Source organism: Amblyomma americanum, chromosome 2 (assembly GCF_052857255.1).
Source record: "Amblyomma americanum isolate KBUSLIRL-KWMA chromosome 2, ASM5285725v1, whole genome shotgun sequence".
Lineage (NCBI taxonomy): Eukaryota > Metazoa > Arthropoda > Arachnida > Ixodida > Ixodidae > Amblyomma > Amblyomma americanum.
In genome coordinates this window covers 160,654,543-160,726,631 of record NC_135498.1, presented here as the reverse complement: position 1 = coordinate 160,726,631, position 72,089 = coordinate 160,654,543, and the positions used below count along the sequence as shown (strand labels likewise).

The 72,089-nt window shown below is 46.5% G+C and overlaps 1 protein-coding gene across 1 annotated transcript; it reads right to left on the bottom strand.

The window, feature by feature from the left end:
- Positions 1-11,835: 11,835 nt before the first annotated feature.
- On the bottom strand, positions 11,836-57,266 carry LOC144119214 (uncharacterized). The gene is made up of 11 exons (XM_077651891.1): positions 57,154-57,266; positions 53,496-53,633; positions 52,967-53,293; positions 50,948-51,033; positions 48,594-48,614; positions 43,659-43,842; positions 31,065-31,358; positions 27,775-27,875; positions 19,301-19,514; positions 16,201-16,386; positions 11,836-11,950 (listed from the first exon to the last, which is right to left on the bottom strand). Exons 1-11 carry the CDS (start codon positions 57,197-57,199, stop codon positions 11,847-11,849), a joined length of 1,701 nt encoding a protein of 566 aa, XP_077508017.1. The 5' UTR covers positions 57,200-57,266; the 3' UTR covers positions 11,836-11,846.
- Between the last annotated feature and the right edge of the window lie 14,823 nt (positions 57,267-72,089).

Below are 72,089 nucleotides of genomic sequence, written 5' to 3'. Positions count from 1 at the left end.
GTTTGCTCCTGTGGTCTTGGTCTAGAAATTTTGTTCGGTTAACTTTTGTGTGTATTGAAGATATAATTCTACTGGTTCTGTAGGATGCTCTACAAAAAATTAATAACACATTTCTGCCTGCACTCCTCCCCCCCCCCCCCCCCCCCCCCGCCCCTACCCCAGCTCCTTCCTGTGTGGCGCCCGGTCCTGACCAGTTAGGTACCGGCTAATGAAGATATATGGCTCCATACAATTTTGTAATGACTATGACTCTGTGTTGGTTGTGCGCCGGTTGAAAAATTCATTTTTTTTCCTCGACACAGATTACCAACGCCGGTCTGTATCAGCTGTACTTAACCGAAAAATATTAGGTGAGTTTTCACCTTGATATCATGCCTTAGTCGTGCACGCATTTCTCTTGAGCTTTCGAGATTAGCTCCCTGAGCTGAGCGCCTTCACCCTATGACGCAGACCAGCCAGCGGGATATCCGGCCAGATTCCAGCTGGACTCTGCCGCAGATATGCATTGGCCTGTGTGGTGCCGTGGCTTTCGTGCTGGCGATACTGTTCGCTGGCACACTGGCCGTCAGGACTCTGCAGACCTACGAACTGCTGCGACCGGTGACCTCTGGCAAACTGAAGGAGCCCATGGGTCAATCGACAGGCCCCGCTACGATTACGACAGTCATGGATTCGGGGGCCGCCTTGAACACCACCGAAACGGCGTTCCCTAATGTCACTCCATGACCGCCACCTCCGGCGCTATAAAAAGAGACCCGTGTACGCTGTTTGTCCGCTCATTTATATTTTGCATAAGAATAAAGTCTGACTCTGATTCTTATTCTTCTGGGTCAACGTCCTACATTGACGTGCAGCTTACGAGAGACTGTTTATTTTTTATATAAAGTTGGGAAGAGAGATTAAGGAGTGACAGAAGCGTGTGCACGGAAGAAGAAATGTTGAAGTGAACGCACATTCAAAATGAGGCACACAAGCACTGAAACGGCAATTATGTTTTTTTTACGGATAAATAAAGCGTGTGCACGTAAGAAGTAAAGAAATAAAAGGAAGAAAGGAACGATTTTTACCCTGAATCAATTCATCAGTTGAAGAAAATTATTTGCCAGGGCCTATGCTGAGTGCTGAGAAAGAAGCTGAAGGCTATTTTTAATATGGCCTGAGGAGTCCGCTGCCCACTTCGGTTCCTACAGCATTAATTTAAAATGCAGTAGAGTGTAACGCACTTTGGAGAGTAATCGAAGTAATGACTTGGTACAGAACGGAAACAGCGTACTCACCGTAGATGGTGGTTTGGTTTGTGAGGGTTTAACGTCCCAAAGCGACTGATGCTACGAGGGACGCCGTAGTGAAGGGCTCCTGAACTTTCGGCCACCTGAGGTTCTTTAACGTGCACTGACATCGCACGGTACACGGGCCTCTAGAATTTCGCCTCCATCGAAATTCGACCGCCGCGGCCGGGATCCAACCCGCGTATTTCGGGTCAGCAGCCGAGTGCCTTAACCACTGAGCCACCGCGGTGACTTTCACAGTAGATGAATAAACGTTTCAGAAGTAATACAGGAGTCCACGCACTAAGGACAAATGAATGACAGAGCAGTTCAGTAGTTTGTAAAACATCCCGACTGTGTTACAGAAATCGAAAAATGAGAGAGACAGTGCAGTAGTACTTAGTTCAAAGAAACAAGCAATCAAGCAGAAAGGTGACCCAAGCATCTTTATTAGTCTTAAGAAAAAGAAAACAATCTTAGAACAGCGTACATATCACGCTGTTTCTGCGAAAAAGTTCTGTACACGTTTTAAGTTACACTAAAGGGCAATACTAACTCAGGCTAGACTGCTGGGTAAGGTCACCTGTTAGAAAATACGTTTTTACAGAAAACAAGGCTTTTATAAGCCAGAAAATTGAGGAAAAGCGAGGTTCACGTGTCGCCGCCACTTGAAGATTTGTGTAGCGGCGACGAGTGACGTATTCAGGAGTGAACGCTATTTCGCCAGCTCGAAGTCCAAGCACCGTCAAAAAGCGAGGAAACCAGCGCGGCGATTTTAGCCGCCAGTGTGAAGAGTCTCGTAATTAAAAACTGCATGATTGCACTTGTATGCTTAGCAGCCGAAATGCGAAAGCCTTTCCCTTTCCTGTATTTCTCCCTCCATTTTTATTTTTATTTTGGTTTTGCTTTTATTTATTTACTTTTTATTTTATTTGCTATTTTATTATTATTACATTACATATTTGCGGCTTATCAACTGTTGCCTAATCAACTTTTACATTTTGTTTTAATTACCATACAGCTTTTGACTGACACTTCGTGCGGAAAACTGCCGTCTACAACTTCCGTCCACGCCAGTCATGAGCCAAGGCAGCCTTAAAACACCGCAAAAAGACGACGGTGAGAAACGTTTATCGCAATTACGAGCGGAGGAAAAACGGTAAGGCGTCCGTGTGCTGTGCGATGTCAGTGCACGTTAAAGATCCCCAGGTGGTCGAAATTATTCCGGAGCCCTCCAAAACGGCACCTCTCTCTTTCACTCCCTCCTTTATCCCTTCCCTAACGGCGCGGTTCAGGTGTCCAACGATATATGAGACAGATACTGCGCCTTTTCCTTTCCCCAAAAACCAATTATTATTATTAAATACGAGCGCCGGAACCTTCGCCTCGCAGTCTGTGCGCACGCAGGCTGCGCGTACGTGATGTGCGCAGCAAGCTGAGAGTCGCTAGCTCTCAACGGCATTCACGCTTTGTGCGTGCAAACTCATCAAATCGAAAATATTAAGAGAAAAAGAAGACAACTTTATTACTCGGGGGACTCAGGCCGGCACTGAACAAAGGAACAAAAAAGGGCACAATTAAAGCGAGAAAACTGATTGCGTCCAACAGGGACGAAGAAGGAAGTGTCAACACAGACGGAAACACGCTTCAGGATTTGACATTAGTTTGTGTATTAAATATGTAAACCTTAGCACCTTCTTTCCACTGCACGCGCAAATGCTGATATTTAACAATTACAGACCGTACTCGAAGGTGCTCAATTTCTCGGCGGGAAAACAGGGGATATTTGTTATTGTGCTTTTTGTTCTTGTCCGCCCATGTTGGGGGTTTAGCTGTCTTGTTCACACCACAGTTAAAACAGTGCGAATGACGGGACAAAAGAAGGGAACAACACAAGCGCTGACTGACAAATGGCAGATTTTATTCCAAGAAGCAGAGGAAAATATATAGGTTCAAAAAGATGAGCAAAAAAAACAACAACACAACTTTAAGCAGGAATTCGTACACAACGCAGCATGACAAAGAAAGGCCTGCTAAGAGGGTCTCAATTTTACAACCGGAAACTGCAAACGCTTAAAAAAACAGCAACAAAAACAACATAACAAGAGTAAACAGTTCGCAACAAGACAAGTGTATGGCTAAAATCTAGCAAAAGGGTGCGCGTCTAAAATTTGAAGATCTAGAAACGCGATATTCCTGTGCTTCCTGGAATAAAATCCACTAGCTGTCAGTCAGGGCTTGTGTTGTCTCCTTCTGTTTCGTCTTTCGCGCTGTTTTAACTATGAAACTTCACCAACAAGCCCAGTTCGCCACACTTGTGTTCACTTCGCAGACTGAAGACGAAAAAACGTGTCGATAATTCTGAAAAAAGCCTTAGCTCCCATGCTTCGTTGTTTTGAGCGCGCCGTCACATTCATGTTAGCAGTTTTTTCAAGATACTAGAAGGTAACAGAGCTAATTATATTCAACTTTCTTCCCTAAAACTACTGACATTGCCATGAGCAAAATCAGTATCGTTTGCAAAATGTTACCCTTGAGGATATTGACATCTTGCCACGAGTACCAAAACGAATGTAGTTGTGGGAGGTATTTCTTTAAACTTAATTCATTCATGCATTGCCAGCTACCTAGAGCTGCGCAAGCGCTCCCGGCTTCGAGCCACGGGTTTTGGTTGAGTTTTGTTCCAATATTCCTTTCTCTTTGCCATCTCAGTGCTGACATTGGTCATGAACTAGGTATACTTGCTATTACCTCGCAACCTTCCCTGACGGCTACACTGACGACCTCCACTACCACTGTCGTTCTTTGAACTGTCAATAGCCCAACCCGATACCCCGCGCTTTGACGTTGGTGTGGTGCTTGACCCTCGTTTTTGTATATATCCGGGGCCTGTGCGAGGCGGCCCTGACCAGCGGCGAGCCGGACATACCGCACATGCTAGTCCGGCTATAGTCGGATGCAGCTCAAGTGCGAATCGACTTTTCTTCCTCAAAGAACCACCTTCACGCCAATGGCGTCGGCCGGTTCTCATGACCCTGCTAGCGTCACAATACAGGGAGCGGCAGATAAAATGAGGAAGTCCCTTGCCTCCGCAGTCGGGGATACTATTTTCCTTATATTGCCTGTACTCCCTCTGCATTGTCACGCTATCAGGGTCACGCGAACCGGCCGACGCCATTGGCTGCAACGGGGTCCTTTGATGGGGAAAAGCCGGTTCGCTCTTGAGCTGTACCCGACTATAATGCGCCAGTCGGTGCGAGCCAGCGTCGTCCTGGACTAGGGATGCCATCCTGGCCTACTTAACAACGCTTTGTCTTCCCTTTCCTTTCTTTTGGTAGAGTAAGAAAAACATTTAACCCATAGAAAAGTTAGGTGGCCCGTCATTCCAGAAGCCCACTGGCTTTTGCCGCCGCTCTTGGGCAGTTCACTAGCGAGACCCCGTCTTCCGAATGTTAGCTGGACAGCGCGGCCTCCCAGTCCTCAGTTGTTGGGTTATTGATTCTTGGTATTGCTCAGTTTTTATTGGTAAATAAAAATTTTATGACCATCATCATCAGTGACGCATCACTGCACTACGGCTAATAAGGAAAAAGAAGACACAGCGATAGCCTGGCAGAGCGCCGTTGTCCAAGAGCCTACCATCACTCCACTCGTCATGCCAGGAATGCAGCCGTCATGCGCCTGCGTGGACCGCACAGCCAACTTCACTGACGACGCCTTGACCGAGACGGGCGACTACTTCACAGCGAGGGAAGACATGCGGACATCGCAGCCCTCGGGCGCTGCGCCTTTAAAGCAGGATGCCGTTGAGGACCCCGAGGAAGACAGCCCTGGCGATGGTAAAGACCGACTGCCACTGGTGCTCATGTGCGTGGTCGTGGTGCTGCTGGTCGCCTTTCTGTTAATTTTCCTCACCACGGCGAGAAGAGACCGGGACGCGCCGTTCCCCATCCGCCGAGCTGCAGTCACCCGGGCAGAGGGCCAGGACACTGGCACCGATGGCGATTTGAACCCTCTCTCCGCCTTTGTGACCACGAAACAAGATCAGGACACCACCCTGGAGACACTGTCAACGACTCGGCATCACCTTAGGCCATCTTTTACTGTAACGTACGAAATTGCTACATCCACGCCCGATGTTGATGTGCTGTCAAACGGAACAGACCTGAATACGACTGTAGCTTAATAGGCTGTGCTTTGTGCAGCTCAAACTATACAATAAGAATGGCACAGTCTGTCGATTGGTCTTTTTAATTTATTAAGGCATCAAACTGAGCTTGCATTCAGCCAACAGCCGGGCCGTTTGCATCACCCAAAACAGGAAAGCAAAAAATGCTATCAAACTATATTTTCCCCTTAGAAAGCACCAGCTAAAATTGCAATAGCTAAAAACATGAATGTGATGCAACCTTTCAGATTTTTTTTTCACTTAACTAAGTCATTCTTTTGATGTGGTCACAGTTTTGATTCCGTTTTTAGTTTTCTCGTAAATGAGACAGATGTCACCGTGCGATATACCCGACTATTCCATGGGATAGCCACAGCGATATCATTTTTCGTGTATAGGCGAGTATCTCGCTGCGTCAAGTACGTCGAGATGCTGGACAGTGCCTTGTGAAGCCGCCACCGCCTGGTGTAGTGCCTAGGCGTCGAGTTAAATATGCCTTTTTAAAAGCGTGTAGACGTCGGCCAATTCATTATGCATCATGTCCAGTCTCAGCAGGGCATCACCGGTGAGAGTGGGCGGAAACTGTACTAATCAAAATCGTTTACTTCTTTTCGAAGAAAATAATCGCATCATAGCACGTTGTTTTACTAGACAGCAGAGTCTCCACCTCCGCTGAAAATTTATTGGTCGCAGGCCGCCTCGACATCTTTCGCAGCGAGCAGTTGATTCTATTTGTCGGTAAGGAAAGTTACTGCGTATTCGACCGTCTGCAGTGATTTCAGCAGTACCTCCACAGTAATCATCAAAAACAGCAGCTGGGGCCGTATTCCTTAGCTCCTTCACTTCACTGCTCCTTCACTGTGCCGCTTTCGCCGATGCTCGCCGCGATATGCTTGAGGCCTATAGGGCGCAGGGCACACTACCAGACTCCATCAAGACGCTATTGTGGCCGCAAGGCAGTGCGCGCACTCGAGAGCGAACTTTGGTGAGCCTCTGTGCATTCCTCGAACACACGGGCTTGACGTCCCGTCTGTTCGCCCTCAGGTAGTTACACGCAGTGACCGAATGCTCCTCGAGTTCTGCCTTGAACGATTAATAACTGGACGCCCCACTCCAGTTGTAGCCAACACAGTGCTGTGCGCGTGTGTTTTAATTCCTCTAAAATGAACTAATCACGCGCACAACCTGTACACATTTCTTATTGCGTAAATAGTTTGTGTATATTACTTCTCCCCTATCCTCTCTTCCTGTCCCCTCACCTCTTTCATTTCATTTCTCCATTCTGCCTGCTATCCTTTATTTCCGCTGCCCCAGCTCAGGTGCTCCAGTATCGAATGCAGATGCCGGGGCTAGCAGAAATCTTTTCCTTCCTTTTTACTATTATTTTATTAAACAACCACTAACGGGCCGTATTCTATAAGCTGTCTATTTTAAAATGGCCATTTCACGGCCGTCTCGCGCTCTGTCTTTGGTCACTTAGATATACCCGTGGCTTTGATGCGTCGGTGGAAAGCAAGCCGGCCATAGGTGGTCAGTGATCGGACCTGACCACTGGCTGCCATTGGATGCGAAATGCAGCCAGTGGTCAGGTCCGGTCGCCTGCTGTTGACAAAGCGCTGCGATGACAGCGGCTGCATATCACAGTCGATGGCAGCCAAAAGTGAGGTCCGGTCACTAACCACCTATGGCCGGCATGCTTTCCACTGACACATCAAAGCCACAGGTATATCTAAGTGACCAAAGACAGAGGGCGAGACGGCCGTGAAATGGCCATTTTAAAATAGACAGCTTATGGAATATGGCTTCTGGTCAAGCTTTGCAGCGAAAGAGCTGAAAGCCTCCTTGAGTGGCAGTAGGGTCTGTGCCTTTGCTGAGAGTTCCGACAATGGCATCGCTCATGCTAGGGTTCATCCCTCGCTTTATTACATTCATTACGACCACATTCTGAGCACCGCCTTATTTCCTGCCTATGAGCTCCCTGACCAGACATAGCGATCTCCGTAAATCCATTTGCAGTTTCTTTAAAAAACAAACCTTATTTTCATTCACTGCCTCGCATAAATGGTTCTGTGGGCAACACTTTTCGACATTTTGTGCAGATGTTATGATCAGCTCGCCTAATAAAACAGCAGCCGTGGGCCAGGATAGTTACATTAGTGGATTAATAGCTTAAACATATGCACCCTCACCTGCAGCAGAAGGTTGCACGTAGTGCATCTTGATGTTCGCGGAAATGAACCCAGGAAACGAAGTGGATTCGCAGTTTGGGTTGCTTAGTTTATTCATTAACAAGAGAGAAAGCAGCGAGACGAACAAGGACGACAACACGAAAGACAGCAAACGCGCTGTACTGTCTCTCCTCCGGTCGTCCTTCTCCGCCTCGCTGTTTTGCCTCTTCTTAAGGAAACGAAGGTGCAGAAACTTATCCCAACCTAAAGTAGAGCTAGGGATCTTGCAAAATGTTTGTCTGTATGGGACCGATTACCTGTTTTAAGAACATGCAGGACTGTCAAGGTGACGCACTTCCAGCCGTGGATTCAGCAGTAAGTTTTATCTGTAGCGTCCAGTAGGACTCTCCATGGACACGCGGGTTCGATCTCGGCAGCGGCGGTCGCATTTCGATGGAGGCGAAATGCTAGAGGCCGGTGCACTGTGCGATGTCAGGGCACGTTAAAGATACCCAGGTGGTCGAAATTATTCCGGAGTCCTCCACAACGGCGTCGTTACAGCCTGAGCCGCTTTGGGACGTTAAATCCCATAAAACCTAAACCTAATCTGTATGGACAAAAATATGCGTGCTAACACCAGTGCCACATTCACACACCAAACACGCTATTCTTCTCTGCTCGGTTCCACGCGTTATTAATCATTAACTCCCCATACGTGCTAACGTTCACCATTTCTTGCAAAGCACTCCCGCTGCACTTCAGGGGCACGCGCAAGATCGTGCGACCGCTTTGAGATCCCACCCACTCGCTAAATTTCATTCTATAGATCGCAAGGTGAAATGTCGCTATATATCTCTACTTTACGTTAACTTATCAACGCAACCGATGCGGCCGCGGAAACTTTGACGTGTAAGTTTTCATAATGCACACACTATCCTGCCTTGTTATAAGTCGCATTTTCGCACCTATGCTATAATGTTCAAGAGGGACAATCCGATCCCAGACAGTTTTACAACTTCTTTTTCATTTTCCTCTACTCATTACCTTGTCTTCTACATCAACAGCATATGCCTAGAACCGCCTTTATCTCATCATCATCGTCATCATCAGCCTGACTACGCCCACTGCAGGGAAAAGGCCTCTCTCATGTCTCTCCAATTCGCCGTGTCCTTTGCCAGCTGCGCCCACCCTTTGCCTGCAAACTTCCTAATCTTATCCACACACCTAATTTTCTGCTGACCCCTGCTTCGCTTCCCTTCTCTTGGAATCCACTCCGTTACCCTTAAGGACCACCGGTTATCTTGCCTTCCCATCACATGCCCTGCCCAAGCCCATTTCTTTCTCTTAATTTCGACTAGGGGGTCATTAGCCCGCGTTAGTCCCCTCACCCACTTTGCACGCTTCGGGTCCCTTAAAGGGACACTGAGGAGAACGCTATCAATTTTTTTGTGAGCAAAGTCTGATTGTTCGGCAATTCATGGCTTTGTTGCCTCTTGTCCGGGAGCGAAATATGCATTTATTTCAAAGAAATTTGGATTCGAAGTTGAAAAAGTTTTTCCCGCCGCTCCGATTCAAACTCGGGAACTTTTATGACGTAACGGAGAACTCTTATGACGTCATAGGACGGAGTGACGTGCAACGTGACGTAAACACAGACTCCGTGATTTCTGGGCGTTAGCGGTGCGGTCTAGCAACTGCCGAAATGAAAGCTACCGCCTCCGCACGTTGAAGGCATCTATCAGGGGTCGCTTCGTTTGCGTTTGCACCGGCGTCTTGCCAGCGTTAGGATGGATCCCGTTCCCAAACCCGACGACGTAGTTCTCGCAAAAACTCTGGTCTGCATTTCAGCGACCTAGCCCCAGAGAGCGTGCGATGCTTTTGAGGGAGGACGGTTAGGTTAGGCGCCGGCGGGTCTTTTCCCCCTTTCGCCATGAGCAGCCGCTCTCAGTGCGGGGAGTCGCAAGGGGACCAGACAAGGTCGGCGCGTTGTGCCCATCGGAGGCTGGCCGGGGCTTTGGGGCCAACGGATTGTGACTCCTTGAACGGCGTGGCTGCACGCTGCAGCAGGCGGCGTCGAGGTCTCTCACGGTTGCAAGGGCCAAGTTATTAATTTATTTTTTTGCCACAACAAACGGATGGGTGCTCAAGGGCGGTCGCGTTTAATGTTGGCGGCTTGAAACTAAAGCCGACGCACGACGCTTCAACGGCTTCCGCTAGATCCAACGGGTCCACCGAATCGGGCTCTCTCGCCCACTTGCATGTACCTTCAGATGTGTACTGTGAATGGATTAAATTAGCCGAGAGCTCGAAAAGAACAGCTCCGCCCAACTGCCGAAGCTATTGAATTACGACACAACGCGCACCACGCCGCGGAGCCGAATCAGTCCGGGCCGGCGGCGGCTGGCGCACTCAGCGCGAAATAGACATGCTCTAGGTCTCCGCCAGTGCGGTCAGAGTGCGCCGAAGCCGCCGAACGCGTCGGCGGTCAAGCGCAGTTGAGTATAGAGGGTCTCGCTTTGGCCGACGTGACGTCGCCGTGCAGCGCGCGCGCGCGCGTAACGCCGGAGCATAAGCGCGCCTTAACAGAGCCTGCGCTTAACCGCTAACCAACGTATTAGGTGACGGCATCTATGGGAGCCACTGAAGCCCTCGCCCACTCACTGAATAAAAAGAAAATCCTGTGACGAGGCTCGGACTAAAACCAGGGTCTTTGACGTTTCAGGCGGAGACGCTACCACTCTGCCACGACGGCTCAATGTATAACTGCCAATAAAGGCGCATCTAGTAAATGCACTCTTCCGATGCAGAAATCTCCGCCATTTCGCTACATATCTGCTGGCCCAACAGAGCTAGGCCATCAGCAATTTTTATGAAATGCCTTTTACCTTGTCTCCCGTCCCTAATAAACGATTTCCATTAAGTAGTTTGAAGTTGACTGGCGCAGCCGGGAATGTTTCGCCGGGCGAGCATGCGAATACACAAGTGCTGCCTAGCTTGTACGATCATCGACCATCGTGCCATCATAGTTTTTCATCGACTGTGGCGATCATCTGAGCAGCCTCAACAGGCTGCTTCAAAGTTTAACTAGCACTTGAAGCGGCATTTCGAGTTCCTCTGCTGTTCGGCGCTTGTATATCGAGGCGCGTCAAAAAAAAAAAAAAAGCACGGGGCACGCAAAGCTCATAGACGGGAAGCGCCATAAAAAATCGACTCTCTCCTGGACGCTTGTGGCGCCGCCAAGCATCGGTTTTCTTTGCTTCCAACATTCAGGTTGTCTTTTGTCTGCCTTCCTTGTGTGATAAAAGTGCACTATGGGTTTTAAAACAAAACTTACTTCAATATTGAACCGCGCAACCTTCATTTGGCAGCCTCAGAGATTTGCGACCCCATGTAGGAAGGAAATTTCCTCCAAGGTGGCGTCTCTTGTCCTATTACGTCACCACGCTTGTACTTCGAGATTTGCCTGTTGCGGCGATACCTACATTTTGGTTCTTGCTATTTGCTACCTTACAAGAGCTTTGCTTTCAGTGAGAGCGGCGTTTTTGTGACCAGGAGCTGGTATTCTATCGATACAAGCCAACTTCAATTTCTCCTCAGTGTGCCTTTAACGTTACACCTATCATTTTTGTTTTCATAGCTGCGTTGTCCTTAACTTAAGCTGAAACCTTTTCGTTAGCCTCCACGTTTGTGCCGAGTAGGAGAGTGCCGGTAAAATAAAGCTGTTGCATACTTTTCTCTTGAGAGATGCTCGCGAACTGCCTTCCATGATTTGAGAGAACCTGCTCCGTGCGCTCCATCCCATTTTAGTTAATACCCTCTCATGATCCGGATCAGCGGTCGCTACCTGCCCTAAGTAGACGCGTTCCCTTACCAATTCCAGCACCTCGCTGCCAATTGTGAACTGCCGTTCTCTTGCGAATAAAGATTTAAATGCTCACACACACTTCACACTGCATACGCAGGAACTTCTTCCTGCAGTTTTGAATAATTTATGAACACTTCAGGACACTATTTGTATTATCATTGTCTCGGCATATCAGACTGTATCCCAGTGAGCATGGTGCTGGATTGTGCATTTCGGCTCGAGTAAAAAAACTGACCTCAACAAAATAAACTTATACGCCTGGGTGGTGCGGCAACAAAGTCCTTTTTATTAAAAATGAAGTCGTTTAAGAACACGCAGAGCTTGGCGCAAGGCAAAAGCCAGGAAAGCCACTACTACTTGGCCGTCACACTTGCTCATCACTCCTCGTAGGCCCGACTGGGAAAACTGTAGTAATTTAAGCCTTTGGTTTCTCTGTACGTTTGCACAAAGAACTCGCAGTCCCCGGCCTCTGTTGGCAAATCTGTAAATCAAAAACACAATTTCATAAACCAACCGCCGTGCATAGTGCATGAGAGGTGCTGGTGCATTAATTAGGGTCCCGCTTTCCACCCGAACCAATGGGAACAACAAGTACTACGTTTCCAAAACCCATCACGGCTTTTCAGTTTCCCGACAGGAATGTTTTCAGCAGTAACATTCGATCATGCTTACACTGCGGACGCCGAGCTGTTGACCGAGTTTGGAAAGCGTTCGGAGACACTGCGAAAAACAAGTGACTGCACGATAGGAGACAAAACTCATTGTGGGACTATAAAAAGGTTGAAAAATAAAGTGTCCCTGCCCGTGCTACTAAGTATAGCGGGTTTAACGGGGGACAGCTGGAGTGTCGACCTTGCTTGCGTGTGCTAAGCTAATACCGAGGAATGCAGTGCGCCCTGCTCACTGTGTTTCCTTTGGTAATTATCCGAAGGACTGGCTAAGCTGCCGTTACTACGAAGATAGTAAAGCGCACCGAACTTGCAGCACCGACGCTTCGTAATCGGGCGAAACGTTCAGTTTCCCCGAAATTACCTGAGCCCGCTCAGACAGCCTTCAAAACATTGTGGCATTCTTTCTATAGCTTAGCATTCTTTTCTTTTGAATAGAGCGCTTCGACCTGCCACGGATTCCATGTTGCGATATTGCGCATTTTGGTGTCTTTTAAGTACTTCGTCGTGTATGTCCGGTCGAATTCAGAATCCGGCATTCCATTGCTCTCAAAAAAACCTTTTTTATACGGACTGAAAGTGATATCACCATGCAGTGCGGTGAGTTGCGGCATGGCACATTAGGCAATATTAGGAACCACATTTTACAGTGTACAGAAAAATGCGGCATTAAAGCCTTCACTCAGGTAGCACTTCGCCAGACTGCCTCTTGTGGGTACTTCCTACGCAAGTCGTGGAAAAGACGGTGTTACGAAGAGGTCACATTGATACAGGGACGCTCATAACAGTAAATTAGGTTACTAGTTATCCGTACCTAACCTAACGCAGTGAAGGTTGTAACTAACCAGCTGCTAAGGTATTATTGCAATTCACACGACTTCTTTTGAAAAAGTGACATGGTTTCGCGTATGGGTAGAAAATAAACGGTTTCACGAAAAATGAACAAAACAAATATTCCTGGGGAAAAGGCTACTCTCAATTGAACTTCATTTGGTAACCTCGCCTGCTACCAAAGTGTTCAAAGCTGCTTACTTCGGACATTTTCATCAGCACGAAAAACACTTCAGAACATTTAAACTTTGATTTTTGTTTTGCAGTAACAGTGGGATTTCGGGCTTCTTTTGGGAACATCACTTATTCTTAGAGAACAATTTTCTTGTAGTTTTATTCGGGTACAACTCAAGAACAAAACCGCTTTCCCCCTTAAAGGGCCCCCTTCCGACCAACGGCGTCGGCCGATTCTCATGAAGCTGCTAGCGTAACAGTTCAGGGAGGGGACTATCCCTTTTTATCTGCCATTCTCAGCAATGTAAATCCAGCAGGCTCATGAGAATAGGCCGACGCCGTTGGCTGGAAGGGGGTCCTTTGACGGGGAAAAGCCGCTGCTTTAAGTTGTATCGAAGAAAACGTGTTCTTTAGAGACACTGCTTATGCGCCTCTGAAGCGGTTCTTTACACGCTTAGTTTAAGCGTTGTAATAATATTTGTAAAATTTTCCTTGTTCTAGTTCTCAACATTATGTCATCGATCTGTAATTTCATGAAATGGAATAATGTGTACTTCGAATCATTTCTCCTTGTCAGAGTTGTATGTCATTCTGCTTTTTCGTTTCCCCACTCTGTTACGATGGCTGATGAGATTGACAGTATAAAGTACGTAAATAAATAAATAAATAAATAAATAAATAAATAAATAAATAAATAAATAAATAAATAAAAGAAATCGCAACTGCATCCATCAAGTAAGCATAGGTTTTCTTTTAGAGATTATGTAAAGTAAAATTTAGTCGAATAGTGTGATAAATGGTTGTAGTTGCCATACACTGGGTGTTTCAGGGAAGACCTACTAATTTTCAGAAATAGTTTGTTTTTCAGGTAAAAGGAAGGTTTTTGCGACATAGTAATACCAGCGCTGGTGAACGCCAGAAAACAGGAGAATCATCTTGACTAGTAAAGTGGTTGAGTGAATTCTAAAGGTTCACTTTTTAACTATTACCGAAAGGCGCCTGGTTGCAATCACAGATTTGTGGCCGGCCGTTAGTAATAGGTATGCCAGTTTTTCGAACTTTCAAAACACGATTAACCTCGCCGTGGTTGCTCAACAAATTTCGGCCATTTCTCGCGGCGTTCGCAAAAAGCGCGCCTGCAGAGAGCGCAAAGCGACCTCCATCGAAACGCGCCACTCCGTGCCGCGCGTACCACGTGGCAATCTGGGCCCTGCCCGCGCGCCGCTCCTCTCTGCTCTTCGCCACTTTACTGCTGCAGGTCGGGTGGGGGGTAGAGAGAATGTGACATGCGCTACGAAGTGACGCCTTTTGATGGACGCCGGCTGTGCGCTCACCGCTTGCGCGCGGTTTTGGAATGGCGCGAGAAATGGCCTACATTTTGCTGAGGCACAACGGTGAGTGTAATCGCGTTTTCGAAATTCTAAAAAGTGATGCGGCTACAGCTAACGGCTGGCTACAAATCTGTATTTGCAATCTGACGCATATCAGTAATAGTTGAAAAGTTCACTGTTAGAATCCAGTTAATCGCTTTATTAATAAAACGGGTTATGACATACATAGTCTACCAACAAATAGTGGTTTTACGTAGTAGGCACTAGCCACGACGTTGCTGTGCGTACTTAAAAAAGTAGTACGTGTCTACGCGCGCATTTGAGCTAGAAATTGCAAGTAGAAGTTTCGGCTCTAGCCCCTCCCCCTGGCAATGACGTCGATATCGAAGCAACGTGAGTGACGTCATAAACCGACAGCGCCGTTGTCTGGTGCAAAACTGCCGCGCGCACTGTCGGTGCGGAGCAGAGCGCGCGACTACTCGAGTCCGGTCGTGACACATTGTGGTGACACATCGGGCAGTAGCTGGACAGAATAGGGAAGGACACAGGCCTTCGTTGCCTTTGTACCCCTCTGCATTCCTAGCTGGAACAACCCACTCCCCTACGCTCACTCAGCGTAGTGCGCAGTTCAGTCGCGAGCAGGCACGTGACCGTCGGTATATGTCGTCATGGGCTGCGAGCACGTAACGCCCCTAAAGCTTTACTAGCGCGCCAATGTAGCCTGAAGGTTCAGGGAACATTTAAAAATTCAATTACGAATTACTCGCTGCACCAAATGCGATCATATTTTGCCCTCTGGTTTCGAGATGCACAGCCAACAAGATGCAGTTAACAGATCGCGTCTGAAAAATGGTGTCATGACACCTTTAACCTTATTCGCCTGCTTTCTAACGTCCGCGAATACCAGTATCATACGATGTAACAAAAAGCTTCTCTTTGACTCAAAGAACCCCAATTTTAAAAATTAGTGGCGGGCTTCCTTGAAAAACGTGGTATATCATAAGAAGGATTCAGTTTTACAACGCTTGGATTTACTGAATGCTTTGATTATAATGTTTACTGTACTGAATGTTTTGACTGTATTAAATAAAGATAGCACCTATAAAGCGCCGTTCCCCGCCATCAGCAAAATGTAAGAATTTGTTTTTTTTTTTATAAATAACTCAGTCATAAGTGACAAACATTGTAATAATTTTCGCACTGTGATTGAAGCTAGAAATGTCTGGTCATTAACGTTCGGCGCCAACGCTAAAGTTGCCAACGCAGGTAGTTGAATGTACGGTAGCAACGACTTTATAGACATACTTCAAGGGCGAGAGCACCCAAAATACTTTCAACGGTGCCGTCGCATAATCAAACGCTATCGTTTCCTTTCTTATCTCTCTCAAGGCATCAGTAACAGCACAGATGAACACGTAAATTCTCCTCCAAAAAGGTACCGTTTAAAAGCCTAAAAATGTGCAACGCCACTGCTATACCAGCTCTTTAAAATGCTCGAAGCAAGGAATGGCTTCCAGCCTACGTTAGGGTGTTTCGATTTCGTCATTTATTGTTCCTGATATAAGCGCTCGATTTCAATGAGGAATTGCCAGCGAGTATCCAAGGACTTTTCTGTCGATATGAAAAGCATCTCAAGAAGAACAAAATATTTGTTATTTGTAAGTTAATACTTTATACCAGAAGGCACGTCTTCGCAGTAAAAAACGGCAGAAAAATGGGGAACTCACCTTGTACGGTTACACTCTCATGGTCGTGCACTCGCGTGTACGGAAACGTCTTGGTCTCGTAGTGAACTTTCCAGTCGCCACCGCACAGGCCGGTAATTTCAGCGCCTTCGTTTGCATATTGATCCCAGCGAAGCAAGGCGTCACCATCGATGTAAAAAACTCGGAAGTGGTAAGCGACGGTGTATTCTGAAAATTGAAAAACTTCAACTCACTTCACATTTCCTTGCAGTGGCGTTCTCTCATCTGCTGCAACGGAGGAGCGTAGCATGACCCTGTAAGCAGGACCGAAATGACGGAAAGCAGTGTCTTGATAGCATGTAATGCATGCAAAAACAATTCGCTCATAACGGAAATGATAGCGGAACTCGCCGCAGTGACGCAGATGCTACAGCGTTCAGCTGCTGAGCGCGGATTCTTGGGTTTGGTCACGGCCTCAGAAAGATTTATGTATTCGAAATCCTCCCCTGCGATAACCTCCCGCGAACTGAATCGTGTTCCTCAACGCTGACCCCACCAGCGGTTTCTGCGTCATTAGCAGTTATCTTTGAATCAGAAACGTTGCTTCGATTATATTTCCAGTGAATGTTCTTTTATTCTTCGGAGCTATATAATTGTCTATTATTGTGAGAGAGTTTCCTTGGAGAACTTTCCATTCTACACTATTACTTTCACTGCCTTTCAGCTGTTTAATTGCGCTGCTTCTGGGGTGTGTTAATTACTTAAATTAACAACAATTCCTTTCTGTCTGTGGCCGTTCCGTCCCAGAAACATTTCCTCCTTCTACACAGTAAAAAAAAAAGGAATCATGGTGACAACTGTTGCCAAAACGGAAGCAACGAACCCTACTGCCGAAGCACTTCACAAAAGGGATCCGCCGGATAATACGGACACTTGGACCAAATGTGGGGACAGAGAGTACAGTGACAAAATGTATTCAGTCTCAGTTTGCTCTTCCTGACAGCGGGAAACCCATGCGCATTCGACGCAAACGAAATGCTGCGAAAGCATCGCTTTTCCACCGCGACAAGGCGCAAGTCCTTTCACGGTAGTTACTAAGCAGACTTTCGTTAATGGAAAGCCAGTCTTCACTCCAGTCTCGACACCAACTATTATTTCTAAGGTTATTCTTCAAGGACACCACCCTACGAGTACAAGATGTCCACAACGAACCGAGTGCTCACTATTGAGAATTCGCGAGATATCAATTTCTCAGTGTATATACAGCGGTTTCAACACGCCGTAGGTTGAGATCTGCAGTGGACCTCGCCCGCGTCATAAATGTATCCTGGATAGTAATTTTAGCCCTTTAAGGAATTGCGTTTTGAATGTGCGAGAGATATTCGCATAATATGGCAGTTTTGATACCTTCATAATTGCGCCATTACACGCCGCGGTGACTTAGTGGGTTTGACGCTTTCACGTTGAGCACCAGGTGGGGCATCGAAGCCCCCCTGCGGCACTGACATTTCGATGAAGACGAAATGCACAAAGAGTAGGTGTTCTGTGCGATGTCACTGCACAACAAATATTCCCATGTGGTCTAAATTGCTCGGATCCCTCTCTTGCGTCGACTCTCAAAGGTCATGTAGTTACTCAGACGTGTTAAGAAATGAAATGACGAAAGAAAATCCGTCCATCCGCTTAAGAAGCCTCCAGGCGGAGTAATCTCTAGTCATAAGAGGCACCTAAGCCTCAGCTGCAGACGACCGTGCAATGTCATCCTAACTGCTTCCAAACGTAGTAAATTAATCTTAATATAAAGCGATGTTTTATAAAAATATAAATAATAATCAGACCGGTTACCTAGAGCCTCCAGCGCACGGCGTCAATAGGCTTCCTAACAAATAGTCTCCTTCTATAAATAAATGCACTAGTGTTGCGTCTACTAGGCAAGTCTGTCAAAAGTAGAATCGGCAGTGTTCACCGAAACTCCTTTTTAATCTAAATAATCAGCACTGATTAAGTCTTCCAGAGCACTAGACCTACTGCCGTTTCTGTCTTCTAGGATATCCAGTGAAGTTATTTGTTATCTGCCTTTGGAGCACAACTCTAACTGTATTTTAGACAAAGTTTATCAAAGCTGCATGGAAAGCAAATTTAAAAGAAGAAAATGAACAGGTTAAACGTAGGCTGCAAGAAAATTTCCTGAAAAGTTGCACAAACGGCCTCCGCACGAAAAAAAAAAAAACTGGCTGAAAGCGAGGACAGGCGTCGACCCTAAAGGCAACCTACACAGATCATTCACGCAAGAATTAAGCAGGGTAACCCCCTTTTCAGCGGTTTCTATGCAATCGTTGCTTGCATAGAAGTCAGGGAGCCGTGACAGAAAGTATTATGACTAATATGTTTCTTTATGCTTCGTCGTGTTTATGTTCAGAAGTTCATTCGTAGGGTTCTGCCGGGACTCTGGAAAAAGAAATGGCAAATAAATGGCGGCGATCTTAAGGTATTCCGAAATTAGTGGGGCTTTCATATTTTTTACCACAAGTTTAATTTGGATCACATTAAACTAGTAACTAGCACTTCACATATTTCTTTACAATGATTCAGTTGACGCAAAAGGAGAGACGTGAATACCTCATACCCAGAAATTCTGAACCAGCGCATTTTTCGACGGAAAGATGTTTATGAGCGTAACTTTTTATGTATTGTAAGATCACACTATTATATTCAATATATCGACAGATCTGCCCTCGGCAGGATTGCATCTTTTTGCTACTAACGTTCTTGCTATTGTCAAAAACGTTCCCCAATGGTTCTATATGGCACTTTTATCTACACGATGGGAGCGATGGAAGAAACTTTGGAAGAAAGATCGCACCGCAAGAATCGCCCATCAGCTTCAATATTTCTTTTACAGTGACTGACAGTATTCTGAAGTTGCCTCAAAGTTAGAACTGATCTCCAAGAATCCCCGACTTGTGGCCCAGACCTAAAACCGACGGACGATGAGCGATTCCATACTTCGGGAGTGACTCCACCCATTCTCTGCATGCCACTAAATTCCAAATAATCGTATATTTTCCAGGTCAATATAAATGTCAACATAGTGGCGTATCGTATGCCAGTGAAGGATGCAAAGTAAAATGTGGTACTGTACCTAGACCATGCCAGACGAAATTAACGGGATACTCCTTTCCACATCCATGATGGTTACAGCCGCGCACTCCAACGGTGACGTTCCCGTCCCTTCTGCCGTGTGTGATTGACATGTAACCTGCCGCGTGTCGCTCTGTGCTGTTGCGGCCTGCAGTGACGTTGCATTCCGTAGACTGGTTGCAGCTGATCCAAGGACCCTCTCCGTCAAGTCGATACTGCAGTTGAGGGGATAAAGTAGCACAGATGACATTGATCGAGATGCTGGTTTCAGAAATGCATCAAGCAACAGTGGTGAAGCGAAGTGAATGATAGCTGATTAGGGGACAAACTTGCCAGAGCTTGGCTGATAAAGCTGTACCCGTCCAGCCTTTAAAAGCGCTACGGCATTGTTTCCTTGCTGCTTTCATAACTTGCCCGTCAGCTGGCTGAAGAGGGACGACCTACTGACCTACTGATGCAGAAGTGGAAATCACATACACAGACACACAAAAACGCCGTTTCGTGCTGCGTATTTGTTTCCGCGCGTGTGTGTTGCGCCGTTTCTGCATGGTATTATTAATGCTTTAAAGGGACGCGGGGATCGAATCGCTGAAATCGAGTGAAAATAGGATTTGAGAAAACATCCAGTGTGGTTTCTGTAAGGTTTGTATAATTACACTTAAAGAAATTTTGCCCCGAAAATAGATCAGAAGTGACTTTTAAAAAAGTTCTTGTAGCCATAGGTAGCAAAAACCTGGCTGAAATCTCCGTGAAAACACCCAATTTCCAAGCGCGAACCGCGATAGCTCCGCTTCTGCACTGCCGCTCGCTGAACAATTGGTGCCACCGGAAAGCTGCTATCACCGCAGTTCTCCTCCCTTCGGAACGGCGTGTCTACGATGAAAAACAAAAGCATTACGAGTTAAAATGGGACCGCCTCCAGAAAGCCGCTGTGATTGGTCTGGCCTGATACGTGGCGCTCAGCGCGCCTTGCATGGTGCCTTCTGTGTGGCTGCCATTGGTGGCTGCTGATCGGCGCCGTTTCTCGGGCCGTCTGTTTCTGCGCCACAGGCGCACGCTTTCGCTGACTTCTGGGCAGTTTGCGAGTGCGCGGCTGCTATTTTGAGAAATAACACTTCTTCGTCGCACTGGGTTCTGATCGTCAGTGGTGGATCGTCGCATGGTTCAGACGAAGCACGCTTGCGGAAAGCGGTAGCGAAAGCCTGTCATCCCGAAGAGGGGAAGCGATCCTTAGGAAATGAATTGGGCGTACACCTTAACAGAAGGGAGTAAAAAGGGGGGTAAGCTGTCGTCTAGCTCACTCTCGTTTATAATAGGTAGTGCGCTTGTGGGCAGCTTTTTCGCTCTATACTCTCATACAGGCGTATTCGAATTTAAGAGTGCTTTAGCGCGTACATGGCCGCTATAAACGACGAAAAAGGTAGGAATGCTGTATTATCCGTCGTAAACACGAAGAAATGACAGCTGCAGTGAAAGCGACGAGGGTCCCTTGCGTTACTTCGGCGCTACGATATGAGGTTGTAGCAGAGCGCAGTTTCTGCCGACTTATGATGCCGATAAAACCGATCGATTCATTCAGTGACGATCCCGCCGATGTGCCGCCAGAGGTCGACCAACGCCCAGGTGTCGACGGCCGGTAGCAAACGCAAACACCTTGGTGACTCGTAAAGAACTAACCAAGGTCCGGCATGCGGCGCGGTTGCGACGCGGGTAAGTTTCATTTTCGAGACAGCGCGGGATGCGCCGCCAAGTTATCATGATTACGACGAACGTTTTCCTAGCTGGCAGTGCACCACTCGTGGACACTTTTGACTATGCTTTGTCGCCTGGAAACGCCTTAGAGAGAAGCGTCCAGCGTACGCGGCTAACTTCACGCGGTGTCGGCGACGGAGCGCGAACACTCATTTAGTCTCAGCAGAAGGGGACCGGCAGGAAAAAAAGAACCGAGGCATGCAGGCATGAACAAACGAAGGACGGAGATCCCACAGCCAAATGCATTAAGCATTACAGACCTGGGGCATTTTGATAGACATGGAGTGCTTGTGCGAATTCAGTGCCAGTTTTCTTCAAAGTGTTTTTGACCTGACTGCCCTGCTCGCATAAATGGTGACAATGGCTTTCACTGTCAAGGCGTTTATTTGAAGCACAGGTCGGTTGGTCTTGGTTGACCGGCGACACGACGGGCACACTCACAGGCGTCGTTCGAAAAACCCAGCTGCACTTCGTCTGCTTCTTCGTTGTCCCGCTTGAACTCGTCCGCTTCTTCGCTGCGCTGCGCCTGTCGGTCCCATTACAATTACTCTCCCTCTGAAAAAGGAGCCATCCTGGCGACTTACGGAGAGGAGAGGATGGGCGGGTCATAGTAAGGCTTGAGGCGCTCAACGTGCACAGTTTCGCGCCCCCGGCGACGGTGGTCCGAAGAGGGAACGAGCGGCTCAACGATATAAGTCACCGGAGAAGTTTGGTGGACAACCCGGTAAGGTCCGTGAAAGCGAGACAGTAGTTTCGTGGCGAGGCCGGGAGTGGAGGAAGGCACCCAGAGCCAAACGAGGGCGCCAGATGGGTATGACGCTGGAGGGTCAGGGGAATCCCGACGGTGCTTCTGATCCCATTGTTGCCGTGTGGTGAAAGAGCGGGCAAGTTGCCGGCATTCTTCGGCATACAGGTGAGCTTCGGAAAGTAAGGTGGTCTCGGAAGGGTCAGGGTGATAAGGAAGGATGGTGTCCATGGTGGATGTAGGCTCCCGGCCATATAAGAGGAAGAAAGGAGAAAACCCCGTTGTTGTCTGAGTAGCTGTGTTATACGCGTACGTGACGAACGGGAGCACTTGATCCCAGTTGGAGTGGGCGGTGTCAACGTACATGGCGAGCATGTCACTCAGAGTGCGGTTGAACCGCTCAGTCATGCCGTTGGTCTGGGGGTGATAGGCGCTGGTGTAGCGATGAACGATTTGGCATTGCTTGAGCAGGGCCTCGACGGCGTCCGAGAGAAAAACACGGCCGCGGTCACTTAGTTCTTTCGGGGCGCCGTGACGAAGAACAAGACTGTGTAGAATGAAGTGAGCGACATCGTTTGCGGTAGCAGATTTGAGAGCCGACGTTTCGACGTAACGGGTGAGATGGTCAACGGCAACGATGATCCACCGATTATTAGCCGAAGTAGTTGGAAGCGGGCCATAAAGATCAATGCCGACGCGGTCAAAGGGACGGCCAGGGCAAGGTAACGGCTGCAAAGGAGCGGCGGCGGAGTGGGGAGGTTTCTTGCGACGTTGGCAGGCGGTGCATGACCGAATGTGCTGACGTATGTAGCGGTACATACCTCGCCAGTAGAATCGCTGACGAAGGCGAGCATATGTTTTCAGTACACCAAAGTGGCCGCATTGTGGAGCGGCCTGAAAAGAGGCACAGATTGTTGCACGGAGGTGTCGAGGGATGACCAACAGCCACTTCCGGTCGTCGGGGAGGTAATTACGGCGGTATAAGAGGCCATCACGAACGGCGAAGTGGTGGGCTTGGCGGCGAAGGGTCCGGGTCGAATGATGCGGCGAGGGAGTGTTCAGGAAGTTTAGCATCTTGGTGATCCAAGGATCCTTCAGTTGTTCGGAGAGCATATCAGGGATGTTGAACGAAGAGAATTCGTAGGCACAGACGAGGGCAGAGGTTGACTCGCATGGGAGTGGTGAACGAGAAAGGGCGTCGGCGTCCGAGTGCTTGCGGCCGGAGCGATAAATGACGTGTATATTAAACTCCTGGAGACGTAAAGCCCAGCGGGCGAGTCGGCCAGAAGGATCTTTGAGGGAGGATAGCCAGCATAGGGCGTGGTGGTCTGTGACGACATAGAAGGGCCGGCCGTAGATGTAAGGGCGGAACTTGGCAATTGCCCAAATGATGGCGAGACATTTTTTCTGTGACAGAATAGTTTGATTCCGCCTTGGTGAGGGCGCGGCTGGCGTAAGCGACGACGTATTCCGGATACCCAGACTTTCGCTGGGCAAGAACTGCGCCCAAGCCCACACCGCTCGCGTCAGTGTGAACTTCTGTCGGACAGGCGGGATCAAAATGGCGAAGGATGGGGGGAGAGACCAGCAGGCGGCGTAAAGTGCTGAACGCGGTATCGCAGGCGGGGGACCAAGACGAAAGGTTCGGGCTGCCGGCAAGAAGCTGCGTTAAAGGGGCGATGATACTGGCGAAATTTCGGATGAAGCGGCGAAAATATGAGCATAAGCCTACAAAATTGCGAAGTTCTTTAAAGGTGGTTGGTTTGGGGAAGTCAGCGACGGCGCGAAGTTTGGCAGGGTCAGGAAGAACGCCGTCATTGGAGATGACATGGCCTAATATTGTGAGCTGCGTTGCACGGAAGTAACATTTTTTCAAGTTTAGTTGGAGGCCGGCGTCAGTAAGGCTAGTGAGTACGCGCTGAAGGCGGTGCAGATGGGAAGGAAAATCTTTGGAAAAAACGACAATGTCATCTTGGTAACACAGACAAGTTTCCCATTTGAGGCCACTGAGAATAGTGTCCATCATCCTTTCGAATGCGGCTGGAGCATTGCAGAGGCCGAATGGCATCACATTGAACTCATACAAGCCGTCTTGGGTGACGAAAGCGGTTTTCGGCCTGTCGTTCGCTGCCATCGGGACCTGCCAGTATCCGGAGCGTAAGTCGAGGGATGAAAAATACTCCGCTCCCTGCAAGCAATCCAGTGCGTCGTCGATTCGGGGTAGAGGATAAACATCCTTGCGTGTGATCTTGTTGAGACGGCGGTAGTCCACACAGAACCTGATGGAGCCATCTTTTTTCGTCACCAAGACAACAGGAGAGGCCCAAGGGCAGTGAGAAGGCTGTATTATGCCGCGCCGAAGCATGTCGTCAACATTGTCACGGATGACGCCTCGCTCGCTCGGCGAGACTCGGTACGGTCGGTGACGCAAGGGAGCGTGGGTACCAGTGTCAATTGTGTGAGAGACGGCCAATGCGCGCCCCAAGGAGGGCTGGGAAAGGTCGAAAGAGTTGCGGAAGCGGCAGAGAAGTTCCAAGATTTGGTCACGGTAAGCGGACGGAAGGTCGGGAGCGATGTTACGACGAAAGACGTCGATGGAAATCGGATCGGGCGCTGTCGCACAACAGGTTAAGACAGTAACTAGGGAACAGGCACGGGTATCGGAGAACTCGGAAGCAAGAGCAGGGTCCAGTTCTTCAATAGAGCCGAGGCATTCGCCGCGAAGAACAAACGACGGGCAAGAAAATGGGTTGGTGACATAGATGGCGCAGTGGCCATCGGAAATCGAGACAACGGCGAATAGAATGAGGAGGCGCTGATGGCGAGTGGCTGCTGCGGTAGGTGTGAAAAGAACAGGGCCGCTGAGGAATGAGTCGGGGCGGAGCGGAACGAGGGCTGAAGAGGAGGGAGGTATGCCGGTGTCGGCAGCTACAAGAAGCTTAGCGGAGCGCACAGGAAGGTCACACAACGAACATCACACAGGGGAGAAAGCTCAAGTTCCGCACGGGCACAATAAATCACTGCACGGTGGGTCGAGAGGAAATCGCAGCCGAGGATGACATCGTGAGAGCAGGCGGTCAGCACAACAAACTCGATGGTATAGGCAACGTCGTTGATAGAAACGCGGACCGTGCAGGCTGCGATGGGGTGGATGCGCTGAGAGGTGGCCGTACGTAGTGAAAAGTCAGACAGCGGCGTTGTCACCTTACGAAGTTTGCGGCGAAGAGCATCACTAATTACTGACACTGCAGCACCCGTGTCGACGAGCGCGAGAACGGGGACGCCTTCAACAGACACCTCAATCACGTTAGCAGGAGAACACGGAGGACTTAAAAAGTTGGCAAAACACGCAGTTCTTGCCTCCTGAACTGCGGCAGTCAGTTTTCCTGTGGGAGAGGGTCCGGGCGGCGGAGCATCGGAGAAATGGAACGTCGACGAGGGGAAGGCGAGTGGCGACTAGGATGCTGGGAGCGATGTGTAGAGGAGGCAGAAGAGACATTAGGCAAGGGCGGCCCGGAATCGTAGCGGAAATTGCGCATGAAATCGCCAGAACGAGGAGATCGCTGACGGCAAAAACGTGCGACATGGCCCGGAAGACCGCAGGAATAGCATATCGGTCGATTGTCCTCGGTACGCCAGGGGTTCGTAGGGTTTCGGCGGGGTCGACGAACCGGGACCTGCTGCGGGGGTATAGACGGCGGTGGAGCATAAAAGGCCGGGCTGCTAGGGTAGGCGGCAGAGGTGGGCGAGCGCCGTGTACCGGTGACTGCTTCAGCATAGGTGAGCGGCGCTTCCACAGGAGGAGGTGGGGGACTGGATGGCAGAACTGCAGCGACCTGCTCCTGAATAGCTCGACGGATAGTGGGCGTGAGAGATGGCGCCAGGTCGTGCGGAGGGCAGACGGGGTCGGGAATCTGATGCAGCAGAGAAAGCTGGCGAGCGTTCTCTTCGCGGATGAAGTCTTTAACCTGCTGCATGAACAGGGACTGCTCAGCAGACGAGCCACCAAGGGCCAAGCCAGCAAGACCCCCCGCAGGCGCGCCGGACTGCCGCGTAGATGCGCGTTGCTTGCGGAGTTCGTCGAAGCTTTGGCACAGCTGGATGACGGTAGCGACGGAGGTGGGGTTCTTCGCCAGCAGCATCTGGAAAGCGTCATCGGCTATGCCTTTAAGTATGTGGTTGACTTTATCCCCTTCGGACATGGAGGGGTTGACACGCTTGCACAGGTCAACGATGCCCTCGATGTAGCTTGTGAACGTCTCGGAAGAGAGCTGAGATCGAGCACGAAGACGTTGCTCGGCGCGAAGCTTCCGGACGGCGGGGCGGCCGAAAACGTCGGCGAAGCTCGTTTTAAAGGACGATCAGGTGGGAAGATCGGCCTCATGGTTGCGAAACCATAGGTTGGCAACGTCCGTTAGGTAGAAGAGGACGTTGCTAAGTTTCACGGAATCGTCCCACCGATTGTAAGTGCTGATGCGCTCATAGGAGGCCAGCCAATCGTCGACGTCTTGGTCATCGGTGCCACTAAATGGAGAAGGGTCACGCTGGCGCTGCACCCCGTGACAGAGTACGGTGGCAGGGATGGGCTGCGATGGTTCACTCGGACCTTCCGGCATGGTGGCGGAGACGAGGAGCGTTCCACTTCGAAGTTCCAGGATGAGGACCGGGACGGGAACCGAGGCACTTCCACCAAGTGTCAAGGCGTTTATTTGAAGCACAGGTCGGTTGGTCTTGGTTGACCGGCGACACGACGGGCACACTCACAGGCGTCGTTCGAAAAACCCAGCTGCACTTCGTCTGCTTCTTCGTTGTCCCGCTTGAACTCGTCCGCTTCTTCGCTGCGCTGCGCCTGTCGGCCCCATCACATCACGTATTTTCATGCGGTTTGTTGCACCGTAGTCCTTGAAAAATTCCTTACGCAGTAGCATTCCTATATTTTTAAATTACTTTCTCATTATGTCACTCTGTCCTTAAGTTGACATGACGACGAATGGATTATATAAGCGTGAGTATAACATTCTGTGTAAAAAATAAATAAATCAGGCTGTTAAAAATGTTTGGGCAATATCACTGCATCAATAATTCTTTTCGACAAAAGTTAAGAGCGGCTGCAGGCTCCGGTCCCGCCAGGGTTTCTGCAAGTTTTGTATAGCAGTGCAGCATATAAACACAATAACGTAAAAACTTCTTAAGGTATTTCAGTCAAATTTTGCATTAAAGCGTTCTTCTCAATTATCTTGGCAAATTGCACTACGCTATGCGAAAAAAAATTCACCTTAGATTCCCGCTTACACTCTTCTCAGCCTTGTAGTTTCCTGCGTACTTTTAACCATTTTAATCGCGAGTCATAATCGTAATCTGTTGTGAGAAAATTTTAAAAATTGTCAGATTTCTGAAAGGAAGATGACAAGAAGATAAGAAAGAGTTGTCGATTTTCATAATAATTAATAATGGAACTTATGTAGGGTCTGTTAGCTGTCCAGCTATCGTTACTTAACCATGTTACTCGGCTCCGCTTTCTGCGGCTCACTTATGCTTCTTTTGAGTCAATTCTCAGATATGAAGTGGTTATGGAAATAAATAAACCCAATGAGGAATTTCAATCACTGGTGGTTGAACAACGAGCTATAGAAAATGAAGCAGACATTCTAAATACTCCGTACAATTAGGAAGCGTGCGTCTAAACATCATTCGGTGAGTTCATTTCGACTGCCTGGCGGGCGCAGTGAGTCGAAGCGTGTTACAAGAATAAGCTCTTGCCGTTCGCGCAAGATTACACTCGGGTAGTAGCCGAAGCTGACACAAAAAAGGTTACGCGGACGTATGCAGGTACTTTGACCGCCGCAAGTTATGGAGCTCTTAAACTGGAAGTGTTCTTCGTAGCACACGAAATGATCAACGTGATACACAGCAATATCAAGGCTCAAATGTTTCCATGTGTGCACTTTCACTGATGCTATTCGCGCCCACCGTCTCACCTGAAAATACGTGACGCTGCTATTGACGGTCGTCCAGGCCAGCAGGCTGGTGCCGGATTCGTCGTACAAATCAACTTTATGGCTGACCACGAGCACAGGCACTGCATCTCAAGCGCGAGCATGAGATTTATTTATTGGTTGAGAAATACTGCGGGCATTACAATAGACACAAGCAGGATGGGCATAAACATGCCAACAAAAAACCATGATCAGAAAGCAAAACCAAGGTGAACAAACGCAGCCTTTAAACTACAAAATGCGATTTAGAATGCAAACTATTAGGATAAAAAGTGAACACAACACAAGCTATGAAAAGAAAAATTACAAACATACTGAAATAAATTTTTGAATATAAGCCGTTAACAATAAATTGCATGAAATGATTGAGCGGTGCTCAGAAGGTTTGATGGCAACTTTTTTTTGTCATCTATAGTCCGCGGGAAAAATGAGTACTTAAATGTGTTAATTTTAGCTGTGTAAGATGTTAATGATTTGTAATTCGGCAATTATCGAGACAAAAGTAGGTTCAGCCTTAGAGTAGGCGAAATCCGCATGCGGATCTCTACAAAATGCTACGAAAGTGGCAAAGGAAGAGAATAGTTTGTTGTTGGTTAACTAGTGCTTAGCTGCAGCACGCAGCGGCTATATTCTCTTGGGACCCGGAAACAGAAAATTTGTACAATGCATCCGTCAATTTTTTCTTGCCCACAACCTGAGCTTTCCAAAAGTGGCAGCCGGTGCAAGCACGTATTTCAGTGGCGGTAGCAAAAAAAAAACGTTATCGTGTTCATGGGCGCTCTAGCATGCAGCAAATCACTGTTAAACGCTATTAGCACTCACAACAATGTAAAGCGGCGCACACACGTGAACCCATTTCAGGAATGAAAGTTTTAGTGCCTCTTAGTGCTTAAGCAATTCGACATCTTTTTTTTCTACTGGACATTTCTCGGCTGTAAACCAAAAATAGGAAACGTATAAAAATACTTGAGTCGTGTTTTTCAACTGAAATTACTACGTACGAACTGTATGAAAGGAATTAGTGACAGAGTTAACATTGCAGTGGCCGGTTTCCCGAAGAGTAATACTCTTGAGATAAATTTACTCCTGGAGTGAACCGAAGAAAGACTGGCAGCGTTTTCGTTAGCCTAGTGACGTTTATCTTTAATGGTCCCCAATGTGCCCCTTTTGCGAAATAGAACGTGGCGGCGCTCTTCGAAGCAGGAGGCAGTCTGCGCCTCCTAGGAACGAAATTCGAATGGTGCATAAGGGGTTCTGTGTGCTGCATATTATCCGCATCACGAAGTTTTTGCGATGGAATGGCTTTGTTTTGAAGACTGGTTCTAGATTTCCCCTCGACTTTGATCCTGGTAGGACGCAAATTACTACCGCCATGGAAACGCCACATCAAAAGAAGCGGGGTATTTACTAATTTTATGTGGCTAGCTAGTAGTCCCCCTGCCCATTCAGCATTCCTGTTTTTAAAGCGAATTTGGCCAAAAACAGGAAAATTGTGAAAGCGATTTTTCTCCGATGTTCTTTCACACGAACGCCGATGAAACAACAGCATTATTGTATTTTCAGAGCATCCGGGTCCCACTCATAGTGTCATTATATGAAGCACTTAATTTGTAAGCTACAAGTGCAGTATGGTACGGTTTGTTTGTGCTGTTCATTGTTGTGTAGCTCCATGTGGGCTGTGTGAGACGCTGTCGTCAAGAGGTCGGGTGTGGCTTTGATACTTTGGGGTCCTTAGACCTGCTGTGACATCCTAGATATCACGGAGGTTATATTTCAGCTCCAAGGAAATGCGACTGCCGAGGCCCAGATTGGGACTCGCAATCGAAACGTTATACTTATCGCTATGAACACTGTTCGCGCCACTGCAATAAATGAGGCTGCGTACCGTTCCTCACCGCACGCAGATTTCCTGTCGAAAGCCCAAACTGATCGCGAGAAATTATATAGGACGACCTGACGACCTACGCTGGAAACAAATTATGGTAGGTTGGGTGTTATCAGTTAACTTTCATTTGGTATGTGGCACTAGTTAAGCCGTTCAGCTGTTTCGCACTATTTCCAGAGCAAAATTTTTCTCGTTAAAATGCACTTTGTGGTGCACTTTCATTCTTCATATTCCATGTTCTCTGAGCGATGCACAATACTTTCTCCTAAATCTATGTGCTACCGCAGCGTTCTCGCATAGGGTTTCAATATCGTCCTGCCAATTTTTAATATTTTTGAATTGCTCTCGAACAGCAAGCGTCTCTGCAATGAAATTAGCCCTAGATCTTTTTCTCTCCTTTCTCTGCATCGTAGATAATTTTACATGTGCCTTTTTCGTAGAATTTAGTACAGTGACCCGATTATAGAAGGTTAGGGTTATTCCTTCTTTTTATGTATCATTATGTTTTTGACTTCCAATTGTCATCTGACAGAGCGGAAGCATCCTTTCTATTTATTCTCTAATCCCTCGTACACTCTGAACAGTAATACAGCTATATGGGAGTAAAAAAAGAATTAAGCTGTTCTCTACCGCATACCCTTTTAAGGGTGTGCACTAGAAGAGAGTTTACTCTTTTTTTACTCCTTTCTATTTAGTGTGTACTGCAAATGACTCCAAGCACGTCCCCTGCCTTCATCGCATCGCTACCATCGCCTATGCCGAATATTTCAAGTCGCCTCTGAGTTTTAATTTACATTCCCCTCCTATTTGCCACTGTTCATCTTAATGCCTGTGCCCTTCCTCTATGCCCCTCTTCTTTGTAATGCTGAAAGGCCTTGATAGAACAGAAAATAAATAAATAAATGAAAAGCTTATTATGACGCATGCTTGAGAACAAGAACCCAATATGGCAGAGGCGAATTCATCGCCGGAAATTTGTAAGCTATGCTTCGACTTAATTAAAGAGTAGCGTGCGGGAGGAAACCTCTTTGTACCATGCCACTACTCTTCAGCGCATTTAACTCGTAATAACTCCTTTCATTCAGCGCCGTTAGCACGCGATATAGCGGAGAAGAAACATGCATATGAAACAGTGCTGAAACTAAAAGACAATATAAAATACGCATTTCTATCACGGAGAATAATTATGCTTCGGGTAGCCTGCAGTCTTTACAAATATCTGTTCGAAGACCTTTTAATGAGAACTATTAGGAGAAAGCCTGCTCGGCTCTATGCCGGCACTATCGAAGATGGGTGCAATTTTTCGGGGTGAAGAGTGAAACATTGCCTCCCACATTACAAGGCAGCGGCAACACACATCACACGAGTGAGTAAGCAAGTCTCGTACCGTCGGTCCACGTTGTAACTGAAGCCCTTCCTGGTGGTCCCAACTTGAGTATTCCATCCGCCAACTTCAACTGCGCTCGCACGTCAGCGTGGAAGGTGGTGTCGTTGGCCAGACCTTCTACCTCGAACTCGGTTTTATTAGTGAAAGCGAGGAAGCAGGTGCTGGCGTTTTTCTCGCAGTAGCGCACCCGGAATCCGTTATAGAGGTCGCTGTCGATGCTGGGGAAGGACCACTCAAGTCTGAAGGATCCCGGGTGCGTCGATTTAATTTCAGTCACCACGGGACGCGGGAGCTCTGAGGAGGGTTGGTGGAAGAGGGTGCAGAGGGAAGCGGCAAAGCAGAGCACATCATTAGCTTTATAGACAGTCGCATGTGCGAGCAAAATGATCTTAAAACAAAACATATAGACAGAAAGGAACATAGTTGGTTTGGATTTGTTTATGTGCATTTAACGCTCCAAAGCGACTTAGCCCATTATGAAGTACGCCGTAGTGAAGGGCTCCGGAAATATCAACCACATGGGATTCTTCAACGTGCAGTGACATCGCACAGTACGCAGGTCTCTATCATTCCGCCTCCATCGAAATGCGACCACCGCGTCTTTCGGGTCAGCAGCCGAGCACCGTAACCACAGAGCCACCGCGGCGTCTAGAAAGGAACATAGGGTTGACTTCATTATGTCCTGCGTACGTATGCACAACCTTGTAAACCACTCGCAGGAGATCTTTGCAGACATACTCTTTTCAAAGCGCGGAATGCAGAACGCTTACTTCTTTGACAAGCTACAGCGTAGACTCACCCTGGCTTATTCATAAGGAACTGCACTGAAACAGCTGGTTTCCTCTTTTCAGCCAAGGCAACGTTGTGAGAGACTCGGATACGAGGTGAGAATACCAGCGGAAGGGAATTTTATCCCACAATAAGTCAGATCTGCGCTAGGATAGTCGCGCACGTTCACTGGTGTGTGTGTGTGTGAAGAATAGTGCGACAGCCTCTCTTCTGTTTTATTTTCTTGCACGCAGAAATACTTGTTTGAAGATCTGACATTTTTCCGCGCACCGCATCTGGAGATAGTTTTGCGTGCGTTTTGTCAGGTCTCATCGCTCTTTTGGGGCGAGCTTGAGGCGGCGGAACACCATAATTTGTAGCTAGATGGAGATTAGCGCGAGTGGTCATTTATTCACAAAGGGAAGGAAGCGCGAAAGAAGACGCGGACAAATGAAAGACAGTGACACAGGCGCTTTATCACAATGAATGAAAACAGCAACAACAAGACTATTTAACTGGAAATAAAGCACCTTCAAAGTGAAACTGAGGACAAATATACATTGGCCTGTATCGATATAGGTACTAATTTGTACTCATGAAAAGGCTGCTCTGATCGCGAAGAGAGCTTTCATGAAAGACCAAAAGTGAAATACAAGTGTCGTCATCCTGTGCCGATTTTGCTAGTAACGCGCATGCGTCGACACAAATTTTTATCGCGGATCCAAGAGGCTACGCTATATCCCCATTAATTTCAAAACGGTGGAAACCCGAACTTTTCGGTAATGGCGTCACTTGTCTGCATCGACTGACGGGAAGATCTTTAAATCCAATCTCTTGGCCGACAAATGCGTATTTTGCGGTCGGGCAGACGTCAACATAAGCAGGAAGAACCAGATATACGAAACTATATGAGAGCAATAATCGGATGCTGTTGTCCTAAGTGTCTCTTTAAACATACCAAGAATGAACAAGCAACTCAAAATATAGAAACACGAGAACTTAATTAGGCATATGTCTCACCGATACAAAAATCCAGGAAAAAAACCCCGAGATGTTACGGCACAATGAGGAAAAGTGCTCAACCCCTTTTTATGGAAAGTAATCGAAGGCTGACTGGCGAAATAGGGGCTTTTTTTTTTGCTTTGCAGAACGCCTCGAGATTTTCCGAGCGCTGGTCACTATGTCCTGCCAAAGTTGACGTGTCGAAAATTTTATGACAAGACGTATATTTCCGAGAATGCACTGACAGATGGAAACACCTGGAGTTGAAGAGAATGTTATGGTCTCCTAATTTCACAATAATGCAACTACCCGCTCGATGAACGTAAACCTTCTTTCATATCAAGGGCACGCAGTTTTGCAAGGAACGAACATAAGCTGTTGCTTGACGTGACATGCTTTGCGACTTTTTTCTTCTTCGTTGTCAGCCTCGCTTCTCACAAGTCTACCAGAGCTAGAAAGTTTAATCAGAGCAGGCAAATTGTGGCCACATCATACCGTCGTGCAGCATCCCCAATGCCGTTCAATAACTAGTGTACATACGGCAAAACGACATACTAATTCTTGTTGTCAACAAAGCGTTAAGCAGAATACTCTAACGTCTACTTAATCAATTTATAAGAAGCAATGAGCATGAGCTGATGAGAGCAACCAGCGGCTATGAGTATATTAACTTGCTGGATGAAGTTTCAACAGCTTCTTCACATGATTTGATGAGTGCTGAACTAAGGCACAACACAGCAATGACATATTTGCTGTCTCTGAGTGCCTGGAATCGAAATCAAGCAATGGCGTCGTGGACCTCTGAAGATATCTCCTGCACTCATGTCTGCTTCTAAAATAAAACAACAGGTCTTGGAATCGTAACTCATGCTCAACCGGCATTTCAAACATGAACATTATTACAAACCCGAACTCTCTAAACACTTGTAAAATAGCTGCGACATAGTGGAGGAATCAAAAGGAGTGCGCAAACACTAATTAGTTATCCACATATCTTAACAGATGTAGTGTAAGTTTAGATAAGCTTGTCTGCAGCGTTCTGTGAGCACGACTAAGAAAGATATAGTTCATCATAGAGGATACGGGGGAACCGATACATATGCCGGGTTTCTGAAGGAAGAATGCACCCTGCCAGACAGCAAAGGTAGACTTAAAGAAAAAGTATAGCAGTGTTAACAAATTCTCCACCGACAAAGCGGAATAATATGTGAATAAAATCTGAAGAAAAAAAAACGCGTCACTGAAATCTTATTGAAAGCGCTCGTCCCGTTTGGCAGCGTTTGCAGTACTTTTCGGACGCCGTTACGAATGTGCAATTTCGCCGATTAAACTTTCCAGTCCTTTAGACTTGTGGCAGAAGTGGAAACAAAGAAGGGAAAGCCGCAACGCATGCAATGTCAAGCACGAGTTCCGATGCAGTCGTGGACAAAAGTCTCTGGACCACATGTTCCTGAAATGAAGCCGATAGCTCTATTATTACCTGGTGGCTGGAGACCACACTTGTTGAGAAGAAAGAACAAAATTTTGACTTTCATCTCTACAACGGTGGCCTTCAGCCGCCAGCTAATAGCAGAGCTATCGGCTTCATTTAAGGAACACGTGGTCCAGAGGCTTTTGTCCCCGACTGTACGTACCTTGCGAAACTGAACTTTTCTAACACATGCCTTTGACATAGGGAAGGAATACGTTTGTCAAATGGGGTGTTGCGTTAATGTGAGATTAAAAAAAAACATCAAGAATACCTGTAGCTCCGCGGCGGTCATGTCTGCCAGCGCATTGTTAAGACTGTATGCGTTCTGTTGGCTGATTTTCCACAACACAGTTTTGGTTACACTTCGTAACCAACGTGCGTGTAAAATTTTCGGGGCGCTCTACATAAGAAAAACAAAAGAATTGGAATGTGCCTATCATCCTCAATTTATACAGTAAAGAACTTTAGTACACTATCCTCTTTGTTTTATAACTTCTCGTTATTTTCTGTTTCTTCTCGGCTCGATTTGATATATGAATTTATCGGCTTTCGTCTTGCGGTTTCTCTCATTGTTCTTTGTTTATTCTTGGCGTGTTTAAAGGTTCGTATTGCCGCTAATATTTGCAGTGTTTGTTCGTTTTTTCAAATCTGCCGCCACACCACCTTATCGCTTTCTTTGCGACGCAAGGCGCGACTAGATTTATCTCGATTGATCGCAGCCAGGCAGAGCTGATTCTACGTTGTTCCGGAATGTTCTAATAACTTTGCACGCTTTATCTCGAAAGTTCGCTATCAGCTTTAAATTGAGCACGGCCGACAGCGACGGGCATTCTGTTCGACGACCGCCTAGCACGCTTATCGCTTCGCCGCCGCCGAGTGATTCAGTCCATTTTGGGTGCAAGTCAGCCCAATAAACAGTTTTCTTTTAGAAGACCCTTTCGTCCGTCTTCATCGCCGCTTCGACTGCCGTCACCACTACGTGACATCTGGTGGAGGTTCAGGGTAGCCTTCCTTGTTCCGGACGCCCCCTTCAAGTCGTGAAGACAGCCCTCAGCGATTCGCACTCGAGGACGAGCCAGCAGCTCAGCGAGCCAGCCGACGTCTCCAGGGAGAGGAGCCTGAGTTCGGGAAACTGCCGGACCGCACCAGACAGCGAAAATACGCTGCTACGAGCACCGCAACCCCGCCGAAGCTGTCTACACCGATCATACTACAGCAGTCGCGGGTGCCGCCAACTTTCAATGGATCCCTAGGCGAAGACCCTGAAGAATGGTTGGATCAATTTGAGCGCGCGGCGTCATTCAACAAGTTGGATGATGCGGCAAAAATTGAACACGTGTTCTTCTCATTGGATGGCTCCGCACGCACGTGGGATGAAAACTACGAGTCGTGCCTTACGACATGGGAGCTATTCAAGAGAGAACTATTGAAGGTATTCACCAGTGTCGTGAGGAAAGAAAGAGCCGTACGACTCCTCGAGTCCAGGATCAAGCTTCCGAATGAGCCCGTCCGCGGTTACGTCGAGCAGATGAAGTGCCCATTTCTCCGCGCCGACCACGAGATGACCGAGGAAAAGAAAGTTCAGTTTTTAATGCGCGGCCTAAAAGAACAACTCTTTGGCAGCCTCGTTCGCCAGCCGCCAACAACAGTCGAGGAATTCATGCAAGAAGCCTGCACGATTGAGAAGACCCTCGACGTCCGAGCTCGGCAGTACAACCGCCCTTCCTCTGCCTGTGCAATCCGTTCGGACACGCTGGCCACCACCAGCCCCAGGAAATGCGACGCCTGGAGGACTTCCGACAACCGGCCGTTGTGCTTCCATTGCGGTGAGGCCGGCCATATTCTTCGTCACTGCCCGTACCGACGTATCGGTCTTCGAGGATTTGCCGTTAATGCCCCACGACCACGCTTCGGACAACGTCCGCAGGAAATCGACGAGTACCTGCGTCGAGAAGAGTACACGCCAAACCGTTTTTCGCGCTCACTATCACCGTCAACCTCGCGCTTTGCGTCGCCACACTGCAGCTACGCAGCCGTGGTACAAGGAAGGTCTCCCAGCCCCCGTAGGGGAAACTAAAGGCAGCAACCGCTGGAGATTAGGTTGCTCAAGAGCGAAACGCCGAAGATGCTGCACCGACCACGCCCCATTAAGACGCTGTGACCGCGACTCCGCCTGAAGAACCGGCACTCGCTGCACCGGCGCCGCACACAATGAGAACCCCGACCACGACGCAGGCTGCCTTGAAAACGACGCCGCCACCCAGAAGAGCTTCGACCACACGCCCCACCCTCGACTAGCATTCGTGACGAAGCCGTGACCGGACGCCGAGAGCGACATGCAGTGCAAGAGCGAGGAGCTCCGACTTAGAAGTGACTATCGACGGCCGGAAAGTCACCGCTCTAGTCGACACAGGAGCCGATTACTCGGTGATGAATGGAACATTCGCTGCGCAGCTGAGAAAAGTCACAACGGCTTGGGACGGCCCACAAATTTGCACCGCAGGGGGCCACCTCATTACGCCATCTGGATGATGCACAGCGCGAGTGACTGTCAAAGGACATACCTATCCTGCTACCTTTGTTGTGCGACCGCAATGCTCTCGCGAAGTGATCTTGGGTATGGATTTCCTAAATGAGCAATCAGGCGATCATCGACCTCCGAATCAAGCAGATCACGCTTTCGACGGACAAAGCCATCGCTTCGATGAAAACTGGGGAAAATCACGTTGCCCTAATTGTCCTGGAAGAAGTGAGCGTCCCACCCCGATCAAGCGTTATCGTGACCGTAGGCGCCACGAAAGCCATTAACGCTGAAGCCATCATCTAGGGGAACATGCAGTTGCTTCTAGACCGAGGAATCAGCATCGCAAGAGGCACCGCACATTCCCGCAATGGCCAGGCCGAAGTACTGCTGACTAACTTCAGCGAAGAATACCGGCACATCAACAGAGGAACGACGATTGCTTTGTTCGACGAAATATCTTACGTACGAGACTCCTTCGCTCTCTCCGACCCCTCCGCAGAAGATTCGCCTGACCGAGAGAACTCGCCCACTTTCGACATCAACCCAGCCCTGCACCGGAACAGACAAGACCAGATCCGCAATCTGCTTCAAATCTAGTGAGTGTTTTCTGACATCGCCGAAGGTGCGACAAACGCCAATTGCCAAACATCGCATTATAACGGATCAACACGTCCGACCTCTCCGTCAAAGCCCCTACCATGTGTCACCGTGAGAACGACAAGCCATCCGGGACCAAGTCGAAGAAATGCTTCGCGACGACGTCATCCAGCCTTCAAACAGCCCATGGGCGGCACCGGTTGTTCTAGTGAGAAAGAAAGACGGCGCACTTCGATTCTGCGCGGATTACCGCCGCTTAAACAACATAACAAAGAAGGACGTCTACCCCCTCCCCCGCATCGACGACACACTGGACCGCCTCTGCAACGCCAAATATTTCTCATCGATGGACCTCAAGAGCGGCTACTGGCAAATTGAGGTCGACGAAAGAGATCGCGAGAAGACAGCATTCATCACTCCGGATGGGCTGTTTGAGTTCAAGGTGATGCCGTTTGGTCTCTGTTCCGCACCAGCGACGTTTCAGCGAGTAATGGATACAGTGCTGGCAGGCCTGAACCGGCAAATTTGTCTGGTATATTTAGATGACGTCGTTGTTTTCGCCTCGAACTTTGAAGAGCACCTGAAATGACTTCGAACAGTACTAGACGCAATCAAGTCGTCTGGCCTAACCTTGAAAGCAGAGAATTGCCACTTTGCCTACGAAGAGCTGTTGTTTCTAGGCCACATCGTTGGCAAGGAATGAGTACTCCCAGACCCGCAGAAAACAGCTGCTGTTGAACAGTTTCCACCGGCGGCCGAAAAGAAAGCAGTGCGCAGATTTCTCGGACAGTGCGCATATTACCGACGATTTGTGAAAAACGTTTCGCGCATCGCCGAGCCCCTGACCTAACTGACGAAAGTAGACGTGCTGTTTAAATGGGAAGCGCCGCAAGCAGGAGCCTTCAAGAAACTTCAGCGTCGTTTACATTCCCCATCGATCCTTGCGCATTTTGATGAAAACACCTATACTGAAGTTAACACCGACGCAAGCAGCTTGGGACTAGGCGCCGTCCTCGTTCAAAAAAGTGACAGGCTGGAGAAAGTCATCGCATACGCTAGCCGTTCCTTTTCCAAGGCCGAGGCTAACTATTCGACAACTGAGAAGGAGTGCCTTGCCATCATCTGGGCTACGTCGAAATTCCGCCCCTACCTTTACGGACGACCGTTCAAGTTGGTGAGCGACCACCACGTGCTCTGCTGGCTTGCCAATTTGAAGGACCCCTCTGGCCGACTCGCTCAATGGAGTCTGCGTCTCCGGGAGTTTGACGTCACCGTCGTTTACAAGTTTACAAGTCCGGACGCAAGCACTCTGACGCCGACTGCCTCTCACGAGCCCCTGTAGATGCACCGCCGCCGGACGACGATGAGGACGCCTTCCTGGCACCCATCGGCCCCAGCTCTTTTGCTCAGCAGCAACGCTCGGACCCCTACCTAAAAGGCCTCATCGAGTACCTGGAAGGCAAGGTTTCTTCACCCCCCGCTTCATTTAAGCGAGGACTGTCTTCCTTCTGTGTGCAGAATGAGGTCCTTGTGAAGAACTTTACGGCGAGAAAAATAGCCTACCTCCTTGTTGTACCTACTTGTCTCCGCGAAGAAGTTCTAAAGGCTTCACACGACGAGCCGACAGCTGGACATCTCGCGTTTACTCGCACGCTCCGCCGCATTCAAGACAAGTATTATTGGCCCCGACTGTCTACCGATGTCGCACACTATGTGAAAACCTGCCGAGATTGTCAGCGACGAAAGACTCCTCCCTCACGACCAGCAGGATTTCTGAACCCCTTGAACCTCTCTCAAGGCCCTTTCAGCAGATCGGCATGGACTTGCTTGGCCCTTTTCCAACATCAACATCTGGAAATAAGTGGATCATCATAGCGACCGACTACCTGACCCGCTACGCCGAGGCCAAAGCCCTACCGAACGGAACAGCAGCAGAAGTGGCCAAATTTTTCTTGGAGTGCATTCTTCTTCGACACGGCGCCCCCGATGTGCTCATCACGGACAGAGGAACAGCATTCACGGAGGAAGTAACGCAAGCCATCCTGAGCTACAGCCAAACCAGCCACCGGAGGACAACTGCATACCATCCGCAGACCAACGGACTGACCGAGCGCCTGAACAAAACCATCGCCGATATGCTCGCTATGTATGTCGATGCCGAACATAAAACCTGGGATGTCATCCTGCCTTACGTCGTCTTCGCCTACAACACCGCAGTGCAGGAGACCACCCAGATGACGCCTTTTAGGCTCGTCCATGGCAGGGATGCCACGACCACGCTAGACGCCATGCTGCCCAACGTTACAGAAGAAGAGAACGTCGACGTTGCCGCCTACCTTCAACGCGCAGAAGAAGCTCGAAGGCTTGCCCGATTACGGATCAAAGATCAGCAGCGGTCCGACGCCAGACGCTACAACCTACGAAGACGCAACGCGGAATACAAGCCAGGAGCCCAAGTCTGGGTGTGGATGCCCATTCGCCGCCGTGGATTGAGTGAAAAGCTTTTGCGCTGCTATTTCGGCCCGTACAATGTTCTTCGTCGGCTAGGTGAACTGAATTATAATGTCATCCCTGACGCAATGACTGCATCCCAGCGCCGCCACGTACGACCAGAAGTTGTCCATGTAGTCCGTCTGAAGCCGTATTATGCGCGCTAAAGGCCGCTGCATTTCCATGCTCTATTTTCGCAAAATCCGTTTTTTTTCTTTTACTAGTCGCAATATTTGTTTTAATGCATCGGGTCGATGCTTTTTTTCAGAGGGGAGTAATGCCGCGAATATTTGCAGTGTTTGTTCGTTTTTCAAATCTGCCGCCACACCACCTTATCGCTTTCTTTGCGACGCAAGACGCGACTAGATTTATGTCGATTGATCGCAGCCAGGCAGAGCTGATTCTACGTTGTTCCGGAATGTTCTAATAACTTTGCACGCTTTATCTTGAAAGTTCTCTATCAGCTTTAAATTGAGCACGGCCGACAGCGGCGGGCATTCTGTTCAACGACCGCCGAGCACGCATGTCGCTTCGCCGCCGCCGAGTGATTCAGTCCATTTTGGGTGCAAGTCAGCCCAATAAACTGTTTTCTTTTAGAAGACTCTTTCGTCCGTCTTCATCGCTGCTTCCACGGCCGTCACCACTACATGACAGTATTATCCAATAAAATGGTTTATTTTCTTAAAAACGCCTTCGACGTCGCCTTGTGTTGCGTGTGTCCTATTTCGCGGCACCTTATCAGGATAAGCTACGATTTTTCTTTAAGTACCTTAAGCTAGGTCGCCATCATTCGGAAGCCGCCTATTTTTTTCACATGGAATGAAAATTTTATATTTTTCTCGTTATCAAGATATGGAATTATTCACCCTGCCTTGATGACGCATTCCGCCATATGCAGGAATACCTTGTGATCCTCATGCTGTCGTTTTGTTTAGTTCAAAAATATATTTAGTAGAATGTGCTCCTATGTGATTTTAACCCCCAAGTCTTCGCCTCCAAACCGCGCGCAAATCAAATTTAAGGCATGTAAAGATTAAGGAGCGTAGAGCCCTAAAGCAGAACTACAAGAGTTTCAACACGGACTCACGAACGTTTTGGTGCGCTTCTGTGGCGTCTACATTTGCCCTACTTTCGTGCAACTTATACAGTGAGGGGCACAAATCTGTGAACCACGTGCTCCGTAAACAAGGCAGATATCTCTTTTTAATCTCTGGCAGCTTAAGAACGTACTCGCGGAGGGGAAATAAAGGATTTAAGCTTTCACCTCCATAAGTGTGGACTCGAGCCACCAACTAATATTAGAGCCATCGGCTTCTTTTACAGAGCACGCAGTCCCGACCGCGGCGGTCGAATTTCAATGGAGGCGAAATTCTAGAGGCCCGTGTGCTGTGCGATGTCAGTGCACGTTAAAGAACCCCAGGTGGTCGAAATTTCCGGAGCCCTTCACTACGGCGTCTCTCGTAGCCTGAGTCGCTTTGGGACGTTAAACCCCCATAAGCCATAAACCATAAACCATAAACCAGAGCACGCAGTAAAGAAACTTTTGCCCCGAATGTGCATAGTGTGCAACCGTAAGGAAGACTGAGTAAGACGCAGGACCAGACGCTCAGCATTAGTCACGACGCCAAGAAAAGCAGTGTCGATCCGTAACGCATCAAAAGTTACGGTCCAAGTGAAATGCCTCGCCAACAGCAGCTCGTTGCTTCTGAAAAAACCAGATGCTTTTTTTTTTTGCTTACGCAGTGCGCGGCATTGAACTTGACGTAATTTCATAGAGTGAAGCCTGTCACTAAGCAGCTTTCAGTTTCAGGGGCACCGGAATAGGGTAAACGTGGGGGCCACGTCACTAGAGGTTGTTTAGGAGGGGCATCGCAAAGCTAAAATATTCAGCAAGTGGAAGTTGCATAGCAGTCGACAGGATGGAGTGGCGCGCCCGGAAGCTTTCAGGTGCAGCTCAGCGCAGACAATGGTTTCTGCAATGAGACCCGCTTGGCGTTATCTAGATGGCTATGAGAACCTTTCTTTCTGCACCACTGTTTTTATAGCCCTCAAACTTGGGAGGCTGCACTCGTAGGAACACATTAGCCTTGAGTTCTCGCCCTGCAGATATGAAGCAGAGAAAAAGCCGACATTAGACACCATCACCAGAATATGGAGCCAAGGATCCTCAGCCAGCCGAGGCCAACTGTATCGCCATTTGCCGCAAACGAAGTGAAGAACCTTGCAACATGTTTTTGGATGCATTCGATCCTTCCGCCTGTGTTCATCACCCACGCTGACAGGTTGAACAAACTCGTTCCAGGGGGTTCCTAATGCAATGTCCCTTACACAAAAGAGATAGCCGGGATTTTACAAGTTGACAGTGATGCTGTTGGAGAGAACAACCGACGTCAAAACAGCGTTACGGGTTACCTAAAAGAAGAGATGGCCAGGTCGAAGGCGCCGGGCGGCAGATCTCAAATATGCGACTGAAGTGTGTATCTGACAACATGCACGGACTCTTGCTGTGAACTCCTGGCAGTCAAGCCGAGGGACTGGCGGTTTGCGAGCATATATGGAGTGCTGCAAGATAAGCAGTCTTTTCTTGGTAGATTCGACGCTTTCCACGTAGAACCCTTTTTTTTTATCTTCTTTCGCGCAGGCGCCGCGCTTTCGTCTTCAGACGTCTGTTTATCTCAGAGCAAGGTTTCTAACTCCAACGTACACTCTACCAGCTCTTCGCGGCGGTGCAAGCGAGACTCCGGTTGCGTGCGGTGCCCAGTGCGCCGTGACAGCAGCAAGTAATACGATCGCCGCTGTCTACATATCATCCAGAACCGCGCATGCGAAGGTCACCAGGTTAATGTTGCAGCTGCTTTTTGTGGCCTTTTGCGACGATATTTCGCTCGTAGTTGGTGGGAGATCTTACTCAGAGCTAGTTTGAGCCTTTCTGTGCTGATGCTTTATGACATTCGTGATGGCACGCGTATCACTCTGTCATTCTCGAAGACGTACGTTCGTAACATATTTCGTAGACCACAAAGCTGTAGAGGTTGAGGTGTAAAAAAAAACAGGGCGTTCATAAATGCTGCTTCCACTTTAAAATGTAATTTTGGCGCAAATTATAAACTCAGAGGGTCGAGCAGCATAAGAATGGCCCTCTCAACTGCCGCCGACAAAATTACGAAGGCTGCGTGGTATTTAGAAGAAATCGAATGTTAATTTTATGGGTCCTTTAATATCACCGTGCTTGGGAGCACCTCTCGAAGCAACGCAAGTCTTGTTATAGAACCAGCTACGATACACCTTCACAAATTATTAAAGAATGTTGTTGTGATAACGGCAGAGTGAAAAACGCATGGTTGAGCATTAAAGCGCAGTTGAGGTGGTAGGCTGAAGCCTTAATCTTGGCTTTTATACGTGTTCTGAGAACTCTGTGTTACTGAGCCATATTTAAACATCAACACGCTAATAAAGTTTTAAGATACTAAAGAAGTGTCTTCGGAGCTGATAAAGGTATATCCCAATCCAGAACAGCTTGAAACGCTCCCTGAATGACTTCGTGTGGATGATCTGTAGTAGTGACCTTCCATACTGAATGCACTGATGCTCAAAGCCTTTGCTTCAAGTTTTGTCGATTTTCTTAGTAAATAGATATTTTCTTGGCTTCTTTCTGGTTCACAAATTAATTATTATTGACTGTTTCCCGATGGTATTGAGAGTGCTATCTCAGCGAATGGTTTACTGCCTTTTGCGCGCTTACCTTCAGGTGGTGTGAGGAGTCTCCTCTCTCCTGCCATCCTGCACTTTTCTTCAGAGCAGGCATGTAGCTGCACCGCGTAGCGCGTCCAGGGCTCCAGGTTGTCAAACAAAATACTGCAGGTTGACAGTGCCTCTTCTGATGCGTTGAATGCTCGGCTGCCAACCAAGGCTAAATGTCCTTGTCCCTACAATTTGCAGAAAGCATACCGATATATATGGTGCAATCCTAGGGCAACGGGTAGATCTCGTACGGCAGCAGCTGTTAAATGCACCTGCGGCATAATAGACTGAGCCTAGTTTACGTTTTTCATAGTTGTGGTATTAAAATCAACCCTGTTCATGTTTTGTGGCCACACTGAGATGTTTCCCACACCAGTAATGAATTTCTACTTTACTCTAAGAGTTAAGCCGAACAAACTATGGACGTCTACACACTAGCCTAAAGGACTCGAACGGCTCAACGTGCTGTGCGTTCGTGACATTCGTCTCTGCCTGTCGGACTCTCTACAAGTGCCTAGACACGAGAAGTATACCACGATCCACGGAAATGCGTAGGCATAATAGTGTGCGCTTTTAGAGCACTAGGACACTCATAAATGGCGCCACTTCTTTATTTACGTTCATGACAGGCATTTTTTCGAAAAGCGGCTTCCGTTTAACGGTTCTGGTTGTTCATTTGCACAGATCGTCTGGATTTTGGCTATTTTCTGGCAATTCTTTTGTAGGGAGTACAAGATAGTTCGGAGAAGGGGCCTTCTCTTCTCCCACCCGTAACGACAGTGATGGCTGTTGGGCATTCAGAATTGTGTGCAAGATGTACATACTTTGCGCACGAACCGAGCATGAAGGCCGCCAGAAACAGCAGGCAAAATACATACTACCACGAAATGAAGATAGATCAAGAGGCTTGGCTGAACAGTCGTTAGAATATAGGCCAAGGCTTTATAGACTAGAGGCAATGTCTTCTCTGTTCGTACCTTTCACGCAATTCGAATTCCAAGCAGCGTGAAACTCCTTCTATTACATCAGGAGAAGCTGAACGGTGCGGACAATAACCAATATTAAATACGAACGCAACTTGTAAAGGGTGCTTAATGTCTCGCAGTCCTTAGCGAAAAAGGCTGTGCTTAAAATGCACTTCGAACAGATTGTATTAATTCCATATTATGTTTGTTTTTTGTCCCTGGGCTTAAATTGCAATACAAATGCTTTCTAAGTACCCTAGGAGTAATATTTTAAATATTCTTACAAATGGATCAAAAATGCTTTTTCTGGGCGCTTAGTATATTTACACAATTAAAAATATACTAAAAATATACATGAAAATCATTAAAAATGTAACTAAATATATAAAGTTAACGCATTAAAGGTATACTAAAATATACATTAAATACGTGAAAAGTGTACTAAGTATACATTAAATACATTACATTACATTGAAAGTGCACTAACATAAAATTAATACATTAAAAATGTATTGACTTCGGCTGTACTTAATAAAGTACTAGTCGGATAATGCAGATCATTGTTGTCGACAGCAGAAGTAATGACTGAACTGGTTATAAGCATCAGGAGACAGAAAATCCTAGAGAAAATGCGTTGTCAGCTAGAAGTCTATGTCAATGCAAGGTCACGTGACGGGACCTGAACGAGAAAGATGTTGCCACGCAGGAAAAGCAAACGTAAAGTGGCGTCAGCAAACAGGAACTGCCTTTAAAGGCGTGCAACTTGGCTTGGCTTATATATACCCCCCGACAGAAGTTACATTATCTTGCCCGGTGAGGCGTTTTTTGTGCAATGACTGCGGGCCCCCAAATTGTAGCACAAGTGTCGCAGTGGTCGCTTTCAAATCTGCGGTCTGTCTAGAACCGAATAGCTAGTCGTAACTTACGTCAGGCACCGCTCAGGAGTCGAACTGTCAACCAACAAATACATGGGCGTCTGTGGGAGCCGGTCGGCCCTGCCAGTCGGAGTCCTTTTCGCTGGCATTCTCGGGCCCGGAGGTGCGCATGGCGCTCTTGCCGGTATAATGCTATCATGTTGTCCACACGTAAATTAAATGAGGGGTGATTGCCTTCCTGCTAGAAGTTACCATAAACGAATGGACGACAAAAGAGGGAGAGTTCTCAGTGTTCCCGGAGACGTTATTACGAGCACTAGGTTGTTACACGGCAGCTTGAACTATGCTGAAAATATGCTGACGCGGACTACCCAATTAGAATTGAATATACTTTGGACGAATTGATTTCGTATTTACGAAATCACTTTAAATGCATTGCCAACATGCAAATGCGACTTCCCGAAATGCGATTTCCAGCACCAGGTTGTTTAACTGCAGCTTGCAGTGTGCTGAAAATATGCTTACACGGAGAGCTCATTCGTTAGAAATCAAATATATTTTGGACGAATTAATTTCGCATTTACGACAGCACACATTAAATGCATTGCCAACATGCAAATGAGATTTCCCGAAATGCGATTTCCAGCACCAGGTTGTTCAACGGCAGCTTGCAGTGCGCTGCAAATATGTTTACACGGACAGCTCATTCGTTAGAAATCAAATATATTTTGGACGAATTAATTTCGTATTTACGACAGAACACTTTAAATACATCGCCAACATGCAAACGCGATTTCCCGAAATGCGATTTCCAGCACCAGGTTGTTCAGCGGCAGCTTGCAGTGTGCTGAAAATATGTTTACACGGAGAGCTCATTCGTTAGAATTCAAATATGCTTTGGACGAATTAATTTCGCATTTACGACAGCACACATTAAATGCATTGCCAACATGCAAATGCAATTTCCCAAATGCGATTTCCAGAACCAGGTTGTTCAACGGCAGCTTGCAGTGTTCTGCAGATATGTTTACACGGACAGTTCATTCGTTAGAATTGAAGTATACTTTGGACGAATTAATTTCGTATTTACGACAGCACACTGTAAATGCATTGCCAACATGCAAATGCGATTTCCCGAAATGCGATTTCCAGCACCAGGTTGTTCAACTACAGCTTGCAGTGTGCTGAAAATATGTTTTCACGAACAGTTCATTCGTTAGAATTCAGATATACTTTGGACGAATTAAATTCGTATTTACGACAGCACACTTTAAATGTATAGCCAACATGTCATTTCCCGAAATGCGATTTCGAGCACTAACTGTTCAGCGGCAGCTAGAAGTGTGCTTAAAATATGTTTACGTGGACCGCTCATTCTCTAGAAACGAAGTATTTTTTGGACGAATTAATGTATAATTTGCGAAAGTACACTTTCAGTACCTTGCCAAAATTGGTTTTTAGAGAAAGGAAATGGCGCAGTATCTGTCTCATATATCGTTGGACACCTGAACCGCGCGTAAGGGAAGGGGGTAAAGGAGGGAGTGAAAGAAGAAAGGAAGAACGAGGTCCATTGCCTTGCCAAAATGCAAAATCCATTTTCCGAAATGCTATCTCGAGCACTGGATTGTACTGCGGTAGCTAGAAGTGCGCTTCAAATATATTTAATAGGACTGCCCGTTTGTTAAAATTGAAGTATACTTCAGATGAATTAATTTCATATTTACAAAAGTAATCTTTTAATACATTGACAAGATACTAAAGCAGCATACATATTTTTTCACGTAATTGAAACGTGCTCGAAGCATGCTTTAAGTGACGTATTTTGGAAAATTTTAGGAATATATTTTGAACACTAAGCATAAAATTTGACAAAAAAAACAGCGCGAAATACGGAGACAAAAGAGAAACAAACAAGACAGGACCAGCGCCTGGTCCTGTTGTGTTTGTTTCATTTTTGTCCCCGTATTTCGCGCTGATTTCTTTGTGAATCATGAACTAGCCCAAACTAGAGTTGTCCTTGAATAAAATCTCAGGAACCTATTTCGGACATAGTTTTAGTGCATTCATGAATACAAACTATATTTAAAATACATTATAAATATCCCACCGTATATTCGAAACGTATTAGTCTTCGCTAAAGGAGCGATAGAACGTAGACTAGTTTGTTACTTTTGCGAAAAAAAATTTCGATAAACGCAGGTTCGCTTGAAGCCGGTTTGATTATTGAGTTGTTTTCCACGCATTCGTCCTTATTTCATGGTTGAGACCACTTTGGCGTGAACTCAATGCCATCCAAATGAATGCCAAGGTTTGGCGAACAATTGGGGTGCCATGCTAGTCTGAATATAATTGCCATATTTTCACCTTATTGAATTCAATCGTGTATGTTAAGAAGATATGTTATTTCCTGTTTCAAATTCCGCAAACACAGCTCTTCAATGCAGAGCAAGTCATTAAGTTACAGGATGTGGCTATAAAAAGAGACGGCCGTGATTCACGAAAGAAGTGCGTATGTGCGCACACCATGGAAGGATCTCAGCAATGCGCGCTATCGAAGAAAGGGTGCTTTCATCGACATATGAAATCATATGCTGTCTTGCTAGGAGCACTTGTTAAAAATTTTTCGGATCACAAAAAGGAAAGCATGTGAATGCACCCTGCTGTTCCTAAAAATCAGTTACTGGTTTGATAAGGTTCTTACTCGGAATTACACAGGGCCTACTAACATCTTGTAACGAGTGTGGAAACTGGATTCATTTTCTTAGCGAATCATAGACACTACACGTACGACAACACACAAGGGACACCCGCTTGATGTAGTGGCAGTGTTTTTACCGCTAATAAATGAATACAATAGGCCAATGCCAACTAGCCCAACTTAATGTGTTAACGAATATGTGGAGAGTTCAGCATGGCAAGTTCAGTGGTGTGTTACTACTACTGTAAGGCTTATGGCATGACCTAATTGTGATACCAGGCAGGTAATATAGGCAGAGTGTGCAGCGGCTCGAAAGTTTCACGCAGCTCGAACCGGAACGCGTAGTTCGTACCTGTCGGACCGCTTGCTAGTTACAGTAAGACCGTGAGAGTACTCACCTTATCCTTATGCATCGTCACCTGGAAGAGAAAGAAGTCTTTGTAAACACAGGCCACATATACCATGACTGTTCGCTTCCTTTATATGTATGCATATCGAGCCCCTAATTTTCCTACCCTTGTCGGCTCAATTGCTAGACATTAGTTAGACATAACGGCTGAAGCCATCGGTATTCATATTAAACATTGCCAGAAAATGTCTCTCGCCGTGGAGAGCAAGTCTGAAGGCAAGCGCGTTAACCTGGAAACTTTCAAACTGGGAACTTTTACGTCAGCGCTTCGACTTCAAGAAATAATGCGATACAACCACACGAGACAAGGCAGGACGATGACACAGGCGCCTGTATCGCCGTCGTGTCTTGTCTCGTTTGGTTTGTAGCGCCTCATTTCTTGTAGTGTAACAAGCATATCCAACTAACCCACCAACAAACGTTACTGAAGTATATTTCATTGTCTGGAATTCGCAATATGCTTAGTTGGATATTAAGAGGGCTATATTGGAAGAAAGCACACTTGCTCAAGAAAGAAAAATATTGCTGCGTACAGCAACTTTTGTTGAAAACACAGAAAACTAATTTATGAAAATGCGGCACTTCTCGAAACGCGGTAAAAGTTAATTTCATGAGAAGTAAATAGCGCGCCATTAGTGCTTTCACAAAACCGGTAATTAAAATGAGCTCGGAAATTAGGTTTCTATTTGCGGCAGGATACCGAGAATGTAACACTTATAATTCGGCGGTCATGCTTTTCTTGGCCATATCAACGCTTCTTGTAATAAGTTGCATGTCAGAACAGTCGGCGATTGCTTTTCCAGATGCACTTGCGAATATTTGTTCAGGCTGTCATGAACACTGAAAAAGAGAATAACGCCAGCTAATTTATAGAATATGGATTGTTTAAAATGGACGGGGCTACAGTGTAAAGAAAAATGTTTTCTTTTGGCTTTTCACCTATGTTGGATGGTATTTTGATGCGGCGCAATAAATGACGGCGCCGTATTACGCAGCAAGAACGTCATTGCTACGTCCTCCGACGATGCGGGAGATGCCACTCTTTTGTAATTTGAAGTCTTTTGTGACTTTCTACTTTTAGCGTACTCGAAAGTTTATGTAAATTCTTCATTCTGGGATTGCGCCACCTGCGGTGAACTCAAGCGAGAACGGTCGCGAAACGCGGCTTGTTCTTTGCGGGAAGGAGGCCTCTCGAGGGTAGTTTCCCGCTGCGCACATCAACTATCTGTGCTTGAATCGTGCGCACATTATAATATAGCGCAGTAAGGGAAACGAGACAGGGACAGGACTTTTGCATCTACTTTAGACGGGCTTCCAATACAGAGAGAATGGAACCGCAAATTTCACACAGGGAGCAAAATAGATTTTGGTGTTTTACGCTGGCCAACATTTTCCCAAATGCAACAACGTAGAATACTCGTGGCTGAAATATTTCTAAAGAATTTTACAACTTTCTGCGATTAATTATTTGTCCTTGGCTACTCTGATAGTGATTTTTTTCTTTTTCTATAGCGCAAGGACATCTGTGGGCAAATAGCGCTATGGCGCAAGATATTTTTGTTTATTCAAGGTGGAGTCAAAAACACCCATTTCTCAAGCATTTCACCTAGAACAAGCTGAGCATCAGGGCAGGGGGAGCTTGTAACCAGTGGGTACCCGGCGGCACTGGGGATCGAACGCCACGCCTACCGTATGCGAGGCGGATGCTTAAATCATTAGGCAACCGCTGCGGTGTTCTTGGCTACCCTCTTGTCCAAGCCATCTTTATTTGCTTCCCAGAGTGTCTCATACTTCGCATCTGCGCCAGGAGTTACGGTCACATTTCTTCACTTATGAAGAGAAACAAGCGTTGCAGGCCGGTCTAGAGAAGAACAGCTACAGATGCGAAGCTGGTAGACTTAAAATTGCACTGCATTCCAGGAGAGAAAAACTGTACCCGCCTTACTTTCGGTGAGACAAAAACAAATTGCTTTCTGTGTCCACATCACTGCTGTCCTCCCGAAAAGCAAGAAACAGCGAGGGTGTGCTGTACTCTGCGATCAATGCGGCGCTCCTCTGACACGTCTCCTTGAGCGACTCAACTGAATGCGCCTGGCAAACAGTGAACGTGTTATCGAAAAGCTCCGCCACGCCACCATCCATGGCTAACTACACAAGTGGTGAGGCAGCAAGAGTGGGTTTCTTTTAGAGGGCTGTTCCCAACAGTGAATACGTCCGAATGTGAAACTCGGTGTTCGTCTTCCAGAGAGAACGCAAAAAAAGCAGTCGCAAAAGCCGCAGGAAACATGAAGGAGAGCCGAAAACAGCAAACTTCAAAGAAAATGTGTATACTTTGCCGCTTACCTGAAACGTGGGCGCCGGCTCCAGCGGTGTCCAAGTGATGAGTACTTCGGAAGCGCTGACAGGTGTGACGGATAGGTCGCAATAATCTGCGGCGAAAGGAAATTACTTTGCTTGCTTTCACTGCTGGCAACTCAGAACAAAGTAAGCGAGTTGAAATTCGTTGTGGACTAACGAGATATTCGTTGTAGCATATAATCAATCTTTAGCGTCAAAAACGCTCTCCCGGAGCAGAAGTGGGAATGTCCTTTTTTATTGCCGACAGCGTACACGATACTCTTGTTTAAGAAGCAAAGCCCAAATGAAGCTATACGGACGGATGCATGCTTTAAAATAGGCAGCATCATTGCCCACCAAGGACAGAGCTTCCGTAAGTCAGAACACTGCATGCAGTTTGAAGGATAACTGCGATTTCAGAGCGAGGTTTTCACTACTCTCACTCGTATGCATTAGGCATCCTTTGCCGGTCACTGTTCCGTCCCGTTCGCCAAAATACGTAAAAAGCATCGTCGGGACAAGATTACGGAGTTGTGCAGGGCTGAAGACTCTTAATAACAATAGTAGACTAAAAGCTTGCATTCCCTTCAAAAAGTTAAAGTCGAAAGATTAATCGAAACCGACACTGTTTTTAAAGTCTCTCGCCTCCTCCTGCGGGATGTGGTCAGAAGTGCTAGTCTCGTAAGATTTTGTGGGCAGCCTATATACAGTAACGCTCTTTAGCGGATACTTAACCAGGGCTAACTGCATGTGTCGAGTGGTTCCATTCCCTTTACACAGCTTCTACGAGAACTTAATGCGTATAAAAACGGCTTGTTACAGGCCACTTCGCGCAGGCGGGTCCTTGTTCATTCGGCGGGCGTTTAACAGGTACCAGCTCTGGTTTCCGCGGTGGAGCACTCATTTGAGTAACTGATGCAAAAGGACGCGTGGTCGCCTGAAGCTGCCAGCCAGGTCAATGGGCCAGAGAGTGTTTCCTGCGCTGGGCAACAATACGGCAGCCCCCGTGATGCTTTCTGGTCGGTCTTTTACCTACCAGTATTGCAGACGAAGGGTCGCGCTATCTAGCTAGGTAGAAAAACTTAAATGAGCCGTCAAGCTCTGAGGTAGGTCAAACATCAATGCAGCCACAGGAGCATTGACCTCTGTATTTCTGCTGCAGGTAATTTGCCCTTGCTGCATATAATGGAGCGCTCTCATCGCATGCCATCCTTTCCCGTTGCGATGACACCAAGCCGGGAGCCTGAAAAGTGACCTTAAAGCTGATGATGATGATTATAGATTTTTACGGCCTAAGGGCGCCTATGGCCAGAGAGCGCCGTGGCACAAGGTATTTTTCGATTACTCAAGGTGGGGCCAAATACCCATTTTCGAAGCATTTCATCTCTTACGTGCCTTAAAGCCGAGGTAGAGGGAAGTATGTTGCGCTATTTTCGTATACTCTGCTTGTGTATACTCTGCTGTATACTCTGGTCCGTGTTGCTTGTGTATAGGAACACAGCTGTGTGCTTGTGTATACTCTGCTGTGTTCCCGGTCAATGAATTTTGTACTTATCGCAATTTTTTGTTGCTTTGTTTTTACTGTTGTTCCCCATATGTAATACCCGCTCGGGCTGTTAGGGTACTTGAATTAATAAATAAATAATAAATAGATGCAGTATTACGTTTTGGTGCGAACGAAAGTTATGGAGACGGTTCTGAACGGCCTCAGCGCATAGTGGTAAACTCACGATCAGAAATAGAGGAAGCGTGCCACGTAAAACTAACGCTTGATATTTTGGCCGTGCACCGCGGCCAAGAAAAATAGACAGTTCGCAGGCGTAGTTCGAAGGCATATGCGTGAGGAATTTTTATCAATCATGTTTAGTTGTTACTGTAGCCACAGCTGCGTACATACATGCATTCACCTACGGATCGCCCATGATGTTCTTCTAAAATTGATAAAACACGTTTTCTTCGCAAACGAAAACGTTACTACTCACTCCTGTTGCTTCTCTTGAATTGCTGCAGTTTTGATTTTCTCACCTTTAGAAAGAGTGCTCACGTCGAGTGTAGCGGCCTTCCCAATCGAACGGTGTTCTTCAGGCTTGCCACTTTTAGTGTAGTAAGGTCTCAGAATAAATTTATACAGGGACAGTGGGTTCAATCCGTCCGCTTTGTGTGCTTGCCAGCGTTTTGGTAGTTGGTGCTGGATTTTGTGGCTCTCCGACTTTTCCGTGAGAAGATAGCCAGCCAATTTCAAGGAGTGGCCGGATATCTGCCTCGGTGCCTCCGCCCAAGATAAGAGAACGGACGCGCCCGTCAGGTCGCGGGCTTCAAGGGAGGTCTCGTGGTGTAGGTACGGCGCCGGAGCTGAAAAAAAAAATGTTGCGGCTGTGGACTACAATTGACGAGCGCAATCCTACGGGTACTTCCAGACTGGTTAGATTTGTCGCAGGAAGAGTTAAAAAGTATGATTTTGTAATTGATAAAAAGCAACGGCAGCAGCTGTCACAGCGACATAGCTGTCTACTCGTAAGTTTAAAAAGGCGAAAATTTACTTCGGAACACTCACCACAGATCAATGGACTCTCATCGTTGTTTTTGGAATCTGTACTGCTCTCACAGTCTACAACACCATCGCATACTTTTGCAGAAGGAAGAAATACGTTATCCTTCTTGCAGAAAAAATCCTCTTCGTCGAAAGCCACACCTGAAAGTAAACAACATAGCGTCTAGTACGCGGCCGTGGCAAGTACAAAGAGTTCTAAACAGCCGGTGAACAGAACTGGTTACGTGCAGCTACTTCCTCATTCGCACTCAGATAAGGTTTAACAGGGAAACTGCATTAACAAGCAGGCGGCAATTGTCGTAATTAGTTCTAATAAGATGTACAAGTTGAAGGTTGTAAAGAGCTATGCGGCTACATCCAGTCGTGATGAAGAGATAGTGGAAGGGGTCTAGTAAGAAGATGTGGAATCGCCAACGATTGCAGTAAAAACACAGTACACTGTACTGATGGGTGACTGCAATGCCGAGGTAGGGAAAAAGCAGGCTATGGAATAGGTTCTAAAAAGAGCAAGGGGGAGTTATTTGCAGAACTCGGAGGGCGGAGCAGTTTATGGATCATGAATACATTCAGAAACGCAAGTACCTGAAGTAGAGACGGGAAAGTACGAATGGCGAGACAGCGAATGCAATATACTTGATATTGTGCGCACATCCTTGCACCTTGCAATATGTGGAGGGGCTGAGCAGGTTAGATGTAGTGACAACTGGACGGTGAGGCCCATAATTAGCCTACATTTGAACAGGTAAAAAGAGGAAAATAGTAAAAAGAAATCGCATTAAACGAGAGGCAAAACAAACAAATTCAGGATCTCGCTGCTCCGCATTAATCGAGTCCCACTGCCTTAACGTTTAAGCGAAGATTGATCATCTCACATATCTCATTACGAAGTGCGCAGTAGAAGTAAGCGGTAGGGTAGACAGGATACCGGTAGGCTCTCTGAGGAGACTAAAAATTTGATTAATAAACGTCAGAGCATGGAAGCCTGTTACTCAGTAGAAGGAAATTAGTCGCAGAACGGTCTAAAGTGTTCAATTAGCGGAACGTAAACGACATAAGGAAGTTTAGTATGTAGAGAATCGAGCTTGCTCTAAGGAATGAAGATAGCCTGAAAGACGTCAAGAGGAAATTAGGCATAGGAAGCAGTCTAATGTTTGCGCTAATACACAAGTGGGGATATATCATAACCGACATGGATAAGATCGAAAATGCAGCCGGCTACTTCAGCACATATCTATACACCACCAAAAGTACTCGAAATCAGGACGATAGTGAGAAGCAGTAGTGCAGAGAAAGTGGACATTGTGTCCCTAACGAAGGAGAAAGTTAAGATAGCCTTAGAAACAAAGCAAATGCAGAAAGCTGCTGACGAGGATCACGTAATAGCAGATCTGTTGAAGGAAGGTGGGGAGGCTGTTAGAAAAACTGGTCATCCTGTACGCACAATGCCTCATCACCTGGAATGTGCCAGAATCTTGAAAGAGCGGTAACATTATCTTAATACACGAGAAAGGTGACGCCAAGGATTTCATTGCAGACCGCTCAACTTTCCGTCAATTATATATCATCACCATCATAATCATCAACAGTCTGACGGCATCCAATTCAGGGCGAAGGCCTCTCCTATTTCTCTCCTATCAACCCCGTCTTTGCCAGCTGCGCCCACAGTTATATACACGCTGCTTACTAAGATAATCGCTAGTTTAATTATATCTACCTTCGAATTCAGTAATCTAATTGAACACGGTCACTATAGCTCGACTGTAGAACATATTCACACCATCAACCCGCTTACAGAGAAATGGGCAAATATAACCAACCTTCATAACCTTTATAGGATATGATAAAACATTTCACCATCGAAACTTCCAAAGTCGTTCGCGTATTGCGGAACCACGCTTTAGAAGAGATGTAAATGTACTAGAAAACATCTATACAGCCTGCACAGGTATCATAGCCCTTCATAAGTAATGTGATAAAATACAAGTCAAGAATGTTGTCAAGCTGGGAGACACAATTTTTCAAGCTCTGTTCACCACGTGCTTACACGAGCTTTACAGAGAACTTGACTGGGAAGAATTCGGGACAAAACTTAATTAGGATACCTTGGTAATCTCTGATTTGCAGGTGACATTGCGTTCCTAAGACACCCAGGAAAAGAATTGCAAATTGTGATCGAATACCTGAGCAAGTAATGCAAAAATGTGGGCCTAAGATAATAAGAAAATTTTACAATATTTCTGAATAGTTTAGAAATGGCAGGACAGTTTGCGATATTCACCGGAGCTTTTTAAGTTGTTAGGGAATACATCTACTTAGGACAGGTAGTAAGAGTTGATCTGGAGCCGGAGGGTGTGATGAGTAGACGACTAAGAATGAGGTGGAGTGCATTTCGAAGGCACTGCCAGGCCAGCAATTGTACCTTACCAGTATCTCTTAAGAAGAAAGTGTGTGACAGTTATGTTCTGCCAGTACTCATCTATGTTGCAGAAACTCGAAATTGGCTAATTAAAAGACTTAAAATTAAGTGGGGGACAGCGCAGCGAGCTAAGAAAATTAAACTGGTCGGTAAGGAAGCAGAATAGGAGTAAGGAAGTAGAATGGGTCAAGGACGGAAAGCGAATAAATAACAAGCAATTCAAATCAAGGACAAGAAACAGGCACGGTCAGGGAATGTAATGAGAAGGAAATATAACACATGTTTCCTTAGGTTAACGGAGTCCATTTCAGGAATAGGCTAGCGTAGCGGGAGATGTTGAAAGCCAGGGGGGTGGATGAGATTAGGAAATTTGTGGGGAACAACGTTGCTACTGCTGGCAACGTTAATTAGAGTTAATTAGGGTTAATTAGAGAGACATGGGAGCGGCTTTCGTCGTACTGTGAACGTACGCAGGCTAGTAATGATGATGATGAATTGCCAAATAGTGAGGTAGCGGTTGATTTAATGAACTGCAGGTCGTGGAATTATCCTGCACCTATCCAGTGCGGACTCTTGCAGTCCTCAATACTGATTTCGCATTTAAAAACCACGAATCGCATCCGTAATTGACGCAAGAAAAGTGGGTACAGTGAATATCATGTCCAGCTTTGTCGGCAAAACTTTAGAAAATGAAAAAATTGTGAAGCACTGTTATGGAAATGTTGGAGGTAATGATCGCTTATTCTGATATGTATCAAAATCTTTTCATTAAAGTGTCTCCATCAATCGGTTCGAACAGTTAAGACTGCCATAGAAAACCAAAGGGGAATGATTTTGACAATAGCAAAAACGTGAATAGAAAAAAATACAGGACTGCCGCCGGGTGATCTTTGGATATATAGATTGTTATAATGAAATATTACATTATATGTAAAGAATTCCGTTCATAAATAGTTTCCCGCTTAAAAATGCTTTCGTACGGAATGTCTGGGTATGAAACCGGGAGTGTAGATTACGGAGAAGGGTCATGATATGATTCGACAGCCTTGGCCACTTGTTTTGCAACATTATAGTTACTATTGGAATTTAGTTTAGTCCATTGTGCACTAAAGAGACACTAACAATTATTTGCCAGATAGCTGATCTCAAGAATGAGGCTGAAATGCAAGATTCTTCTTCCACCGTTACTCTCACAAAAATTAACGCATTCATAGCTTCACTTGTATTTCTCACGATTGCACTTACATGCAGCGGCCAAAAGTAGCAGCAGGGCAGCGCGTTTGGTTTCCATCAAGCCTTCGCTCAGTGCTTCGCGGCAGCTTGCGGCCGACAGCGGTTTTTCTAGCTACGGTTCTGCAGAGAGTGCTGCGAATAGATAATATTAGGCGGCGCGAGCAGTGGGGAGGTCATGCGAGCAGTCGTGTGATAAACAGCGTCTCGTGCTTGCCAATTAGGTCAAGGAACAGCTGGTGCAGAAGTCTGGTTGACATATCACATTTCGTTAGTTTAAGTTACCCCGAGCTCTTTGTACGATAAAGCAGCTCGATGTCGGTGCGGTGAAGACTGCGGATTCATCACCCACACTCGGTCGAGAGGTCGCCTTTAATCACGGTGAAAACAAGTTGAGCAACCCGACCAAAAGATGTAACGTATATGATTTCAAATGCCTGGCGGCGTCGATGTGTGCAAAAAACTGACACCTGACACGTTTGAGACTTCGTAAGCTTCTTTTTACAGGAAAGTCACACCCCCTTAATGAGACATTAGCGACAAGTTTGTGGCTTTAATAGCTGCTTATCTACACCGTTGCTTTCGTCAAATACAGTATTCGTGGGCTGTAAGAATCGCTGTAAAAGATAAGATGTGCCGGCGCACTAACAAGAAATGATCGGTAACAACCTTCTTTCTAGCAAGCCTTTAAGATAGAAACTTCACGCAGTCTCGCACAATATCTTTCCAGACTGAATTTCTGGATCAGTAGCCTCCAGTTGAGTGAAGACCACCTGAAGAATTTTTCACACCGCATGAATATGGCTTTCAAAGGTGACGGCATTGAATAATTGTGGGCCCGTAGGAGGTGATCCGGCATAGCGACAGACAGCTAGAGAATCTCACGTCACGAGGTCACCGAATGAAGAGGAACTTGAAGCATTACTGAAGGAAAACGAAGGGCAAATGGTGATGACCGTTCACTGATTTTAATGTCGATACACTACAGAGGCAGTTGGATGCCTTCTAAAAAATTATAAGGATACATGAGCAAAGAAAGTTTGGAAGGCAAAAGAATTATGTCGGCTAGAGCTGTGCTTACGTGCCGCAATCGTCGTTGCCGTGATTCTCACTCAGGACGGCGTAGAAAGCATTTTAAGACTGAACATCTCAGCATCGAAAATGGACTACCCTAGTAGCCCCTTACAACGTCTGTCTTCATCTCTCTTTTAAGCTGATAAATTATGAGAGCAAGCATTGTTGTGGCAAAATATATAAGATTCGAAATAATACGAGGCATAATCCCACGTGTGCACTCAATAAGACAAATAAGCAACCAATTTTTATCTTCGATTGTTTCTGGCTGAGGAAAGTTAGCAAATGGCAACGTACACATTTGTCTTAGTTGCACCGTTTGCAGATGCTCGAAATGCCTGCATGGACGATACTTTATCAATGAGTGCTCGCAGACACCGTTATTGGGTACAGGCATGCAATTTCAAGAGGTATAGATGCGCCCTGTGGATTTCTGCTTTTACTTTGGGTTCACGCAGATTTTGTGCTCAGGTGTGTAAGGCGAAAATTTGGGAGACATTGAAGCTCCGCCTCAAGGGCATAACGCGAGAGCGTTCAACGTTATTACTTTCTTTATTAATTGGTACCTATTTCTAATTTGGCACACTCATTAGCATGCATCTTTAGGCACATCAGAACACGTGATGCACCACAAGACACGCAAAGTCTTCCTTCAACCATGCAAAACAAACGTGCCCAAATGTTCTTGGGGCAGCGTGTCTCATTCGCATCGCTAAGGTCGTGGGTTCGATTATGAGCTAATATATGTCACAATGACACTTCAGTAATGCAAAAACCTCAGAGTAAGAATTTTACACGGGTTTCACTCATTTTCATTCCTCAGCTCAACGTGTGACGTCAGTCCTCTCGACCGATCCTGAATTAGTGTTACAACGTGCGCGACTTTTCTTGCCAATGTCCGCTCTAATGTTGTCGCATTAATAAGCAGCGTCACGCGCCATGGAAGAGCGGCGGAAAGCGGATGTTTCTAGAGCGCTGCACCACATGCTGCGCATAAAATTACGCACTGAAAAACGCGACGGCTGCATGAAGACGATGTACGTCTCTGCGCTGGCTTGTGTACAGACGGCACGATTTTTACAGAGACGCTGTCAATTGGTCGTATGTAATAAATGCTGTAAACGCAGGTGACGCATTTGATTTGTTCCGTGATAAATTAAGTACACTTTATAATCAATACTTTTCTCTTGTAGAATATCGTACCTCTAAAAGAATTCGAAAACCTTGGATAACGACTCAATTGTTAACCAAAATTACCATGAAGAATCAACTTTTTCGCAAATTCTTAGCCACCCGTGAAGTCAGCGACTTGCGCGAGTTCAAAAAATACCGCAACAATCTTAATAAGGCACTGAAGGTTGCTAAAGTAAGTTACCTTGAAAATTCATTTCAAAGTACCGCCAGTGACGTTAAAGTTACGTGGAACAAACTAAAGAGTCTCTTAAATCGGTCAGCATCTTCAAGTTCTGTAGACGATCTTGTCATAAATGGTCGAACAATATCCGGTTCTGACTTAGCAAATGTGTTTAATGAATACTTTACTAATTTGCCGACACCGACGTTGACCGGTGCTGCAAGTTCTTTTATGAAACCTAACCACACAAACAGTATGTATCTCCATCCAGTAACTGAGAACGAAGTAATCACCGCGTTTATGTCCCTCAGAAACAGTTGCAGCTGTGATGCGTATAACATGCAAATCAAGCCTATCAAATTTGTACTAGACATCATAGCCCCCTTCTTACTGATATATTTAATATGTGCTTCAGAGATGGTGTCTTTCCTGCATCAATGCAGTTAGCGAAAGTAACTGTCATCCATAAAAAAGGTGAAAAAAATAATCTCAATAACTACCATCCTATTTCTATCTTGCCAGTCTTCTCGAAAGGACTTGAAAAATTAATTCACAAACGGCTTACATCATACTGTGAAAAGATGAATATACTAAGCGACGATCAGTACGGTTTTCGCAAGTACCGATCAACTCAGTTAGCTCTTCTTAAGCAGAAAGAATATATAATTAAAAATCTGGAGGCTAAGAAATTTGTACTAAGCATATTCATTGATTTAACTAAAGCATTTGACTACATGAATCGCAATCTTCTTAGTGACAAATTACAATATTATGGTATATACGGCCCACCTTTAGACTTACTGAAGTCTTATTTGAGTAATCGCTCCCAGTACATAAGCATAAACGATCACCCATCATGTCCGTTGCCAATTAACTCTGGAGTTCCTCAAGGCAGTATATTGGGTACACTTTTATTTAACATATATCTTAATGACATTTCAGCAATTGATGCACGAGCAGAATTTGTAATATATGCAGACGACACCACCACATTACTCTCATCAGACACGTGCACAGGACTTCTTGATACCGGTAACTCAATTCTACATAAAGTTAGTAACTGGGCAAGGGCAAATGGTCTAGTAATTAATGAAACAAAAACTAAAGCCATCATTTATCGCGCAAAGTATCGATCTGTTCCGCAAAACACAACACTTACCCTCAATAATTGCACAGTAGAGATAGTACCTAGTTTTAAAACGCTAGGCGTATTATTTACAGAAACCTTGTCTTGGGATGCCCATGTGGACCACATAGCTTCCAAGTTAGGAAACATGGTAGGTATTTTTCATCGCCATAGAGACTACCTTCCTCAGAAAATAGCATTAATCCTATACAATTCTTTGTTCATGTCGCACATAAATTACTGCATTCTTGTATGGGGTACTACCACACTAAGCAACAAGTTAAAACTGTCCCGGCTCCAAAATAAGGCAATCCGTGTTATGACCCGGTCTGCCTATGATCATCCCATTGCACCCTTGCTCCATAACCTGAATTTGCTAAGCGTTAATGACATACATAGATACCAGCTTTGTAAATGTTTGATTCGTGGCAAACCACAGCACAATAATTATCTTATTAACCTTGGGGAGTTGGAAATCAAAGAGCCATCGGGCTATAATACGCGAAATCCCTTATACTGGAAAGTAGAGCATTATCGAACTAATTATGCAACACAATCTCTAAAATATCAGATACCAACTCTTCTCAACAATTTTCTTCAAGGAAATATAGACATTCTTAACATTCACCTCAAACATTTAAAACAACTTTTTTTTTTCTTCATGATAATTCACGACACTATTTTTGTAATGTCCTTATTAGTTTTATATCTTAAGCAATGGGCAGCTGTATCATACTTTTGTGTCCTTATCGCTATTTTTAATGCTCAGCGAGTAAGAACCTAACCGTTTTTTTCTTTGTTTTCCTATATCAAATGATGTGCTAGACATTTTTATGTGCCTTCATTGCTTCACGTCATAATATGCTGTGCTACTCATGCTCCTTCCGTACCCATAATTTCTTCATTGTGTACATTGTCGACTTGGCCTATCACTGGATTTTGTGTTTGCTCCTAACCGAAATTTGTTTTTCTTTTGCGCAGATACTTGAATCTATTGTACATTTGTAACTACTGTCTTCATTATTCTTTGTTACTAGTTTCTGATCGGTGTTCGGTCTGTGTTCACTACTGCCTTTGAGGGGATAAGGCCTTAGTCAAGCTGCGTACGCAGCTTTTTGCCTTATCTCCTCCATTATATGTAATGAAAGACCAATGACCAATAAACAAACAAACAATAAACAAACGTGCCAAACTGCAAACTGGACTTTTTTCAACTGCACAGAAGGTGACAGAGGCAGCAGTAGAATACAGCTGCTTGGAGTGCGCTTGCAGGTGATGAGAATTTCGAAATGGTGCTCATTATTTTTCGTGCGCAAGAAATCAGGACACTACGACACGTAACTTGTACGAAATTAGCTAACACGGTGGTTCATAGTAACTCAGTCTTCGACGCGACCTAGAGGAGTTGATTGAGCTAGTAAGATTTTATTGTTATTTAGGCTTTATTACTGAATGAAGCCTGTGTGAAGTTTGCTTAGTTTAAAAAACAGTCTCCTCCTTGAGTCCGGTGATTGGTGAAATGGAAACGACTTTTTCCTTAAAGAGGCGGAATGAAGCGGGAGACAGTGTAATATAAGTTATTCTAACTTTCAAGTGGAAATGAAGTTCTTTATCAAAGCTTTATATTGCTTGCAAGCACAAAGAGAACGATTTATAAACTCCTTGCCACATATAGCCTCGAGCTCCCACTCGCCGCGCATGCCGACGCGAGCTTCTGATCGCCCCACATCCGCCGTCGCCCTTATGATCACCGCCGCTAATTGATCTGAATCCACAGCAGGCTCAAGGCCACCCCCAATTACTTCCAGTTATTGCTCTACTTTCGGTAGCCCTCGGTCACGTTATTCCAGCGAATTTCCGAACTCCATCTTACTCGCACCCATCCTCTACGTACTTTTTTTTACTGCCATCTCCCTGATACTCAAAGAAGTTTCCAGATGTGTATGCCGCTACTGATTCTACCTGCTTTCTTGCCGAGATTAAGGAAACAAATTCTGGCATTTGACAAATTCTTTCAATGGCTTTGCTGACACCACGTACCACCTTAAAACAATAATATTTATGCACCGTCCTGATAAGTTAAAGAAATGGCGCGAATAAAAATATTTGGTAAGTAAAAAACCTACAACTTCTGCGAAGAATCTCCCGATAAAAAGAATTTTGTGCTTGTACAAAGTTATCGCATCCTGCTGCTGTGCAAGCATGTGGCCAACTTGCATTATTTGCAGTACAGTCCCGTGCAAACTATCCCAAGTGTGGATGTCCTGCAATATACAGTTATATTTCAAGGCGAAGATGCATTGCCACACTAAATATTATTTTATGGCACATTTAGCGTAGTATTCATTTTGTACATGCTTAATACATGAGCTCATTAATCATTGCATACGAAAATAAATGGCGACAAGACCCTTATAAACCAATACGGACGCTAGGTATTGGGCTGAGAAAAAAGAATCAAGAGTTGACTGCTTGAAAGATACAATAGAAATGATTAATAAAAAATAGAGTGTTCTGACCAATAGCCCTAGTTACATGTCCGACATAGCCGCTCTCAATAGCTGAGATGCAGTAATGTGGTCCGGGAGCTCGTAAAAAGTAGTTTATTTTGGCTATTAGGGCTTCTGTGTGCACATCATCAGCATATGTCGCGTTAGTTCAGTAGTGCAAAGTATAATTTATGTAGTAATATAACAACAAATGCATTATTTGACCGCATAATATTGAGGAGCCATCTGCACGCCAATGTACCGACACGGGATGCAATAAAACATAAAGATAAAATCAAAATACTCTTCTCATTTACAATTTACTGGATACTTCGGAGGGTAACGAAAATGTCCCTTTTTTATTTAATTCTATGGTGTACGGTCGCCCTCGCTAATATTTTTTACTCCTGAAAATGAAAGAAATTGGGCGGATCACCCCGCGTACAAAGTGAAACAATTTTTAGTGTCTAGTAATTGCAGCGATGTCACGCTGCAAGGAAAATAGAAGGAAAGCGATCAAGAAAGAAAGCAAATAAGGTAATGCGTGACTGCTCAACACGCCTGAACCGGTTCAAACCAGAACAAGCTGTTCATCCGGAGCCATAACAGAACCGAACGCGAAAAATTTCAGTTCGCTATCCTGTCGGAAAACACCGGCTGATTGCAACTCGACTGAGACTAAGAACGATTACACCTGACACGGAAGAATAAGCTGACGATGATAATGACTGCAACGTATGCATTTACACTTTGTGTAAGGGTGCTAGGCGTCAACACCCGTGCTTTCACTCAGTTACGACTGACAGCCAATCAGGACCGCCGCACGTTATCAGCAGGACGACTGAACCTTTGACCAGTTGAGCTTTCTATAGCCGCGTTTACATGGTTGCGAGAGTAACGCATAACATTTTACTAGAGCTGCTCGATATCTCTGAGATGTGACTTGTTCATTGTGATTGCGACAAGACGTGCATAGGCTGGGGTAACGAAATGTGCTAGCTTTTCTCAGTAGACCGCATAATTATGCCTAAAATTAACAATTTTGACTTTACCTCGCAGCAGTCACTTGCCAATCGTCAGTATGCAGGCACCTTGGGTATAAAGCACCATGACTACATTAGCAAGAAACAACAACGCAAAAGCGACTTGCTCACGAAAGGTCGAATAAGACATAACACAAGCGCGGCCTTTCGTATGTGTGGTGTGTCTTTAGTGTGCAGTATTATTTCTTTCAAAGTCTATTCACCATATTGTGCCGCCGCAGTGGCCCAGTGGTCATTGTGCTCGGCTGCTGACCAGGAAGACGCGCGTTCGATCCCGGCCGCGGCGGTCGAATTTCGATGGGGGCGAAATGCTAGAGGCTCGTGTACAGTACGATTTCAGTGCGCGTTAAAGAACCCTAGGTGGTCGAAATTTCCGCAGCCCTTCACTACGGCTTTCCCCATAGCCTCCACAGACTGCGACATATTACTAGTGTTAAAATTCAAAGGACAAAGAGCAGAAGCACACAGGACAGACGCTAGACTTCAACTGCCCTTTATTGCACACGTAGGAGAAGAAATCACTATGCGCATCTGCGCATGCGGTTTGTTAACTACACCATTGGAGTGGTCTACCTGATACCACTGTCTTGTGGCAAGTGCTACATAGGCCAGACGGGCCCAGTGCCTGAATGAAAGATTGCGCAAGCATAGAACAACAGTCGCAGCGCTTATGGGAGGTGGTCATTTGGCGGCCCATTGCCGCAGGTGAAAAACGGCGAAAGATGGCAAAACAGAGGAGGAAGAGTGAACCCCTCTTTTTCGCAGCACTCGGGTGCTGAGGCGGTTCGATAAGCAGATTGATAGGGAAGTGTTTGAGGATTTCTGCATCGATAAAGCAGGAGAGAAATGCGTGAGCCCCCATTCAAAAGCCCTCACGTGTAAAGAAATTGCATACTTGGCAAAAAGCACGCGCTTTAATTTATTGTGAATTTACTTTTCTTTCCTTTTTCTTTTGTACTCTATATGTCGGCGATAACCAGCGATCGTGTTAATCAAATTTGTCTTGTATATCGGGCATGCGCAGATGCGCATAGTGATTTCTTCTACGTGTGCAACAAACGGCAGTTGAAGTCTAGCGTCTGTCCTGTGTGTTTCTGCTCTTTGTCTTTTGTATTTTAACGCTAGTAATATTTCGCAGTCTGTGGGTCAAAAGCACCATCAAGCCAAACATAATTCTTTAATCCCTATAGCCTGAGTCGCTTTGGGACGGTAAATCCCCATAAAAACAAAACTATTCTCCATCCTGCCCATCCATAGGTTTTTATGACTTTTATGTAGATTCACGACGAAGTTGGTTAAAAGTGCCAAAAAATTTTCTGCGAGGGTGATGCCAGAAAATTGATGCTCAATGCCCCTGAGATACGCTAATAGAAACTTCTTGAAATGAATTAAAAACAACATGCCACGACATGAGTGTCGCTGTCGCTGAAATGTTCTACAGCTACATTTAAAGCCTTTGCTGCTTATCTAACTACGCCCACTGCCGCCCAAATGCGTCTCCCATATCCCTGCAACTAACCCTCTCGTGCCAGCAGCGGCCATTATGTGCTCATGCTGTCTAGCAGGTATGTTCAAAGTGGTACCATTTCCCTCTTTTATAGGAACTGTAAATAGAAATCGGATCACTTTAAGAACATCTTATAGTGATGGTCAGAACAGACAAGTAGGTTCATGGCCATTTCAAAATAGAAAAAAGTACTTTTATGCGCTCGTAAGGGTGCAGCCAACACACATAAGCACACATTTCAGGAAGGAGGGAGCTCTAATGTTCCTGCATGCCGCAGAAGGTTCATGAGTTTCTGTGTTCATTTCCGAGCACTCACCACAAAATACGAAATGCAGCGAAATATACTTCAATCAGGTTTTGGGACGCAGATTTTTTTGTGCTTTAAGAGTATCAAGAGAATCGATGACACAGTACGCACTGCCACTCTCAGGGGAATGTGCAAAAACAATCTACAAATACTCATTCACTACAATCATGCAAATGTTCAAAACAAACTATACTTGTTTGCCGCAAACCAGAACATGGTTACACGCTTTTAGATGCAGGGAAGGAAATATTGCCAATCCTTGGGTCTCCAGCCAATATAAATTTCACCGAATTTATTTACTTTTTCATACTGCTGACAGCAGCTCTCCACCACCGCACGAGAAGGTGCACTTCAGTACACATGATTTACCGTTGGCTGTGGCAGGAAGCTTTCTACTGTAAGTTGTTTCTTGATCACTTCGAATATTAGGCAAATTGCTAATTGTAAATTCGAAAAAATGAGCCTTACAAAGCAGTTTTTGCTGAACTGAAGGCACTGTGCCTAAAACTAAACAGCAGAAATGATGCCGCAGCTATAATCTGTACTTCATAAGATATTCAGTGCGGATAAAATTCATCCCTTCACTTTTGCACGATATGCATTCAATATGTAAACTATGAAGAATGCAGACAGTCCTGTAAAATTTTGGTGCGACAGAAAAAACGATCATCACGCTAATTACATACTTTTTGCAACCTGCCATGCATTAGGTCTATGGTAAATGCTCATTGACTTTCATTTTTTTCTTAATTGCGGGATGCCTTCTCAGTGTTTACGGTTGTCACTACTATGGTAAGCAACTTCTGGTCGTCAAGCCACTTCAAAAGGCCGTATTTCACGATGAAATTGCTTTTGTTGACATAATCATACTGCAAATTGTTTTCACCGATTCACTCTGCTTAGAACGCATGGTATGAGTGAAATATGCACTCTAAAAAGCTTTGAGCACCACAAAAAATTGAGGACCAACCTTACCAAGCTTCACCTGCGCTATTTGAAGACTTTGTTGGTCACACACACAGAAATGCATGTCATGAACGGCACTCAAAATATAGCTGACTTACAGTGACCATCGCCTGCCACTCTGCTAGTCCACTCAGTTTTGCAAGACATTTTTTTACCCTCCCACACTTATGCATACCCGTAATCAAAGACGTCATTGTGGTCAATGCCCAGGAAGTTTCTGGGGACTTGAAACATGAATTACATAATGCCTGAGATTAGTCGGTTCAGTGATAAGGAACATTTCATTTGAAATTAGATCAATATGCAGTTGATAATAACTAAGTACAGAAGCCTGAACTGACTACATGGTTGGAGTGCCATAAGGTTGTCTGCAACTGGGCTGCTACTAGGGTGTTCAGTCCAGCTTCACTGTATTCCCGACACTGTAAATACTTGAATGGTGAGCAGAATTTCTATTCTCACCCATAGTGTTGGTTTAGAATGCAAGTAGTGCTCACCCACCTCACGGCTCTGCAGCATGCTCAGGGGCTGGCTAGTAACATTTATCTAAAGTAACAATCCACACAAAAAATGAGCTTTACAATATCTTCACAGAAGTAAGTTTATTTTTACAATTTTACTTGTATGATGGATGGCAGGCATGAAGACTATCCTTCAGTGAGTGTAGTGCATTCTGGTTGATGGTATTTAATGTTAGCCTGCTTCAGTAGCCTCAGTGTCTTTTTTTGTCTTCCACCAGAGGAGCGTATGACGCGCACAGAAGCCGACTTTCCGCAGGATTCCTCTAGAATTTTGGCTATGCTATACCAGCTTAGGTTGTGTTTGTAGGGGCACGCGACAGCTATTCGAAGCATGGAGTCACAGACTGCAGTGGACACTTTGCATGTGCCTGGTGTACACTGCACACCCTGAAAATGTGTAAATGATTGAAAACTTTTAGCCTCCTTCGGGGCCAGGATTAATAGCGCATGTAAATAGGAAAATATTTCTGAATGTACAAAACAAGCTGAAATAAGCTCTCTGGATGGCAAAGACAGTATTAGATGGAAGAAAGTAACGTGTTTAAAAATGAAAATATTCAGTTGACCCTAAACGGTGTCTTTTCCGTATGCCGAAACGATAACTTGCTTTCTTAGTATAGGCTTCACATTTCTGTCCGGGGGGCACTTAGTAGCTTTGGACTGTCGAACCGAATGCTCGCATTGTCAGGCGCTCATTCCTTGTCGAGAAACTACGTAAGCATTCCTCGCCGTGTGCTAAAAGGCTGCCGCAGCCATGGCCTAGTGGTTTGGTCGTCCGCCTCGGCTGCTGGAGGTGGCAGGTTCGAGATCCACCGACAGATACCCACTGGATGGGTACAGGCGCTCCCTGACCTGGCGACTGGTTTGTTCATGGGGTGTAGTCCTGGGGCAGGCTCCGTAAATCCCGCAATGTCCTTCTGGGACGTAACCTGTTTCGAACAACTAGCAGTCTGAAAAGGTGGTTCAATATGTGTTTCTGTGCTGTGTTCGTGTTTGTCTTTGTGCCACTTATGTGCTACATGCTTACCCCTGTCAAGGGGGGGATGCCCCGGCTGTCAGTGGCGGCTGAAGCGAAAGGGCCCCTGTGAATGCATGGATTCCGGTGAACCGTCTGAAATTTTGCTAAGTACTCATCTGCCTTTCTGAAGAGAACCAATTTGTCATGAGTCTTTGCGATGTAGCTAGCTTCGTCTGCATAGAAAATACAGCCTTTCGGTAAGAAGGTGGGCGAATCATTATATAACAAAAGAAAGGGAGCACCGAGGATGCACTCCTGCGCAACAGCAAAGTGAGTTAAATAATTTTTTTGAGACACATCAACGGTCATGTTTTGCTTACGGTTCTCAAATTTTTGCAAGGTCTGGCGCCATGTCTCAAGTTACGTGCTTTTTTAGTTTACTAATATCTCTTCATTAAATAAGTCAAGTGCGCTTGTTAAAGTTATTCTCTTGCCCACAGTAATTTCATTATAATGCGAAAGCGTTATTCCCGCCATGTCAGAAAAAAAAAATCCGGCGTCGGCGGTGTAGGCGACCCTATGAAGCTTCGCAGCCGGAGCGGCGGGAGAAGCAAGCTAGGTGGGCAACCTAGGTCACACGACCTTGTGGCGGCGCCACAACCTGCCCAGAGGATTGTAATCAAACTTACCACCGTCGTAAATGGCAGTTAAATTAATGGCTGGTCACGCGTTGTTGCTCGGGAAGAGCAACCTTTGTGGCAGTTAAATTAATGATTGCGCGAGAAGTTGAATGGTAGGGCTTAAGACGGGCACGGGCTAGGTGGATGGGGCCGCAGAAGGAGAGTTGGGGTGCAGGGGCGTGATTTAATAGATCACATTGCTCGGTTGCATCAAGACGCGTTGAGGAACCACATAACGAGACAGCAGCTTCTCGCACAGGCCCACACGGTGTGCAGGGAGCCAAAGGAGTACGAGGGAGACGAGAGGGCAGTGGGTGCCACGGAGATGAAGGTCGTAACGACGTTTTTTGGCGGTCTGAGAAGCGTCGAGAGGATCTCGAGCGATTTGGTGGTAGACGTCAGCACGGACAATGGCGTCACAAGCGCAACTCCAGGTAGAAGGGTCATGAGACAATAAGCTGTGAAAGGGTAGCAACGGGTCGCGGCCAAAGAGTAAGTATCTGGTGGTATCGAGGCGTGAGGAATTGTAGGCGAACGTCCCGAAATGCAACCTGACGTCCCAGTCACGATGGTGGTCTGATATATACATAGACAGCATGTCGATGAGAGTGCTGTTATAAGGCGCTCAATAACACCGTTAGTTTGGGGATGGTAGGTCGTCGTGAACTTGTGACGGGTGTAGCATGAGCGCAGAAGTTCGTGTACCACTTCAGAAAGAAAACAGCGGCCTCGATTCGTGAGCAGTACGGGGTGTGCCATAAGCAGGACGACATCATGGAGGTTAAAGTCGGCGACATCGGAGGCACAGCTGGTTGGGATAGCGCCCGTTATAGCGTACCGGGTTGTGTAATCGGTCGCAACGGCAGTCGACTTGTTCGCTAAAGTTGATGTGGGAAAAGGCCGAAGCAGACCGAGACCAACACGGAAGAATGGGTCAGTCGGAATGCCGATGGGCTGAAGCTGGCCACTAGGCGGAAAAGGGCGGAGGGGGGGGGGGAGGCGTTTTCATGCGCTGACATTGATCGCAAGCGGCTACGTAGCCGCAGACAGAGCGGTAAAGGCCAGGCCGCCTTCGCACGCTGTCGAACATGGGGGTGATGCCTAGGCACCCTGCAGTAGGCGCGTCATGAAGTTGGGAAAGTACAGTGGAGCGGAGATGGGTCGGAGCGACGAGTAAGAGGTCCGTGCCATCAGGGTGCATATTGCGCCGGTACGGGGTACAGTGTTGCAGCACGAACAGGCTCACAGCAGGATCGGAAGGGGTCGCTGCGGTGGCGGTCGGTTATGGGGCACAGAGATAGATCACGGCGCTGCTCGTCTCCGATGTGTAGAAAGTCCGATACGGAGAGCACACAATCATCGGTATCGCGGTTGTGGGAATCGCGAGGATCCACAGGATGGCGGGATAAATAATCAGCGACTAGGTGACTAGGCTGGACTTGTAAACGACAGTAAATGTGGGTTCCCGCAAGTGCAAGGCCCGCCGACCCAGACGGCCTGTAGGTTCCTTAAGAGTAGAGACAGCCAACACAAGGCATGGTAGTCCGTAACTAGGATGAAAGTACGCCCGAATAAATAAGAGAGGAATTTCGTTAGCGCCCAACCAAGTGCTAGGCTTTCACGCTCCGAAATGGAATAGTTGCGTTCAAAGGGAGATAGGCGGCTGGCGTAAGCAATCACACGATAGTGCTCGTGCTGGCGCTGCGCAAGGATGGCACCAATACCATGGACAGTGGCGTCAGTGCGAACTGTAGGCGCAGGAGGGTTGAAATGGGCTAGCACAGGTGGAGCAGTGAGGGCCGTAACAAGTGCTCTGAAGGCGTGAGCTTGGTCAAGGCCCCTGGAAAAAGTAACACTGCTTTTCAGGAGCGTAGTAAAAGGACGGGCCGTGTCGGCGAAGTTCAGAAAAAAACTGGCGGAAATACGAGCAGAGCCCGAGACCACTGCAAACAGCGCTTGAGGAACGGGAGGTGGGGAACTCACAATGGCAAAAACTTTGTCAATGTCGGGCTTGAGATCGGAAGCATCGACCAAGTGGCCGAGGACCTTAATTTGGCGCTGGCAGCAGCTACACTGCTTGGTGTTCAGTTGGCGACCGGCGCGGCGGAATACGGCAAATATCGTAGAAAGACGGTATAGATGGATTTCGAGCGTGGAGAAAACGACGTCATAATCTAGGTAGCACAAGTACTTCGTTCATTTGAAGCCACGCAGGAGCGAGTCCATCAGGCTCTCGAGAGTGGAAGGAGCGTTGTAGAGGCCAAAAGGTGTCACTTTAATTGGTACAGGCCTTCGGGGGTGACAAAGACATGCCTTTCATGATCCCATCCGTCAACAGCAATTTGCCAGTAGCCTGAACGGAGATCAATAGAAGAAAAATAGCTGGCACCATGCAAGCAGATGGCAGTAGTCGACACAGAAACGCCAGATTACATATCTCTTTTTTACCAGTACCACAGGGGACGCCCAAGGACTCGTAGAAGGCTCTATAATGTTGTTCACTAGCATCTTGTCCCCCGCTGTCGGCATGGCATGGCGCTCAGGAAGGGATACACGATATGGCTTTCTGTATACGGGGCTGGCCTCGCCCGTGTTGATGCGATGTGTCACGGGAGTAAGAGGACGGTCACGAAATCGAACACGTCACTGTAGGGAACTAAAAGGGTGCGGAGGGCGCTGAAGTCAAGTGGCAAATCCGCCGCGATCATTGATGAATTAGGGTCCGGACGTCAAGCAGCCGAGCGGGGAAGTTCATAGAGACCAGACTGATACTTAGCTCTGAGAGCAGAAACGGTGAATACGGTCAAAGGAAATAGTTCAGCGAGCGAGGCGCCACAAGGTAAAACTTGGGTAGAGAGGCTGAAGTTCAGAATCGGAAGGTAGGTGCGGTTGTAGGTGAGAATCAGGACTGTGAGTGGAAGCATGG

Excerpts from the sequence above, each read along its gene's own strand:
- LOC144119214 (XM_077651891.1), bottom strand. The coding sequence starts at position 57,199 with ATGGAAACCAAACGCGCTGCCCTGCTGCTACTTTTGGCCGCTGCAT. Across the intron at positions 53,294-53,495 it reads TGAGAGTCCATTGATCTGTG|CTCCGGCGCCGTACCTACAC; the intron begins GTGAGTGTTCCG and ends TTTTTTTTTCAG. Across the intron at positions 43,843-48,593 it reads TGACGATGCATAAGGATAAG|GGACAAGGACATTTAGCCTT; the intron begins GTGAGTACTCTC and ends TGCAAATTGTAG.